The sequence below is a fragment of the Mus musculus genome, chromosome 13, assembly GCF_000001635.26.
Source record: "Mus musculus strain C57BL/6J chromosome 13, GRCm38.p6 C57BL/6J".
NCBI classification, from domain to species: domain Eukaryota; kingdom Metazoa; phylum Chordata; class Mammalia; order Rodentia; family Muridae; genus Mus; species Mus musculus.
The window spans coordinates 84111090-84183178 of NC_000079.6; the positions used below are offsets into that span (position 1 = coordinate 84111090).

A 72089-nucleotide genomic window follows, 5' to 3' on the forward strand; every position below is an offset into this window, starting at 1 on the left:
ACACATTCACAAAGGAACTCACACAATATGTACTCACTGATAAGTGGATATTAGCCCCAAACCTAGGATTCCCAAGATATAAGATACAATTTGCTAAACACATGAAAGTCAAGAAGAATGAAGACTGAAGTGTGGACACTATGCCCCTCCTTAGAATTGGGAACAAAACACCCTTGGAAGGAGTTACAGAGACAAAGTTTGGAGCTGAGATGAAAGGATGGACCATGTAGAGACTGCCATATCCAGGGATCCACCCCATAATCAGCATCCAAACACTGACACCATTGCATACACTAGCAAGATTTTATCGAAAGGACCCAGATGTAGCTGTCTCTTGTGAGACTATGCCGGGGCCTAGCAAACACAGAAGTGGATTCTCACAGTCAGCTAATGGATGGATCACAGGGCTCCCAATGGAGGAGCTAGAGAAAGAACCCAAGGAGCTAAAGGGATCTGCAACCCTATAGGTGGAACAACATTATGAACTAACCAGTACCCGGGAGCTCTTGACTCTAGCTGCATATGTATCAAAAGATGGCCTAGTCGGCCATCACTGGAAAGAGAGGCCCATTGGACACGCAAACTTTATATGCCCCAGTACAGGGGAACGCCAGGGCCAAAAAGGGGGAGTGGGTGGGTAGCGGAGTGGGGGTAGGTGGGTATCGGGGACTTTTGGTATAGCATTGGAAATGTAAATGAGCTAAATACCTAATAAAAAATGGAAAAAAATAAATAAAATATTAGCTAAAAAAAAAAAAAAGAAAGAAAGTGAGTTAGAAGTGAAGTAAGGCTATGGACTCTCAAAGTCTACCTCCAGCAGTATACTTTCTCTAGCAAGGTTCTGCATCCTAAAGGGTCCACAACTTCACAAAAATATACCCATAGAGCAAGGACCCATTATTTAAAACACATGAGCCTATGGAGGACATTTTTCATTCAGACCACCATAGTGGGGGAGAAATGACCACTGAAAACATTGCTAAACTCACCAAGAAACAGTATGGCAGAAAGGAAACAGGAGGATTTGACTGGGATAATTTAATGATGTTGGTTTCAGTCTGCCACATTCAAATGTAAACAACTAGGCATACTAATGAAGTCTGTATACTGTCAATGAATAAGACAACTGTAGGAAAGGCATTAGATAATTCTTTTAAATAAATGTTCTACTTAAGTTACTTTTACTAATGTCAAATTCCAAAGGAAAGCTAAATATTAATACATTTTACATAAATGTGTCCTCTAGTTTAAAAGAGATTTTTCTATTGTTGTTGGCTTTAATATAATGTAATGAGCTTCTACAAAGGCATCGGCTAAAACAGACATTAGTATCAGTTTGTAAATCTACAATTAACTTGAGATAGCATCATGTCCAACCACACAACCATTTTATGACTTGCTGGCTTTCTAAATAAGATAGTCTCATGCACCTATAAATATGAAAGGATGCTTTAATTTTGTTTTTAAATTTATATAACAGAGTATTGTATTATACATGTCCTCCTCTAACTTTTCCACAAACTTGTAATGAACTTTCCTTTGTTATAACTTTTTGGGAAATGATTAATGTCGTCAAAATTTGCAACTTGAGTATCTAGCTGTACTGACACAATTTCTTCAGGCATGGTGATCTCCTGGTGTATCAATGACCACTTGCAACATGATGCCAACATATGATACCCAGATAAAACTGGAGACAGTTAAATAAGGGATATGTTGAAAATTATCTTATTTTCCAATGGCTTACAGAATTGTTTTTTAAAACTAAACTTCAAGTGCATGTATTCTGTCTGTCCATCTGTTTGTGCACCACATAAATGTGCTGGCAGGAGTGAGAAATGGTGCAGGATCCACTGGCATAGAGTTACAGCAAGTCGTGAGCTGGCATGTGGGTGCTAGGAATCAAAACTGGACAGACATTTCTCTTTACCATTGAGTCATCTCTCCAACTCTGGATTTACAAAATATTTATTGTAACAGTTGACCTTAATGTTCATTGATAACAACAAAATGTTGTAGGAATTTTGAGAGTGGTATCAAAACACTTATGTTAAAAGTAATGGGATTCGACAACAAAAGGAGATCAAGGGGATACAAATTGGAAAAGAGGAAGTCAAAATATCACTTTTTGCAGATGATATGATAGTATATATAAGTGACCCTAAAAATTCCAACAGAGAACTCCTAAACCTGATAAACAGCTTCGGTGAAGTAGCTGGATATAAAATTAACTCAAACAAGTCAATGGCCTTTCTCTACACAAAGAATAAACAGGCTGAGAAAGAAATTAGGGAAACAACACCCTTCTCAATAGCCACAAGTAATATAAAATATCTCGGCGTGACTCTAACGAAGGAAGTGAAAGATCTGTATGATAAAAACTTCAAGTCCCTGAAGAAAGAAATTAAAGAAGATCTCAGAAGATGGAAAGATCTCCCATGCTCATGGATTGGCAGGACCAACATTGTAAAAATGGCTATCTTGCCAAAAGCAATCTACAGATTCAATGCAATCCCCATTAAAATTCCAACTCAATTCTTCAACGAATTAGAAGGAGCAATTTGCAAATTCATCTGGAATAACAAAAAACCGAGGATAGCAAAAACTCTTCTCAAGGATAAAAGAACCTCTGGTGGAATCACCATGCCTGACCTAAAGCTTTACTACAGAGCAATTGTGATAAAAACTGCATGGTACTGGTATAGAGACAGACAAGTGGACCAATGGAATAGAATTGAAGACCCAGAAATGAACCCACACACCTATGGTCACTTGATCTTCGACAAGGGAGCCAAAACCATCCAGTGGAAGAAAGACAGCATTTTCAACAATTGGTGCTGGCACAACTGGTTGTTATCATGTAGAAGAATGCGAATCGATCCATACTTATCTCCTTGTACTAAGGTCAAATCTAAGTGGATCAAGGAACTTCACATAAAACCAGAGACACTGAAACTTATAGAGGAGAAAGTGGGGAAAAGCCTTGAAGATATGGGCACAGGGGAAAAATTCCTGAACAGAACAGCAATGGCTTGTGCTGTAAGATCGAGAATTGACAAATGGGACCTAATGAAACTCCAAAGTTTCTGCAAGGCAAAAGACACTGTCTATAAGACAAAAAGACCACCAACAGACTGGGAAAGGATCTTTACCTATCCTAAATCAGATAGGGGACTAATATCCAACATATATAAAGAACTCAAGAAGGTGGACCTCAGAAAATCAAATAACCCCCTTAAAAAATGGGGCTCAGAACTGAACAAAGAATTCTCACCTGAGGAATACCGAATGGCAGAGAAGCACCTGAAAAAATGTTCAACATCCTTAATCATCAGGGAAATGCAAATCAAAACAACCCTGAGATTCCACCTCACACCAGTGAGAATGGCTAAGATCAAAAATTCAGGTGACAGCAGATGCTGGCGAGGATGTGGAGAAAGAGGAACACTCCTCCATTGTTGGTGGGATTGCAGGCTTGTACAACCACTCTGGAAATCAGTCTGGCGGTTCCTCAGAAAATTGGACATAGTACTACCGGAGGATCCAGCAATACCTCTCCTGGGCATATATCCAGAAGAAGCCCCAACTGGTAAGAAGGACACATGCTCCACTATGTTCATAGCAGCCTTATTTATAATAGCCAGAAACTGGAAAGAACCCAGATGCCCCTCAACAGAGGAATGGATACAGAAAATGTGGTACATCTACACAATGGAGTACTACTCAGCTATTAAAAAGAATGAATTTATGAAATTCCTAGCCAAATGGATGGACCTGGAGAGCATCATCCTGAGTGAGGTAACACAATCACAAAGGAACTCACACAATATGTACTCACTGATAAGTGGATACTAGCCCAAAACCTAGGATACCCACGATATAAGATACAATTTCCTAAACACATGAAACTCAAGAAAAATGAAGACTGAAGTGTGGACACTATGCCCCTCCTTAGAAGTGGGAACAAAACACCCATGGAAGGAGTTACAGAAACAAAGTTTGGAGCTGAGATGAAAGGATGGACCATGTAGAGACTGCCATATCCAGGGATCCACCCCATAATCAGCATCCAAACGCTGACACCATTGCATATACTAGCAAGATTTTATCGAAAGGACCCAGATGTAGCTGTCTCTTGTGAGACTATGCCGGGGCCTAGCAAACACAGAAGTGGATGCTCACAGTCAGCTAATGGATGGATCACAGGGCTCCCAATGGAGGAGCTAGAGAAAGTACCCAAGGAGCTAAAGGGATCTTCAACCCTATAGGTGGAACAACATTATGAACTAACCAGTACCCCTGAGCTCTTGACTCTAGCTGCATATGTATCAAAAGATGGCCTAGTCGGCCATCACTGGAAAGAGAGGCCCAATGGACACGCAGACTTTGTGTGCCCCGGTACAGGGGAACGCCAGGGCCAAAGGGGGGGAGTGGGTGGGTAGGGGAGTGGGGGTGGGTGGGTAAGGGGGACTTTTGGTATAGCATTGGAAATGTAAATGAGCTAAATACCTAATAAAAAATGGAAAAAAAAAAAAGTAATGGGAATCCAACTAAGGCAGCTGAAATAACAAAGAGAACTTACTGGCTCAATAGATTTCCAACTAATATAAGGAAAACTTCAAGAATGGAATGTTTCACTGACTTGAAGATATCAAAATAAAATTGATTTTTTTCTTCGTCTCTGTTCTTTGTAGCCTACAGCACCACCGCCACCACCACCACCACCACCACACAGGTGATATTTCCTGTCCTGCAAAACAACCATGAGAAGAGACAGCTAGAGTCAAGTATCGTGGCACACACCTGTAATCCCACCACTTGGGAGATAAGATCAAGGTCGCAGCCTGTGCTAAACAGGACCCTGACACAAAAGGAGGGGGAAAAAAGAATAATAGAACAGGGATAGGACAACAAAGTGATCGAAGGCAGGAAGAAGAGGTGGAAGAGAGGGAGGGAGGGAAAGAGGCAGTAGAGAGAGGCATGATGTCTGGAAGTTACCCTTGAAACCTGTGAAACTTATGTCTTAAAATTTCTCCGAGATATAGCTAGGCAGTGGTGTGGCATGCCTCTGGCAGGTGGATCTCTGGGTTTGAGACCAGTCTGAGCTACAAAGTGCGTTCCAGGTCAGCTCTCTTTTAACTTATATGACTAAAACTTTTCTATAAAAATATACTCAGTGATATATCAAAATTGTTTCATCAATTATAGTACATTGAGCATCCCAATACAAGATGTGAACAATCGGAAGGCAGAGTCAGAAGCAGGGAGCATGGGAATGTTTCTATAAACCTTAAATAATTCTTAAAAAGAAAGTCTACTTTTTGATATTTATTTAATTTTCAGTGCATATATGAAGTGTATTGTCTTAAGTCTAATCAGAAACTTCAGACAACTGTGGTTTTCTTTACAGTAACATTCCAGAATTGAATTTTCCATTGTATCATCTAAAGCATAAATTTCTAATTTTATTCCTAGGTGATTTCTTCATCCTTCCTTTAACAGCAGTGAGGGTATTGTGATATGAACACCATGGCACTCCAAATTGACTAGCCTTCTATGACACTTCCATGCAGGATAAAGTATATTTATTACCTCTTCATTTCCACGTCAATATTATTCAATTTTGCTTTTCATGAACTTGGACAAATGCATGTAATATAATAAGGGTTGTGTTGAATTATGTATCTTCTGACATGTTCTGACTGTAATTGGTCAAAAATTAAAGACATGAGGAGAATGGAAAAAGAATGAGGGCTACATCCAAAATGTTGATAAGCAATTCTCTATCACTTTTTATTTGTTTCGGCTTTGCATACAAAAAGAATGTGGGTCTTGTGTTTATTTTTACTTGTAATATTTTTTGATTAAGTAGGAGAATATCAATATCCTGTGGTATAAATAGCCCTAGCTGAGTGCAAACAAAGGCTTCTGGATACTGTGTAGTACAGAGCCAATACAGTTATACATTTCACTTCTAACAAAAGACGTCAGGGCTAACAAAATTGTTTAATTTGCTTAGGCAGGATGAACCTTGGGCCTCTGTGAATTATTTCATGAGTTTTATGTTGAATAATACTCTAGAGAGATACTTTTTTCCCCATTTATGCTGGAGTAGGAGTTAGTGTCTAGTTTATTTCAAGTGCATAATATATGTGAAAATGTGCTCACAAATTAGAGGAATTATTGTAGCACAACTCTGCCTTAATACATACAGGCTCTCAAGTTAAACAAGAATTACATCCTTTAGCTAACAGATTTATGGAATGTAATGAAATTTTGCTACCAGGTCATAAGAATAGACTGTGTAGTCTATTTCAGTAGAGAATCTGAAGAGGCAAATAGGAGAGAGTGTTGAGGAAGAGCAGTGATGGAGCTAGAAGTCCTGCCTGACCCAGAGCTATGTGTCTTCTCTGAAACTTCAGTTTCTTTATCTGTCAAGTAGTAATTCAAGGCTCTACTATTACTAGAATGAAGTTATAAAATAGAGGTGAATTTGTTTATGCTTTTCAGCTCTAACTACACTAATTTAAAATGAGGTAATGGCAGTTCTAACCAGACACATATAATAGACTGAAGGGGATATTCTAGGATATAAGGTGTGTGTGGGTGAAGAAAGTCTTTATTTAAATCTTTCTGAACCCAGACAAGTGTTCTAGGAATTGGCATAAAGAAGGCTTGATGAGCTTCTCCATCACTGGATACATGAAAGTCACCAAGTCTGTTTAAAATGTCCATGCAAGGTCCAAGTTAAAGGATTTTAAATATCACTAGTAGCAAGTTAAATAACAAGTTAGAGGAATACCCCCAAACTCTGAGAATCTCTGATCCAGAAAGGGACAGACTCCTTTTTTTTTTCTTTGAGATAGCCAGAACACTCTTTGCACTTCTGTTGGCTGAGTGCTGTACTAACCTTATCATGGCGGCTCTCCTGTCTTCTTAAAATCCTCTTCAGAAATGCAAACAGCAATTTTAGTCTCCTATCTGTACAGTGACATAGATGGAATGCAAATCTAGATAATGAGAAGAATTGCTATCACTGTTTATAGATTAGCTTATAATGCATATATATAATAGAATGCATGTAGGTGGGTGTTTGTGTGCTACTACATGTATGTGGAGGTCAAAGGACAACTTAGGAGAGTTGGTTCTCTCTTTCTGGTTCTTTGGATTGATTTCTGGTCATCAGGTACCCACTGAGCCATCTCACTGATCAATATAGTAGTAGTAGTAGTAGTAGTAGTAGTAGTAGTAGTAGTAGTAGTATTTTTCTTTCCTTTACAATAAAGTCTTAAACTACAGAGTCTTGTCTTATGAATTTTTTTTTATCTTCCTGGCACTAAGTATATGTTGTGGCATATTATACTTACCTTAATAACTATTTGATACATATAGTTTAAGATGTGTGTTTCCTCATAAAATCTTTGATGCATTTGGAGATGAAGTCTTCAAAGGGAATTACGAAGACTCTTCTCTTGAGACTCAATTAATTACATATAAAGTGAGTTAGTATGAAACAAGATTCCCCATTTTGTCTCTTTCTTGTATGCTCATGTTTGCTCTTTCATTTCCTCCCTCACCAGGATCCAAGACAATGCTCACATCATGCTTTTGGATGTCTAGAAAAATATAAATAAAAAAATCAAAATATACTTATTTCTTTCATATCTTACTTAGCCTCCGATATTATGTTATGACAAGAGACAATATTAGAGGCTATCATAGCTACATTTTCCTTGTTATAATAATAAAATTTTCAATAGAAAGGTTGATTTTGGCTTACAGTTTCAAAGAATACAGTCTTGCATGACAGAGAAGACATGCCAGTAGACAAGCAAGCCATGATGGCAAGATCAGGAGACTGGCTGGTCACGTGGCATCCATCCATAGAAAGCAGGGTGTGCTAGGCCCTGGCATAGTCTCACAAGAGACAGCTATATCAGGGTCCTTTCAGCAAAATCTTGCTAGTATATGCAATGGTGTCAGCGTTTGGAGGCTGATTATGGGATGGATCCCCAGGTATGGCAGTCTCTAGATGGTCCATCCTTTTGTCTCAGCTCCAAACTCTGTCTCTGTAGCTCCTTCCATGGGTGCCTTGCTCCCAATTCCAAGAATGGGCAAAGTATCCACACCTTGGTCTTCGTTCTTCCCGAGCTTCATGTGTTTCGCAAATTGTATCTTATATCTTGGGTATTCTAAGTTTCTGGGCTAATATCCACTTATCAGTGAGTACATATTATGTGAGTTCTTTTGTGATTGAGTTAGCTCACTCAGGATGATGCCCTCCAGGTCCAGCTATTGGATGGATCACAGGGCCCCCAATGGAGGAGCTGTAGGAAGTACCCAGGGAGCTGGGGGGATCTGCAACCCTATAGGTGGAACAACAATATGAACTAACCGGTACCCCACCCCCACCGCCAGAGCTCATGTCTCTAGCTGCACATGTATCAGAAGATGGCCTGGTCGGCCATCAGTGGAAAGAGAGGCCCATTGGTTTTGCAGACCTTATATGCCTCAGTATAGGAGCACACCAGGGCCAAGAGGTAGGAGCGGGTGGGTGGGGGAGTGGGTGTGGGAGGGTGTGGGGGACTTTTGGGATAGCATTGGAAATGTAAATGAAATAAATACCTAATAATAAAAAAAGAAAAGAAAAGAAAGAAAGCAGGGTGTGAACAGGAAGTAGAACCAAATTTTGAAACTTTAAGGTCCACTTCAATGGGTCTACTTCTTTCCAGTGAGGATCCACTCTCTGTAAGTCCTACAACCTTCCAAAACTACTACACTAGCTGAGGCCCAGGTGTTCAAATGTGAACCTTTGAGAGATATTTCACATTTAAACCCCAGTAGAAGCTATGTGTAGGTGCAATTGTGGGGGCTATTTTATTGGGTTCTTACATCTACCACCCTTTCAACCCCTATTCCACCCCAACCCTCTCTAAGGGTTAGGAGAGAAAGAAGGTTAGAGGGAAAAGCAGGCATAGACCATTTTAGACTACTTCGTGTTGTTTAGGGGCATTGATTTACTTGGGGGAAAGTCCAATCTTTGTATTCAGGATATCTCCAACTTCTTCTCATCTCTTTGATCATAACCACTTGACAAAGAAGGCAAGAATGAAAGGATGTATAGGTTTCTTTAAACTATTTTAGACTAGCAAGAGGAAACAGCAGCAGCAGGGATAGCGACAGACTCCTCAGAGAATTCCTGGCCTTTCTTGGGGCTCTGGAATTTATACCCTCTGAAAAGTTCCCAGAATTCCTAATGTCACACACTTGCAGAAACTATCTGCAGCTCATACCATTGACTGCAAGAGCACCAGGCAAATCACAGTCACCTGCCTTGAAGCAGTTTCTCATCCCATACCTTGGATTAAAACAAAAGCATAGTCACATAACATAATTGGGATTTTTAAGAAACCAAAATTCTTACTATATTTCTCCCCTTTAGTCCAATAAATGGCTTTTTCTTTAACACCAAGCAAGTATATACAATAAGGCAAAATTGTGAGACTTATCATTCAAGAATTATATTAACAATATTTAGTCCATTTTTATTTGGCAACCTTGGAGAAAGTATCTATCTATCTATCTATCTATCTATCTATCTATCTATCTATCTATCTGATCTTGATGAGTCCAAAGTTCTATGCCTAAAGCACTTTATCAGAACTTCCATTTATTGTTATTGTTTTAAACCATAAAACGTTTTCTTAGATCCTCCCCAACTTAAACTTTTATGTCTTTATAAAGTTGCACATCTTTTATGAGTTTTCTTTTTGCATCTGATAACAAGAAAAACTGTAACATTATAACTATCTAGTATTTAACCATATCAGAGACCTGAGAATGATAAATAGTACTGGAGTAAACAGGAAACCATGCAAAATTATAGAAACGACAGAGATTGCTAGCTCCCTGGACAGTCACACAAGGTTCCTCTGTTGGAAGGGAATCCAATCTTTGGCCAACAGGCCCAAATTATCTGACAGGCTTTTCTGTGAAGCAGGAATTTTGAAGGACTGGCCTTCTTTATCTCAGGAAAGATGGGCAGTTGACTTCCCAATGTCCCACTTGACAACAGTTTGGACAGCATAATGTTAGCAGATGAGTTAAGGGCAGTTTTTTTGCCCAGTGGCCACCAAGCAAAGTTTCTTTGGGACCCAACATCTTCTTTGAAGTACATTGGGAGTGCTGCCAGGAGCTGATAGGTCTCTCTATCAGAAAAGCCTTTTATTATTAAAAATATCTTAAATGCCATATTCTGCAGATCTCTGAATTGTTTGAGAACCATGTATCTAAATTATATCTAAATAGACAAATGTTGCTTGTTTTAGCTATTTACTTTCACCTTAACTTTGTAAACATGTAGAGGAGGCTAAATAAAGCTTTTTTTCTGTAATTAACTAAACTAGTATCTAACATGACTACAAGTAAGATTATTTCTAGGTGACTAACTACTAACTTGCTTTTCTTAATTATCCCAGTCAGTTTACACTGGCAGCTATTAAGGACTAGAACTTTACACCAAATATTTAAATGATGTGCATTAAAGTTATATGTTCATGTGTCATAAACAAGAGCTGAAATACTATGTTGTACCAAATACAACTTTAAATTCCTATCAATATACAATCACCCATACCAATGTAAAATAGTTGAGACATGCCATTGCTTACTTAGTCTAAAACATACAATAATCCATTCTTTTATCTTTTCATCCCTAGCTATGCTATCTGCAAATTATATCTGATGGTTAGCTATATGGCCATTTCCTAGTTATTTTCACCAATGCAAATAGTGAAAAAATTTTACTGGCTTAATATTTTGTAATTGTAAACATTATGCTAAACATCCACCAATCCATTTTATTAATACTTGTTTGGAAGAAGTGTAATCTTGGTTTTGATTTCTAGGAATCTTTTTATTTTTCAATGCTAGGGACCAAATCCAGGACCTTGTGTGTGCTATACAAGCCTGTACTACTGAGCCATATTGCCAGCTGGGAAGCTCATTTCTTGCGTGCAATATACGGGGATGTCATTGTGAAGTCCGTTTCTAGGGATTAGGATGGAAGTATACCTTTGAGAAAATATTGAGGTTTTCCTCTAAGGAGAACTTGTTGGAGTGATATTTGATCTCCAAAATGAACAACGAACTAAGGCACTGGATTCGCACCAGATATACTTAGTTAAATCTTTAAGCATAATTGATTGTCTGAATGACTATAAAATTGTGACCAAGTATTAAGTGGCCTTATAGCTACTTACCTGACTTAGAACCATTTATGTCACTGTGCTCCTGACTTTATGGATATTATTCTCTCAGGACAAACCAAGTGTCCACTTCTTACCTGAGCATTGCTTTGACTGTTTCCTCAGCAGAGGTAATTTTTTTTTCTAGTCACCCTCTTTGGTAGTGTGAAAGTACATACTGCCTAGATTTCCCTTTAAAATAACTTTGCTTCATCTCACAAGGCAGTGCTTATCTTTGTATTTGACTGCTGTATTTTGATGCAAGCGAATGTTGCTTTCTGATTTGTTGCATTCGTCTGACAGCTTACTACTCCTAGAATCAATTGCACCAATTTCTCATGCTTCTTGAATTTGCCATGTTTATTCTACCTCATGGCTGTTCTCTTGTCTCAAATACCCCTTTATTTGTTTAATAGCATCATTTTAGATGTTGATAAGATTAAACTTTCTCTGATCCCCGTACACCAGGAAAATAACTACAATTAATAATTTCCTACCTATCCCAGCATCAATTTGCATTTCTGAAAAAAAAAGGTTTATTGCTAAGAATTACTCCTTAGGACTTAGATAAGACTCACTGAGGCTTCTTCTAGTTCCTAATAACATGATCAGGATGCTGCAATTTGAATTTTTGTCTATATAATATATATTTAACTGAATCTTTGTGTCCATTTACCAATAAAGGCAAATTGAAGAGCACTACCAGATTTTAACCATACTTGTCTCAATACCCGGAACCCTTTGAATTCTATCCAACCCATGGATATTGAAATCACAATACTTGGTAATTCACATTTGTTCTAAACAAACAGAAGATTAGCCATATACTCATGGCATGAGCTCATTTCAACCTCCGAAATCCAACTATTTCCAGTGCTGAACTTTCAGGTATCTCCAAACTTAGAAATTTTGGTTGTTTACATCATACTATAGTGCCATTCTAAAATTCCAAAAACAAAAGCAAAATAAATAAATAGACCCTTTTGAATAAAATCTCTCTTTGATCGATTGCAGACTTATTTTCCTCTCTTAGTATCATTATCCAGCTGGCTTTGCAACCTTAAGCCCTACGAAGGGATCGGCGACTCTCCCAGTGTCATTATTCCCTAGAATAGAGCTAGATACTCCACAGAGAGACTCTAATGTCTGTGGTTATCTTAGCCAGATGACTAGTCATACTGAGGAATAGGGCTATGCTTTTGCCTCAAATTTCCACTAAAATTAAAGTTTCTGAGGGCAGGGTCTACATTCTCTTTGCCTTATGATTCTGGTCCCAAATGGGCTGCTCGGAGAGCCACGCAGGTCAATTAAAGTTTAATTAATAAAAGAAAAAAGCACAACTACTTAATTATTAAGTTAAAGTAGCAGTGTTTCTTCCTGTACAGATGTGAAAAACTTGTTTAAGTATTATCTTCTTTTCCCCTTTTCTCTGCTTTGGTAGTTCCAGGATCAAACCCAGGACCTCATTGAAAACATCAGTTAGATAAGTGCTCTACAACTGAGCTATATCCTGGGCCTGTAAGAACAAATTATGACCAGGATCTTCCATGACATAATGAAGAGGCAAGAGGTGAGGAGGAGAGGTCACATGGAGAATATTTTGCTTCTACTGCATAGGAATGACATTTGAGCCCAGAAGGGAACAATTTTGATTAGACAAAGGTCTGCCAGCAAGCACTATCACCCTCCTATGTACCTTATAAAACTATGTGGGAAAGCAATCCTGATTATTGCTGTAGAAGCCATCAGTTCTAGAAAAATATCTCAGCAGAAAAGTAGTTTTTTCCTCCCTCTGGCTCAACATAGTGGCTTATACACGTCTGGAAAGAGAAAGAATACCAGATTCAATTTATCAAACACATAAAATGTTAACTGTGACATTTTACTGAACCTTCATGACGTACGTCAGCAGGATGTGATTTATACTGCATCAGAAATGCAGCTATCTTTTTCCCACTGTAGCTGAGAAGGCAGCCTAGCCTCCATCCCCAGCAAAAACATCCATGTAGGTAATACATGCAAGAGATCGGTCCCTACATTCGTAGTTTTCAGCCTGAATCGGAATGTCTCTGTTCCATGTCCTCTTGTTGCTAACACCCTTATCTAAATATCGCTGACTTTCTGATATGCAATCCCTTTGCTGTAGGATCTACATCAATGCTTTGTGGCTTGGAAGTTCAGACTTGTTTTTTATGAGCTCTAAGGCACTATTCACAAGTGTCTAAGTACCTCTGCACCTCCAGTCTGTAGGTCTTCTTGTCTCTGGTGATGTTTATATTCTAGGCCCCCACCCCCACCCCCACCCCTGGAATCACAAGACAGATTATTCCACTCCCATGGAGCATATGCCAACAGAGTCACCATGGCTCTTTGTTGGTGCTTTGTCTTACACTTTTGCATGTTTCACTCCACAATTCCATGAAAACACTACATAGTTCAGAAAAGCAACAACTACCTTCTCCAACATACTGCCATTAACTCAAAATTTAACCAAAGGAATACATGTATTTATAATCATGTGCTGCTTAACAATGGAGATACATGGGTTTAGACTATTTAATTGTTCTGTGAACACACATGGAGCTGAACAGAATAGCCTAATACTCCAGGTCAGAAACCTATATGATTTTTTTACTGTACTAATGTTCAGAGGCAACTGTGATAGTGATAACCTTTGTGGTGTAAAGATAAATTATAGTACAGTTGCATAAGGTATGTAGTATAAATGGAAGTTACGGGATTGAAGTTTCTTCTTTTGATGAGTAAGTGAACATGAAGACCTAGGAAATGGCTACAGACTACTAAGCACTGTGCATTTAGATGGAACAACGTGTACTGATGCTTACTTCTTGTTTGGTTTGTTTTCAAGCAGAATCTTATTGTTCATCTCAGGCTAACTTCAAATGCATGATCCCCTTGTATCTGCTGTCCAAGTGCTGGGATTACATGTGTTTATCACTTCAACGGACTTGTACAAAAATTTCAATTCTTTAATAATAAATTTATATTACTGCTCATAATGATTAATTTAAATGTCAACATTAACTCATACATCACAAACCAAAAGAAGTAAAAGAGATTAAGAAGGCCACACTTTACTACTAAAGAGAAAAAAATCTATCTTGAGAATGAACAGTTATAAATACATATCCATTGAGTACTAGTGCATCATTTTAGGAAACCAAAAGTTCCTTAAGATAAAAGGACAAACAGGAGAGCTGGTTATGTGGAAACACACCTTTGACCCCAGGATTTTGGAGACCAGGAGAGAAGCACTGTAAACTCAAGGCCAGGTTACATAGTGAGTTCCAGGACAGCCTGAGATAGTAATAATATATCTTTAGAGAAAAAAAGACAAAAAGATAGATAGATTAGGACACAATAATAGTGTGTGATTTCAATATCCCAACTTCATCTCTAGTCATCCAATGACCATCAGAGTGAAAGCACATCATAGGTGAAGTAACAAATCTAAAGACTGTCATATCCAACAACTAAGTATGTTGTGTTACATAAAACAATATGTATCTCTCCAGAAGCTCATAAAATTTTCTTCAAAATAGACAAGATTTTAGTCCTTAAACCTTTAAAATATATACCTTACATTTTATCAGACCACAAAAATAGTAGAGAATAAGGTAGTAATGAAACTTTGAGAGCACATGGGGGTTGAACAATAAACCAGAAGGTCACTAAAGCAATCAAGGGAATATTCTAAAATTTCTAGAATAAATATATATAAATCAGCATATGAAGCTTAGAAATATATCCAACTTAAATCAATGTATGCATATAAATGAAGACAAGACCAAAATCTTGAAAATCCTTTGAGAAAATTCAACATTTCTTCATGGTAAAGTTAAAAGAGACTTGAACAGGCTGTTGATATAGCTCAGTGATGGCGCACTCACGCAGCCTGCAGCATCCCTAGGTTCAATCTGCAATTCAGCTAGAAGGAAAGAGAAAGAAAGGGAGGAACAAATGGACATAGGGAGAGAGGGAAAAAAGAAGGAAAGGAAGAAGGAAGGAAACTTGGAACAAAAACATCATAACTTAACATTTAAAAAGGCCTCTGTACTTAATGGGAAATCATTGAGAAAATTCGTCTAAAAATTAGAAATGCAATAAGAACCTTTTCCCGTCATATATAATACAGTGTTTAAAATCAGAATAAGAGATGAGAAAAAAGAAATTTCAAATAGAAAATGAAATAAAATTATCCCTGATTGCAGATGATATGACCTTAGACTGAGGTAGAAGGCAAAACAAAGAAACAAAACAAAACAACAGTAAAAACTTCACCAGAGAGTTCTTAGAGCTGAGAGCCTGCTACTTTCAATAAAGTAGCAGTGTAAAAATCCAGCCTTTCAGTATACAAATAACTTAAATGGCTTAAAGCCAAACCCAGAATACAAACCTAGTCAAGAAAGCAGGCAAGAAAGAGAGGAAGGAAGGAAGGAAGGAAGGAAGGAAGGGAGGGAGGGAGGGAGGGAAGGAAGGGAGGGAGGGGAAGGGAAGGGAAGGGGAGGGAGGGAGGGAGGGAGGGAGGGAGGGAAGGGAAGGAGGGAGGGAGGGAAGGGAAGGAGGGAAGGGAGGGAAGGGAAGGAGGGAAGGGAAGGAGGGAGGAAGAAGAGAAAGAGGGAGGAATGGATCGAAGAAGAAAAGAAGAAAAAGCCAAAGGCCATGTTCACACTTAACATAATCCCATCAAAATTCAAATGGATTTTTTTAGCAACCCCCCCAAAACCCTAAAAATTCATATGGAACTATAAATATTCTTCATGCAGCAAAAACATTCCTGTGCTAGTATCACAATATCTGGCTTCTGACCACACTATACTGGCATAGTAACAAAAACAGTTTGGTATTGCCATAGGTCATGTATGTAGACAGTAAAAGAGAACATGGGAGCTGGACAAATGGCTAAGCAGTTAAGAGTATTTCCTGATTTTCCAATGAACCCAAGTTTTTTTCAAGTACAACAACTGTTTATAACTCCAGCTTCAAGGGATTTAAAGCCTTTTTCTAGCATCTGCTAGCACCCACATTCATGTAGCATATATTCACAGAAACATACACACATCAAAATACAAACAAACAACAACAAAAAACAATTCCCAAGCTCATGCAACTAAAGCTCTCTGATTCTTGATAAAGTTGCCAAAAATACATTGTGTGTGGTGCGGGAACTCTTTAATAAATGCTTCTGAAAGAGGAACAGGATGTCTATTTGAAGAAGACAGAAACTAGATTCTTGAGTCTCACCTTGTACAGAAATCAGCTCAAATTAAGCCCAAGGCCCTAATGTATGAACTGAAGCTATGAAAATGACTGGCTAAAGAGAGAGGGAACATTTCACATACTGAGCATATGTAATAACTTTCTTAAAAGGCCTTCAATTGCAAGAAGTAATAAACAAGAGGCTGGAGGAATGGCTTAGCAGTTGAGGGTGCATGCTTCTGTTGAAAAGACCTGGAGTTTAGGTTCCTAGCATCCACATCAGGCAGCTCACACTACCTGTAAGTATATTAAAGACCCAACTTACTCTAGTGTTCTCCAAAGACGCTCACTCAAATACACAGAAACACAAGCAGACACATAAATAAAAATAAAATAAATCTTTTTTTAAATTAGTAAATTGGATGCATCTACTTAAGAAAATTTTCTCACAGAAAAGTAAATTATTAGCATGGTGAAAGTCTACAGAATAGAAAAAGTTTTTACCACCTGTTACTTTTGACCAAAGGTTAATATTCAGAATACTGCAAAAGCTCAAAAACTAAAAAAAGAACAAGTAATCCAATATTATGTGGGAAAATAAACTTCTCAAAAGAAGTTCAAGTGCCTAATAACTACATGAAAAAAAAAAAAAGACTCAACTGCTTTAGTCATCTGGGAAATGAAAACCAAAACTACATAGATATCCTAGTTCTACTTCTGATGACTATTATTTTAAAAAAAAAAAATCCATGCCTTCAATCCCAGCACTCCGGAGGCAGAGGCAGGTGGATCTCTGTGAGTTAGAGTCCAGCCTGATCTACAGAGTGAGTTCTGAGACAGCCAAAGGATACACAAAGAAACCCTGTCTCAAGAAATAAAGCAACAACAGCAACAAAAAAAAAGAAAGGAAGGAAGAAAGAAAGAAAGGAAGGAAGGAAGGAAGGAAGGAAGGAAGGAAGGAAGGAAGAAAGAAAGAGAAACAAAGAAAGGAAGAAAGAAAGAAATGAAAAAATAAAGAAAAGAAGAGAAAACAAATAGCAACAGGTTTGGAAGGAGGGGAAAAAACCCATTTGACTTCCTGTGATGTCCAGCAAATATGGAAATCTGTCTTAAAGTTCCTCAAAAACAAATTAAAACCAAAATATCCACATGGTCCACTTGCTACACTTCAGGTCATTTGCCCCCAAAGCATCCATCAGTCAAGTCCTCCAAAGATGCTTAGACATCTATAGTTACTGTGGCAATAGTCATGAAAGCTATGTGATAGAACCAGCCCATGTGCTTGTCAAAGTGTGAATGAGTAACACAAATGTAGCAACTATACATGGAATGTTACTCGGTCATGAAGAAGAATGAAAGTATATCATTTGCATGGAAACATGGAATTGGAGACCATCATGTTCTACAAATCTACCAGACTCAGACAAATAGCATGACTTTTCTCTAATATGGAATTTAAAAAGGAAAAAAGACATAATGACATGAAAATAAAACAGGGCTTATTGAGGATGTGGAGGGGACAGAGAGCATTGGAAAGGACATAAGAGAGGTCACTGTACAGACAAGACATGATCAAAGTATATTATTATACATGTGCATTGAAATGCCACACTGAGACACCTTACTTTGTCCTATTAATACACTCATACACACAACTTTTAAATACATAACATATATTTCATGATCTTTTGTACATTTTTGATAAAATCAAATTAAAAATTAAGGAAGTATGTTCTACTATAAAAATTTTGCTTATCGATATTTTTGTTTTTCTTTTCCTAGACCACTCTCACTAACATATGCAACAGTATTGTTTGAAAGGTTATATTATAAAAACAAAACAGAATATTATAGAAAAATCACTTTTCTAGAGAATGTGGCAAAAATGTTCATGCTAATTTTATATCTTATTTCTTTTACTTCTCATAAAATAAAATATTTAATGCTCTTTTACAAAGTATATATTTCCCCTTTTTCACTGGGCCACCAACCAGGCAGCTGATATGATGCCCCCAACACATTTACAGCAGAGGACTGCTGGGTCTGGACTCAGTCAGTGAAGATGCACCTAACCCTCAAGAGACTGGAGGCCCCAGGGAGTGGGGAGGTCTGGTAGGGTAGGGTTGGGGGGTGTTGGAGACATCCTCGTAGAGACGGGGCATGTGGTGGGGGGAGGAGGCATGGGATGTGGAACAGTCAGAGGGTGGACAGGGAGGGGGACAAAATCTGGACTGTTATAAAAAGGAATAAATAAAAAAAAGAAATTAAAAAAGTAATTCTATTCTTATATTATTATGGTGGATGAAGCTGGTAGATACATTGATATTTAGCTATTATTTTACCAAATTAGTTTAATGACTAATTAAAAGTTTTCATTTCTAGAGGACAGAGTAATTTAATAGTGTATTGCTCCAAACCAGAGTGAATTACTGCAAAAGTTGCAGTTTATCAGGTCTGTGTCAGAACTGCAGGATTTCATCAGTTACGGTAGAACTAGGTAAATGGCACAGGCCCAATAGAACAACACTTACTAGTGAGAACCTTCATGTGTCCATGATTAGATTTCATTATCCTGACGTAAATGAAATCACTGATTAAGCTTGTATTAATGATGCAAGAGTGCATTTGTTTTAAAAAATTGCATACTCTGAGTGTAAAGTTTAGAGTGTAAGATGTAAATTGTCATATTTCCAGATTCTCAAAAATATTGTTGAACTTTTTCCTACTGAACTATTTAAAAACTTATTTTTTAAAATTGTGTCAAGAATTTGGGGGTTTCAGTTAGGGAATTAGGAGAGAAAGCTAAGGTGAAGAAAATCAGTGGAGTGGCACCTGCTGTGGGGTGCAGGAGGCAGCAACCATCACAAACTTGAAGAGAGAACCTAACTATGTAGGCCTGGGTGCTTTTTGAACTTGTGACTCTCTTGCCTCAGCTTCTGTTGCAATTATTAAGTCACTACTATGGACCACAATGCCCAGTTAAGACAATTGCATTTTAACACCAACCAAGAGGAAAGACACAAAACTGAAAGTTCAAAAGGAAAAGTACTGGTTTATTGAATCACTAAATAATAAAAATGGTACTATTTTGCTTGATCATTTGATTTTTTTTTTTTTTGTCTTCTGAGATAGACAGTCCTACAGTTTTAGATTTTAGTTCAGTCTTATAGTAGACTATGATATCTTTCTTCCCATGAACCGCTGATCATACTGTACAAACTGTAGTTCTCAAGGACTGAGTGAAAACTTGGGCAGAACTGAAATTAGTTCTGAGAGTCTTTTTAATGTTTACTTATGGCTCAGAAAAGTGCACTGTCATATGAGAGGATTATACCACCAAGCTTCAAATAACCACATGAATAACTCCTATTATGAGGTTGTATTAACGTGTATAAATGCCCTGAATGGTCATATGTGCTTGAATCTGTCTTTGTGGGCACAAATAAGTTTAAAAAACAAATCTCCATGGTTGCTATCAAGGGCTATGTTTCAAAGAATTTCAAAGTATATATTCTCTCAGCTAATATTCACCATGAAAGTTGTTCTCATCATGGGAAATGTCCAAGTTGCCTATGAAACACTTCTCCTTTCCAAGCACAGACACAATGAGAGGGCTCTGACTGATGTTCTCATTGTAGACGCCAAACCCTTTGCTATGAAAACCTCTAAACCTGGAGAGAAACTCAGAGTGACATACCTAACAGTCTTCTAAGAAATGTTTGCAACACATTTTCCCCCATCCTTAAGTTTTGTGTATTTTTTTATTTGAGAATTTCATAGAAGAATGCAATATATTTTTTATCACATCAATACCTTTTTGGTCTCTGTTGCCCATTTGTATCCTTTTAAAAACCAGGGAAGTTCAGGTTTTTTAAAAAAAAGAAAAACAAAAAACTATTGATTGGATGGATTATCCCTTTCCCCACTGTTTCTTTTGGTTTAGAGAGACAGACAGAAACAGAGAGACAGAGACAGAGAGACAGAGAAAGAGAGACACTCACACAGAGAACAGTTTTTCCTGTGCTCTGTTCTGTTCTACTGATTTGAAGGTCTATTTTAATGGCTCTACTATTTCCTCACTTATGCTTTCTACATACCCAGATCTAAACCAGCAAACACTTTAAAATACCTGAGCCTTTCCACTTCTATTGTAGGTCTTTCTAGGAAAAGGAAGAAGTAAAAGTTTAAGGAGAACTGTGGGCAGACTGGAGTGAGAAGCTAGCAGAGCCACTGCCTGCAAAGTAGCTCTTGTTCTGTGTGTAGTGCGTCTCCTTCACTATAGTTGGTGTAGGACCTTTGTCTTGGAAGGAGCAGAACACATTGTATGTGGAGGGATGGAAATATCCACCTCTATTTTTAATGGAGCCCAAAACTCTGAATTAGTACATCCCACATCTTTGAAAATTCTAGGAAATGAAACTTCCTTCTGATGTCTGAAGTATCATAATGCCATTGGAACAACACATATTCTTATTTTTATTTTAAAGAAATCAGGGAAAAAATCCATAAGAATAGTATTGGGGAAAATGGCTCTTAAAACCTGAAGTTGAGTGATAGTAAAACACATAACGTTCATCTTATTAAAGATTAGCCCATACATAGAAGGTACTGACAATTTGGACACATTGTAGTATGGGATACTATATCTTTTATTCAGAGACAGAAGGCAGGAGAGTGGACAGAATCAGTACTAGTATCACAACAAAGCTATACCTGGAAGCAGCTTTGCAGATTTCTCCCCTGCAGAGATCGCTTACTACTAAAACAACATAGCATGCTATAGCTATGGTTGGTTTGTTGCTTTTTTTTTTCCTTTGTTTTGGTTTCAATTATTCTTGTTGAAGTTAAATTGCCTGATAAACTTGAGTCTATTTTTACAGTTAAAACGCCTTCTTTTGAGACCAAATCTAAATGCAAAGAACTTCAAAGGTGTTTTCAATTAACCTAGCAGATCTGACTTATATGTGTCATCAAAGCTCTTGTGCCCTAGGATGGCAGTTTCTGCAGACAGCTGCTGCTCTTCGAGACCAATGCCTAAATAAATTCTATTCCTATTTTCAACATGTTTATATTGGTGTTGCTTTTTATTTTCTGCCTTTAGGGATACTATTTCACCTGGAAATCTTGCTTATAATGGGGTCAATTCTCTTCCCAGTGTTAGCTAATTCCTAGCTAATTGAAGAATGTAAACAACTCTTCTCAGTGCCTTTCATATGGAAATGAAACAATCAGACTTCAAGCTCTAAGTGCCTGGTTTGCCTGGCTCTGAGTCAGAGCCACTGGTTACCTACCATGAGACCTTTGATTAGATATAGTAACTTGAATATACCTGAGTGCATTGAAGTTGTTCACACTAGAAAGTCCTGAGCTCTCTTGCCTTGCTCTGCTCCTGCATACTCTTTCCATGAGAGCTGGATGCAAGCATCTTCTCCAAGACGACTCCCCTAACACAAATACCAGACATCCTTACACCACATCGTCCTTTTAATTCAAAACTTGGATAAAATCAATGTACTGTGTCTGTGGAAGCACTCATCTAGAAAGGGTGACAGAGGAATTTCCCAATTTGGTCAGGCCTGACAATTACTGCCAGCCCTGTTTAAGTTTTTCAATTAAAACTTTGGCTTAGCACAACATTAGTGTCTACAGGGCATGATAGTGCATATGCTAGCGCTTCTGAAGAAGAAACAAGAAGGTAAGAAATTCAAGGCCATTTCCAGCTACACAGTAACTTTTGGGCCAGCCTGTTTCAAAACAACAATAACAACAACAACACTATCTTCTAACTTGCTCCAAATATATGGGAGGTTGATAAAGTATGACTACGGGGTAGTGACAGAGTCAGTGGATGACAATGGCTGCACTAGTCTTGTAGCCAGAGCACCATGCAGGTTCTGGGTCTAGTAGATAGGAATAGATAACCTCTTCCCTTCTTATCTCAAGACGTCACCGAGTAGTGTAGACGTAATGGAAATATAAGAGGACCCAGAGAAGTAGGAAGAAAATAGCAAACTAAACACTGGTGCCTAGGGAATCAGTTTAACTTCCCTCAGTTTTCTCTGTTCTACCTTTCTGCCCAACTTGGAGCAAAAGGCAAAAATTTTGGAAATGCCAGCATGAAAGATTTTTCTAAAATTCACTCAACAAGTTCTATTGTTTCTGAGCAAAAGACAAGGAAGGCAAGAACTTGACAAGACTAAAATTATATGTACAATAAGTATTCAATTCTTAGCTGAACAACTCTTACACATATACACACCACCAACAATAGCAAGAAAGAAAACTGAGACCAATGCCCATCTCTGCCATCATACTCCAAAGAGAGAGCATGAATTTCTAACCTTATATGATATTACAGGGGTCCCTGTACACTCTGTCTGCATGGTTCCAGAAGAGGAAGTCAGCTGTCATGTCACTTACTGGTAGTCAGCATGCCATCGTGATGTCAGTGGAGGCTAGTAAGAGAATAGGACTTGTATCCCCACCATCCAGTTGTGAGGTATGCCTTCCACTTCTGTATACTAGATAACCACACCTTCACCACCACCCAGGGGTAAGGGAGCCATCAGTCAATGAAGGTCACGTGAAGAGCTAACATGTCCACATCTTCTCAGAAGTACCCACTTCCCATTCTTCCATTCTAAAATTCTAATAGATGCAGACCTGAGACCCTGTCTTTCTACCTCCGTCTGACAATAATGAGGCAGAGCACTGTCAAAGAAAAACAAAGACAGTTAAAACAGAAAGTTTGACTCTCTTAACAATACAATAGTGTCTAATTTTCAAGTGAATATCACTCATACAAAAAACAAAAGAGACCATAAATTGAATTTAAAAAAAAAAAAGAATAAACACTAAAAACAAGATAACATAAGTGTTAGAATTTTTGGTCAGTGATTTGTTTTTAATTAAATAAATGAAAACTTCACATGTGTGGGTCATAGTTAATGCACTACTGGTGGGAAGCAGGGGGATATAGCAGAAATGCATACCCCCACGAGAGAAAAAAGTATTAAATTAAACAGTAAAGCTCCCACTTCAAGAGCCTAGAAAACAAGAGCAAAATAATCTCAGAGGAATCAAAAATAAGAATAAATATAAGAACAGGAATTAAAGTCAAAGAGAATAAATACATAATGGAGTACTACTCAGGTATTAAAAACAATGACTTCATGAAATCTGTAAGCAAATGGATGGAACTTGAAAATATTATCCTGGGTGAGACAGCAAAATAACACACATGATATGTATTCACTGATAAGCAGATATTAGCTGAAAAGAAGTTTGGAATACCTATGAAACAACTCACAGACCATATGAGAAGAAACCCAGGAAGAAAGAAGACCATACCAAAGTGTGGATGTTACAGTCCTACTCAGAAGGGGGAAGAAAATAATCGTGGGAAGTAAAGGGAAAGAGGAATCTTGGAGGGAGAGAGGAGGAGGAGGAGGGGGTAAGGGGGGCCGATTCAGATAAGGAAGGAGATGGGGGAGAATCACAGAGAGACAGGTATTTGAAAGGAGGTATGTAGTGGTTGGGGAGGGAGAACTGGGGGTAATCACTAGAAAGCCCCAGATATCAGGGACCAAGAGGTTCCTAGGATCCAACAGGGAGGACATTAGCCAAAATACCCACCAAAGGGGAGATAGAACCTGCCTGTAGAGACCACATCCAGTGGATAGGCACGGCCCCTGGTTGAGGGATGGGTCACCCACCCACCTCAAAAATACTAATCTAGAAATTCGTCCTGTCAAAAGGAAATGCAGGGATAAAGAGTGGAGCAGAGACTGAAGGAAAGGCCATCCAGAAACTGCCCCACCTAGGGATCCATCTCATCTGCAGACACCAAACCCAGACACTATTGCTAATGCCAACAAGTACTTGCTGACAGGAGCCTAGTAAAGTTGTCCTCTAAGAGGCTCTGCCAGAACCTGACCAATACAGATGCAGATGCAGGCAGTCAAACATCAGACTGAGCACGGGGACCCCCAATGGAGAAGTTAGAAGAAGGACTGAAGGAGCTGAAGAGGTTTGCAACCCCACAGGAAGAACAACAATATCAACCAACAACCCCCCCGCCCCCCCCAAAAAAAGCTCCCAGGGACTAACCCATCAACCAAAGCCTACACATCACATCAGGAGGACACACGGCTCCAGCTGGCTGTGCAGAACAGAATGCATTATAGGGCATCACTGGGAGGGGATCCCCTTGGTCCTGTGGAAGCTCCCAGAGTGGGAGAATGCTAGGGCACTGAGGCAGGAGTGGGTGGATGGGTGGAGGAACACCCTCATAGAGGCAGGAGGAGGGGATAGGGGATTTATGGAGGGGAGACTGGAAAAGGGGATACCATTTTAAATGTAAATAAATAAAATAACCAATAATTGTTTTTAAATCAAAGAGAAAAGAAATAGAGAAAATCAACAAACACATTTTTTTAGCTCTATAAAATCATTAGTTAAGTTGACAAATCTGTCAAGATGGCCCCAGCAGGCACAAGCACACAATAAAAGGTGCTATGAACAGCTCTTCACACATAAATATGACAATTCCTCAAAGAACACATGCTAGCACAAATCACCCAAAGTTAATCAGGTGATAGGAATAGAACTCTCTAGAGAATTGAACTGATGAGTTCAATGAGAATTGAAAGATCTACCCTAAACGTAGATGGTACCAGCATATACGCTGGGATTTCAGGCTAAATAAGGAAGAGAAAGAATGAGCCACAAGCCAATAATCCTACCATGTGAAAGGCGTAGGCAAAAGGATCAGAGTTTGAGATTATTGTTAGCTACATAACAAGTTTGAGGCAAACCTGGGCTATTTCATATATGCCCATAAAAATGGGAAGGAGGAAAACACACACACACACAAGAAGATCAGCCTTTGTCTCTCTCTGCTTCCTGAATGAAGATGCAACATGATTCATGAAATTCTTCATGCTCCCCTTACATAAACATATATGTGCCAATAATATCATGAAGAGACCAAGAGTCTGAGAGGAACATGAAAAATGACTCAAGGGGGTGATGAAATAGGGTAAATACAGTACTTACTCGACTATGAAATTATCAGAATTTATATAAAAAGAGTATTTTTTGCTGTTTTAGTTAGTCTTCCTTGCTATTCTATTGCTGTGAGGAGACAGCATGACTATGGCAACTTACAAAAGACAGCATTAATTGGGGACTTGCTTCTTATGGTTTCAGAGGGTCAGTCCATGAAGGAGAGTATGGTGGAAATGGCGTTGGAGCAGTTGCTGAGAACTCACATATTACCCACAGGCACTAGCCCAAGAGAGTAAGGTGTGTTTTAAGTGAAAAAGCTGAAAGCAGTGGAAGATGCAAAGTGCTGCCTAAGCTCTTGGACACCATACATGGAGCTACAGGATTTGAAGTTTGTTCTGCTGGATTTTGGTCTTGCTTTGGTCCGGTATTTCCTCCCTATACCCCATTCCTCTTTTCTAGAGTGATAATGCATTCCTGTGCCATTGTAGTTTGGAAATGTTTGATTTGCTTTTGATTTTTACATAGTGTTACATTTAGATTTTCTTTAGTCTCAGAAGAACCTTTGGACTTTGAAACAGTGTTCAGACTATGAAGGACTATGATGACTTTTGAAGTTAGAGTAAATGTATTTTGTATTATGATATAGCTACAAGCCTAAGGGCAAGCAGAGAGTGAAATGTAGTGATCTGAATGGCAATGCCTCCCACTCCCACAGGTTCACATTTTTGAATGCTTGCTCTGCAGTTCTTACAACTGTCTAAGAAGGGTTAAAAGGTGTAGCCATGTTGGAGGAGGTGTTTTACTAGAGATGGGCTTTTAGATTCTCTCTCTCTCTCTCTCTCTCTCTCTCTCTCTCTCTCTCTCTCTGTGTGTGTGTGTGTGTGTGTGTGTGTGTGTGTGTGTGTGTGTGTGTGTGTGTGGATTGCGTATCAGATATGATTTCTCGGCAACTGTTCCAGCACCATTGGTCTCACCATCTGAGATGATAAGCAAGCCCCCAATTAAATACTTTCTTTTATAAGTTGCCTTGATCATTGTATCTTTACACAGAAATCAAATAGTAACTAAAAACAGTAAATTAAACAGCAAAATATTCTTCTTATATAAATATTTTCGGAATTTCATACATAAAAACTATATTAACATCATTTCACCCTTCCTCTTCAACTTCCTCCATATTATTCTCTCTTAAATTCATGATTTCTTCATAATTATAATCCACACACATTCTCTCTCTCTCTCTCTCTCTCTCTCGCTCGCTCACACACTCTCTCTCTCTCTCTGTGGGTGCTTGGCCCACAGAGAGGCACTATTAGGTACAATGGCCTTGTTGGAGTAGGTATGACCTTGTTGGAGAAAGTCTGTTACTTTGGATGTGGGTTTTGAGACCCCTCTCCAAATTGCCTGAAAGACAGACTTCTCCTATCTCCCTTCTGAGAAAAATGTAAAACTCTTGCGTCCTCCAGTATTCTGCCTGCCTTGACACTACCATGCTTCTTACTGTAGTGATAATCGACTAAACCTCTGAACCTATAAGTCAGCTCCAATTAAACGTTTGCCTTTAAAAAGTTGCCATGGTCATGATTTCTCTTCACGGTAATTGAAACCCTAAGACAAGTTTGTTTATTGGTGTGTGTATGTGTGTGTGTGTGTGTGTGTGTGTGTGTGTGTGTGTGTGTGTGTGTGTGTTTAGGGCTAATTATTTGGCACTGGATAACTTACCAGAGGGCTAATCCTTGGAGAATACAGATTCTTCCTCTCTTCGCAGCCATTGATTTCCTGTACCCCTTCATCTTGACATAGGGTTTTATGGGCTTCCCCATCCTATATCCACATTGACATATCAACTAATGCTATCACTATGCAAGCCTTGTCTCAGCAACACATTGTTGATATTTCATGCTGCAGGCCTATCAAGTCTGGAAGATAATATCTCACCACAGACATTTTGGTCCTCTGGCTCTTAGAATCTTTCCATCCCTCTTTCACGATGTCCTTTATGCCTTCTGTACAGAGTTCAATTGTAAGGCTGGGAACACCCGTGCTCACTTATCTTTTGCATTTTTGATCAGTTATAGATCTTTGTAATAGCCGCCATCTGCTGAAGAATAAATAGAGAAGGAAGAGGAGAAGGAGATGATGATGATGACGATGATGATTCTTTGGTGGTGGGTAAGATCTACACTTAACTCTGAGTATAAGACTATGTATTTCAAAGACAGACATATTGATTAGGATAATGGCAATAGTAAGATTGTCCTCTGGAGTCTGTAACATTTACAGCCATAGTAGTTAGTTGGCTAGGTTTGCTGCATAATAAATTATTCTCTATTAAGTTGGAATTGGATACCTGTTTCCTATCCCAACAATAGACGTGACACTATTGCTTCACTGAGGATGTTTTGCCGAGCTGGCCACTGTTGTGGCTTACAGGCTAACATCTGGGTAGCACTATTGAATGTGTTTCTCCCTTGGCAGCTTGCATAACACTTTCTGGTGCTATGAGAGCTTGGCCTTAGGGCAGAGGCTTCCAGTTCCAGCTCCATTTCTTATGTGTTTGGTCGGTTGGTTGGTTTTGGTTTTTCAAGACAGGGTTTCTCTGTGTAGCCCTGGCTGTCCTGGAACTCACTTTGTAGACCAGGCTGGCCTCGAACTCAGAAATCCACCTGCCTCTGCCTCCCAAGTGCTGGGATTAAAGTTTTATTTCTTTAAAGTCCTGAGACCAAAAAGTTTGACATAATGAAAATTGATTCTTATTTTCAAGGTCTAGAAGGCAACCAAGGGCATTTGTAATAGCCTATATTATTTTGGAAGTCCCTTTGATTCCTCTGATCAACACACACACACACACACACACACACACACACACACACACACACACCACAATCACTATGCATTTTAAGTTTTTAAAAAGACTATATTTCTTTGTGGCTTTTTTCCAATATGTTCTCAGTTTTAGTTATCCCACCTTCCTTCCTCTGTTTTTATTGACCTACCTCCTCCTTTCCCAGATAAAATAACTCCAATCCTTTTCCTTCATAGCACCTTGTCCTCCCATACTCTTCTCTAGAGCTCCTTTTTTTCCCTGACCAACTGCATGGACCCTTTTAGCCCTGGTCTCTGTTGGTCCTCTATGTTTTATAATCACATCAAAATATTCAGTGATAAAGTCCACAAATAAATGAGAACATGCTGTATTTTTCCTTCTGGGGTTGGTTCAACTAACCAAATATATGTTCTAGATCCATTTTTTAACTACAAAGTTCACGATTCCATTTTTATTCAACTGTAGTTAAGTATAATTCCATTGTGTACAAGCAGTGCACTTTCATGATCCATGATTCATTAGTTGGAAGACATTTAGGTTCCTTCTTCTTCCTGACTATTGTCAAAGGAGCAGCAATGAACATGGCATAGCAGGTATCTATGGATTCGGATGTCTAGTCCTTTGGACATATCCCAAGGAATGACATAGCAGGACAAGATAATAGTGATACTTTTAGATTTTGGAGAATCTTCCACATGGATTCTCAGAATGGCTGTGCCAGTCTTTGCCTTTCCCCACAACCTTGACAGCATGGGTTATTAGTTGTTTTCTTCAAAATTAGTACTATGAAGCCAATATTACTTTAATACTCTAACTAGGTAAAGATACAGCAAAACAGCCACTATCTTGATGAACATAGATATATAATCTTCAGTAATGAACATAAAAACTGAATATAGATATATATCAAAAAGATTACATAATTACATCTAGGAGATGCAAATATGGTTCAGCAGGATCCCTACAATGAAAACTTTAAATCTCTGAAAAAAAGAGATAATGACAGTAGAAAAGTGGAAAGACTTTCCACATCATTGACTGATAGAGTAAATATTGTAAAGTGATCATTCTATCAAATGTAATCTATAGAGTCAATAATACACAGCAAGAGAAGAAAATATGTGAAACCACATATTTTATAAAAGGTAGGTCCAGAATACATAAAAACTCTCAAAACTCATACACTGAAAAAAAAAAAAGAGCAAAGAATCCAATTAGAACAGAAAACTAGCAATAATACAAAGAGACCTTTCACTAAAGAATATAGACAGCAGATAAAAACATGAAAGGTTGGCCACAGTCACTGGCCATTTGGCAAGTACAAACAAACAGAATAGGTTAAAAGAGCATAGTGAATGTGTTGACACAATGCTCAGTGATACAGCACTTATCTGGTGTGTAAAAAGACTTGGGTGCAGTTGTGTGGATTGAGTAAAAAGTAAGAAAGAAGTGGATAGGGCAATAAATATTGAGAGACTCTCCTGGACCCCATCATGATTTAAATAAAACATGAACACTTCTTTATAATTATAGCTTGGGTCATTTGCTAGGGCAGCCTCTCAGCTAGTTTTTAAGTTATCCCAACCATTTCTGGCATCTGGTCGCCCCACACAACTAGCCCACTTCCCTCCCATTTCCCTTTCAAATCTCCCACTTCTGCTTTCTTCCCCTGCATCACTCTCTCTGCCAGGAAAATCCACCTACTTCCTGCTCCAGCTATTGGCCATCAGCAGTTTATCACACCCAAACAGGAGCAAGGTAACCTCTGACATATCACTAGATTACCTTTAGGCAGGTGAGGGAGGGCAAAGATGATGGGCTATAGAAATGGCAATACTGGAATCTTGACAGTATTTAGTTCTCTGCTGGTACAGAATTAAAAATTGAAAATATATCTGGGCAGTGGTGGCACGTGCCTTTAATCCCAGCACCTGGGAGGCAGAGGCAGGTGGATTTCTGAGTTCAATGCCAGCCTGGTCTCTGTAGAGTGAGTTCCAGGACAGCCAGGGCTACACAGAGAAACCCTGTCTCAGAAAGGAAAAAAAGAAAATATAGAGACATGTCTTCATACAATGCGGAGAATATCTGTCCCAACAGATAAATGGGACAAAAAAATGAGGGAAAAGCGAAGGAGGGAGGGATGGAGGGAGAGGGTGGAGTGGGAGAGAGAGAGAGAGAGAGAGAGAGAGAGAGAGAGAGAGAGAGAGAGAGAGAGAAATTTTGGTCATTCCAATATTTTTGGTGACACTAAAATGGTTCAGCTACTTTGAAGAAAAATAGTTTCCTTAAAAACTATATTATGTAAATTTCTCTAGGCCTTAAGTTATGTTCTTAGTTACTTATTATATAAAAATGTAAGCATATATTCACTGCAAACCCTGCTCATGGATATTAATAACAGTTTAATTTATTGTGGTAATTTGAGAACGCCCCCCTAGGAACATAGATGTAGTCACATGGAGTGGCACTATTTGAAAGGATTACAAATTGTAGCCTTGTTTGTGGAAGCGTAGCACTAGAGGTGGGCTTTGAGGATTCAAAAGCCCATGCCAAGTTTTGAGTCTCTCTCTCTCTCACTTTCTCTGATTACAGATCAGGATGTAGCTTTCAGCTACTGCTCCAGCAACTGCCCATGAACCACCATACTTTCTGTCATGATGATAATGGACTAAAACCTCTGAAACTGGAAGAAAGCCTCAATTACGTGCTTTCTTTTTGTAAGAGTTGCCATGACTGTGTTGTTTCTTCACAATAATAAAATGCTGACAGAAGACATTTGTAATAGTTAAATATCCAAAATAGCCAGATAGCTTCCAAAAGATTAATAATAAACCATACTGCTTCATTTATATTGTGGAATACAATTTAGTAACCAAAAGGAATCACTGATACAAAAAACAACCACACTACCAAAAACTATTACTGAGTAAAAGAGACCAATACCCACCCTCTAATCTAGGTGATGTTAAGCAGCTATAACAAAGTATAATTTTTGAAATTATTCGTGTGGGTTAATTTTTTAAAAAATCAATGGATTTTTCTTAAGATACTTCTGCTGTCTTTTTATATTTCAAATTGTTAAACGACAACTCCATCATTCACCTGTACACAGTCTAATATAATACTGAAAGCTAATCCTTACTAAATGCTCATGACTAACCAGACCAATACTAGATACTTCTTAAACACCTTACATACAAATTGTACATTAATCAAATACATGCTGTTTATGTATATTAATATTTGTTTCCTTAATATTCTAGCATTTACTGTTTTCTTATTAACTCTGTGGCCTTGATTCTATTAAGCTTATCACCATTTTACAGGATAAGTACAAAAGGAAATTTTCTTTCTAACATGTCATCAATATTACTACATAGTAAAACCAAAAAGCAAGTCCGATAGATTTTAACTGTAGGTCTCATGATTTTAATTGCTATAGTTTGTTGTTCACAAAACTGTGCAATATAGCACATAAGAGTTCTAAAAAACTATATCTTAAGTATAAAATAAAGTCAACTTCAGTCAACTGTCCCTGTGCTTGGTACAGACAAATGACTGAATTTCAGCTAATATGATACACATCAATTTCAGACCTTTCTGTAGCCAATTTGACACAACTGGGAAGAGGAAAGCTCAGTTGGGGAATTTCTTCCATCAGACTATTATGTTGACATTTTTATAGGGACATTTTCTTGGTTTTTAATCTATATAGGAGGGACTAGCTCACTTGGAGTGGTGCCAATTCTAGGCAGAGGGACATGGGCTATATAAAGAAAGGTAGGTGAGCAAGTCATAACAAGCAAGCCACGAAGCAGTGTTTTGCCACTGTCTGTGCTTCAGTTCCTGCCCCCCGGGGCTCATGACTTGTCTTCTCTTGAGGAAGGACTATATGTAATATGGAAGCTGAAATAAAACTTTTCCTCCATAAGTGGGCTTTATTAATTGTTTCATCATAGCAATGGAAAATAAACTCATGCAGAAATTAGTATAAGAGTGTGGAATAGTTCTATGGTGATTTTGTGAGGCTTTTTTCTTTTTAATTATGGAAGCGTTTGGAACTTTGAACTGGAAAAGTCATAGAATATTAAAAACTTAGTGAATTCTATAGAGTTTGGGAGATAAGATGCTGAAAGAAATACAGACAATGGAGGCCTGACTTATTAAGTTACAGAAAGAAGTTTGAGAGTACCTCAAGGACTCTATCAAGACTGTTACGGGATATATTTGAATTAAGATTCTATACAAGTGTTATCTTTGCTTTAAAGAGACAGCTGATGCTGGTTGACTAGGACTGAAGTATCAGCTGTGAAAAGAGAGCTGTATCGATCCTGTCCCACAGCACCCGGAGCTGATCCTGTGCTAGAGCTCTCCATACCCAAATACCTACTGGAGAGAGCTGGTCTCCCAGGAATGCTGACAAACCTGTGAGCAGAGGTAAGACACCACTGTGTCCTGCTATAACCCTCAGGATACAGGAACCAAGGAACAGCCTGGGACAGGATCCTTCCCATTTCTGTCTGCACTCTGAGCTGACCCTGTGCCACAGGTCTCCATAACAAAATTACTCCCAGAAAGAACTGGTCTCCCAGGAGTACTGACACTCAGGCTTGCAGGAGGGACAAACCAGAGTAAGAGACTGCAAGGCCATCTAACACCACAGATAACAAGATGGCAAAGGCAAGCACAAGAACCTTACCAACAGAAACCAAGGCTACTTGGCACTATCAGAACCCACTTCTCCCATCACAGCAAGCCCTGGATACCCCAACACATGAGAAAAGCAAGACTCTGTTTGAAAATCACATCTCATGATAATGATAGAGGTCTTTAAGGATATAAATAACTCACTTAAAGAAATACAGAAGAAAAAGCCCTCAAAGAGGAAACAAAAAAAAATTCCCTTAAAGAATTATGAGACGACACAAACAAACATGTAAAGGAATTGAAGAAAACCATCAAGGATCTAAATATGGAAACTGAAACAATAAAGAAATGGAAAAGGGAGACAACCCTGGGTATAGAAAACCTAGAAAATAGATGAGGGGTCATAGATGCAAACATCACCAACAGAATACAAGAGATAAAAGAGAGAATCTCAGGTGCAGAAGATACCATAGAAAACACTGACACAACAATCAAAGAAAATGGAAAATACAAAAACTCCTAACCCAAAACATCCAGGAAATCTAGAACATAATGAGCAGACCAAACCTAAGGATAATAGGTATAGAAGAAAGCAAAGCTTCCCAGCTTAAAGGGCCAGTAAATATCTTCAACAAAATTATAGAAGAAAACGTCCCTAACCTAAAGAAAGAGATAGCCATGAATATACAAGATGCCTGTAGAACTCCAAAATAGATTGGACCAGAACAGAAATTCCTCCTGTCACATAATAGTAAAAATATCAAATGCACAAAACAAAAAAGATTATTAAAAAGCAATAAAGGAAAAAGATCAAGTAACGTAAAAGCAGGCCTATCAGAATTACAGCAGACTTCTCACCAGAGACTATGAAGTATAGAAGATATCTTAGGCTCATACAGAAATGCCAGCCTAGGCTACTATGCTCAGCAAAACTCTCAATTAATACAGGTGGAGAAACCAAGATAGTTCATGACAAAAACAAATTTACACAATATCTTGCCAGAAATCCAGCCCTACAAGGGATAACAAATGGAAAACTCCAACAGAAGGAGAAAAACTACACCCTAGAAAAAGCAAGAAAGAAATCTTTCAATAAAGCTCAAAGAAGATAGCCACATAAACAAAATTCCAACTCTAACAACAGAAATAATAGGAAGCAACAATTACTTTTTCTTAATATCTCTTAATATCAATGGACTCAATTCCCCCATAAAAGACATAGGCTAACAGACTTGATATATAAACAGGAAACAGCATTTTTCTGCACACAGGAAACATACCTCAGTGTCAAGGACAAACACTACCTCAGATAAAAGGGCTAGAAAACAATTTTACAAGCAAATTGTCCCAAGAAACAAGCTGAACTAGCAACTCTAACATGGAATAAAATCAACTTTCAACCAAAAGTTATCAAAAAAAGATAAGGAAGGATGCTTCATACTCATCAAAGGAAAAATCTGCCAAGAAGAACTCTCATTTCTGAACATCTATGCTTCAAATTCAAGACAACCCACATTCATAAAAGAAACTTTACTAAAGCTAAAAGCACATATTACACCTCACACAATAATTGTGGGTGACTTCAACACTTCACTCTGATCAATAGACAGGTCAAGGAATTATAAACTAAACAGAGACAGAGTGAAAATAAAAGATGTTATGGACCAAATGGATTTAACAGACATCTATAGAACATTTCATTCTAAATCAAAAGAGTATTCTTTTTTCTCAGCAACTCACGGTACCTTATCCAAAATTGACCATATAATCGGTCACAAAACAGAGCTCAACAAATATAAGGAGATTGAAATAATCACATGCCTCCTATCAGAGCAACACAGATTAAGGATAGTCTTCAATAGCAAAAAACAACAGAAATCCCACATACACAAGAAAGCTGAACAACGCTCTACTCTGATAACTTGGTCAAGGAAGAAATAAAGAAATACATTTTACAATGTAATGCAAACGAAGGCACAATATATCCAAACTTAAGGGATACAATGAAAACAGTGCTAAGAGGAAAACTGATAGCTCTGAGTGCCTCCAAAAAGAAACTGGAGAGAGCATACATTAGCAGCTTAACAACACACCTGAAAGCTCTTTAAAAAGAAGAAGAAGAAGAAGAAGAAGAAGAAGAAGAAGAAGAAGAAGAAGAAGAAGAAGAAGAAGAAGCAGCAGAAGCAGCAAATACACACAAGAGAAGTAGATGGCAAGAAATAATCAAACTCAAGGCTGAAGTTAACCAAATAGAAACAAAAGAAATTATTTAAAAAATCAACAAAACCAGGAGCTGTTTCTTTGAGAAAATCAGTGAAATAGATATACTCTTAGCCAGACTAACCAGAAGGCACAGAGAAAGTATTCAAATGAACAAAATCAGAAATGAAAAGGGAAATATAACAATAGAAATTGAAGAAATTCACAAAATTATCAAATCCTATATTTAACAAAACTGGAAAATCTGGATGAAATGGACAATTTTCTAGACATATATCAGGTATCAAAATCAAATCAGGATCAGATAAAACATTTAAACAATCCCATAAATAATAAAGAAATAGAAGCAGTCATTAAAACTCTCTCAACTGAAAAAAGGACAGAACATGATAGGTTTAGTGCAGAACTCTACCAGACCTTCAAAGAAAACCTAATACCAATACTCTTCAAACTATTCCACAAAATAGAAAGAGAAGGAACACTACCAAATTCATTCTATGAAGCCACAGCCATGCTGATACCCAAACCACAAAAAAAACAACAAAGAAAGAGAACTTTAGATCAATTTCCCTTATGAAAAATCAATGTAAAGTACTAAATAAAATTCTCACAAACCGAATCCAAGAACACATCATTCGCCATGATCAAATAGGCTTCATCCCCAGGATGCAGGGATCATTCAATATAGAGAAATACATCAATGTAATCCACTATGTTAAAAAAAAAAACTCAAAGGAAAAAAAACAAAACAAATGATCATTGCATTAGATGCTGAAAAAACATTTGACAAAATTCAACATTCCTTCATGTTAAAAGTTTTGGAGAGATCAGGAATTCAAGGCCCATACTTAAACATAGTAAAAGCAATATACAGCAAACCAGTAGCTAACATCAAACTAAATGGAGAGAAAGTTGAAGCAATCCCACTAAAATCAGGAATTAGACAAGGCTGCCCTCTCTATAATATAGCACTTGAATTTCTAGCTGGAGCAATTTGACAACAATGGGAGGTCAAAGGGGTACAAATTGGAAAGGAAGAAGTCAAAATATCACTATTTGCAGATGATATGATAGTATACTTAAGTGACCCCAGAAATTCTACCAGAGAACTCCTAAACCTGGAACTCCATCTTCAGCAATGTGGCTAGATATAAAATTAACTCAAACAAATTAGTAGTCTTCCTCTACTCAAATGATAAGCAGGCTGAGAAAGAAATTAGGGAAATGACACTCTTCAGAATAGTAACAAACAATATAAAGTATCTTGGTTGACTCTAACCAAACAAGTGAAAGATCTGTGTGACAAGAACTTCAAGTTTCTTGAGAAAGAAACAGAAGAAGAACTCAGAAGATATAAATATTTCTCGTGCATATGGTTTGGCAGAATTAATATAGTCAAAGATACCATCTTGCTGAAAACAATCTACAGATTGAAGTCAATCCCCATCAAAATGCCAACTCAATTCTTCATAGAGTTACAAAGAGCAATTCTCAAATTCATTTGGAATAACAAAAAAGCCAGGATAGAGAAAACTATTCTCAACAATAAAAGAACTTCTGGGGAATCACCATCCCTGACCTCAAGCAATAGTGATAAAAAACTGTATGATATTGATACAGTGACAGGCAGAATAGAATAGAATTCAATAGAATAGAATTGAAGACCCAGAAATGAACCCATACACCTGTGGTCACTTGATCTTTGACAAAGGAACTAAAACCATCCGGTGGAAAAAAGACAGCATTTCAGCAAATGTTTCTGGGTCAATTGGCAGTAAATATGTAGAAGAATGTAAATTGATCCATTCTCATCTCCCTGTACACAGCTCAAGTCCAAGTGGATCAAGAATCTCCACATAAAACCAGTTACACTGAATCTAATAGAAGAGAAAGTGGGGGAACAGCCTCGAACACATGGGCACAGGGAAAAATTCCTGAATGAAACACCAATGGCTTATGCCCTAGATCAAGAATCAACAAATGGGACCTCATAAAATTATAAAGCTTCTGTAAGGCAAAGAACACTGTCAATAGAAATAAATAGCAACCAACAGGTTGGGAAAAGACCTTTACCAATTCTTCATCAGATAGAGGGCTAATATCCAATATATACAAAGAACTCAAGAAGTTAGACTCCAGAGAACCAAATAACCCTATTAAAAATGGGGAACAGAGCTAAACAGAATTCTCAAATGAGGAGACTCGAATGGCCAAGAAGCACCTAAAGAAATGTTCCAACATCCTTTGTCATCATGGAAATGCAAATCAAAACAACCCTGAAATTCAACCTCACACCAGTCAGAATGGCTAACATCATAAACTCAGGTGACTGCAGATGTGGAGAGAGAGGAACACTCTTCCATTGCTGGTGGGATTGCAAGCTGGTACAACCACTCTGGAAATCATTCTGGTGGTTCCTCAGAAAATTGGACATAGTACTACCTGAGGACGCAGCAATTCCACTCCTGGGCATATACCTAGAAGATGCTCTAAAATGTAATCAGGACACATGCTCCTCTATATTCATAGCAGCCATATTTATAACAGCTAGAAGCTGGAAACAACCCAGATGTCCCTTAACAGAGGAATGGACTCAGAAAATGTGGTACATTTACACAATGGAATACTACTCAGCTGTTAAAAACAATGACCTCATAAAATTCAAAAGCAAATAGATAGAACTAGACAATATCATCCTGAGTGAGGTAACCCAATTACAAAAGAAGACACACAGTATGCACTCATTGATAAGTCGATACTAGCCCAAAAGTTTGGAATATCTAATATACAATTCACAGACCATATGAAGCTCAAGAAGATGGAAGACCAAAATGTGGGTGGTTCAGTGCTTCCTTGAAGTGGCAACAAAATACTCACAGGAGGAAATTTGAAGACAAAGTGTTGAACAGAGACTGAAGGACAGACAATCCAGAGACTTCTCCATCTGGGGATCTATTCCATATACAGTTGCCAAACCTGGACTATTGAGGATGCTGGGCAGTGCTTGCTGACATGAGTCTGATATTGTTGTCTCCTGCGAGGCTCTGCTAAAGCCTGACAGATACAGAGGTGGATGCTTACGGCCAACCTTTGGACTGAGCATGGAGTCCCTGATGGAGAAGTTGGAGAAGGGACTGAAGGAGCTGAGGGGAATTGAAGCCCCATGTGGGGAGTAACAGTGTAAACTGGCCAGACCCTTCTGGAGCTCCTGGGGACTGGACCACCAACCAAAAAAACACACATGGAGGGACCTATGGCACTGTTCACACATGTGAGAGGAGCTGCCCTTGGGCCTGAGGCTGTTTGATGACCCAGTGTTGGGGAATGCTAGGGTGGAAAGGTGGGAGTGGCTAGGTGTGTGGAGGAGAGATGGTATTGGGGGTTTCCAGAAGGGAGACCTGGAAAGGAGATAACATTTGAAATGTAAATAAAGAAAATATCCAATAAAAGGTGGGGGAGGTGAGAGAGAGAGAGAGGCAGAGAGAGAGAGAGAGAGAGAGGCATCACTGAAATTTAATTTCTGGGAAGCTGTATCTGAAGTTGGATATGGGTAAGAATTTTCTAGTGGCACTAGTTTTGAAGACATGAAGCTAAGGGTTGGCAATGAGAAAAGCTAAGAAAGGACCCTTTCTGAAAGTGCAGTCTCCGTGCAGTAGAGACACCACAACTAATGGTATCATTGAGAGAAACTGATGGTTTTCACCAAGGGAAGCAAATTGGTGAAGGTGCGGGCTCTATTGCATTGGACACTTCAGAATATTGAAGACATCAGAACCACAGGATGATCAATAAATACAGTACTTGGTATGAAGTGGAGCCATCTTGAGCCTAGTTGAAAAGTTGTGTGTGTGCTAAAAATATCAGAGCTGGAAAGCTAGGACAACCAAGGGACTGGATACCAAGAGATAATAAGTGAGTTCAGATGTCAAACATTCTGCTTTTGCTTTATTTGACTGTAACTTGCCCTGGTTTTCCTCTCTGGAAATAAGAAAGTATTTAAGTTCTTTTAATAGGAGCCCACAGTTAGGAGACTTTGATTTTTTTAAAGAGATATTGAACTTTTGATGAATTGAGCTTTTTGAAGACAGTAAGACTTGTAAGTTGGTTGATATTTTATATTATGATCTTAGGGACAAAATAGTTTTTGTTTTGTCAGTGATGTGTTTGTTTATCAAGTTGATAAAGGACAGACATGTGATGAATAACTTGACACACCTGGGAAGAAGGAACCTCAGTTCCTTCTAAGTCCTTGAATAATAGCCTCCAAAATATTGGCCTGTGGGCATGTAGTTAGGTCATTTCTCTATGCCAATTTCTTTAGGAGGGCTCAGATCACTATGGGTAAGCCATCTTGGCATATAGGCTTGAGCAGCATATATATATACATACATACATATATATATATATATATATATATATATATATATATATATATATATATATATTTGCAAGCCAGGGTGGGCAAGTCATTGTTTCTGCCTCTATGTTCCTACCCTAACTTCTCCCAACAATCCACTATCTTCTTTCTTATCCTGTTTGAAATTCAATGTACATATTTTGTTTTTATTGCCTTTTCTTTGTATATGTCTTGAAGGACTATCATGAGTATGCTTTGTTTTGGGAGACAGATTCTAAAGTACTCCAGGTTTACTTAAAATGCCTACATTGCCAAGGCTAATATTGGAATCCTGATCTTCCTGCTTCTTCCTTAATGTTGGTTACAAGGGTGTGTCACTATACCTGGACTCAAAGTTGGAAGTATTTTACAGATACTTGAAGGTTTTTACTAGATTTAAAGTCTCTTGAAGGTAAGATCTGTGTATATTGCTGTCCATATGCACCCCTTCTTCACAGTGGATGGTCTATATCTAATAAGCAAAAGCAACATGCCTTTGAATTTGAATTGAAACACTATTGTATTTTGTCCAGAGTTAATAATATCCTGTGACAAAATTATTTCTATACAAAGCTGACATGAGGACCAATCTTATTTGTAAATTTTCTGAGAAGATCCATGTGTTTTTCTAGTAATCCAATACCCTATTTGGATTATCTCAATAATCACTCAATTCTATGCTGAGCCTTAACTCAGGGTGACATTGAATAAATCATGTGGAATTAACATAATGAATATATTCTCTTTGCCTGTTTCTTCATTAGCAAATTGCATATTCCTATTCTAGTCCACAAGAGAATTATGAGATTAAACAGGGTAGTCAACCACTTATTATACAGGTTATGACCATCCACAATTTCTTTTTTGCCCTCTCTAGATAGGCTGTCTAATTCTGTGTTATTTTTATTCATTAAGTCCCATTTTAAAGAGTGATACAAATGAAGAAAGAGGGCATGGTGCTTAAATTATTTAGTAGGGTTGGGAGAAATGTGTGTCAATAAAATGTTTGGCAGGATAGAAATTAAAGCCATCACTAAAATGAAGATAACCTGTCCTTCATTAACATTAATGATAAAGACTTATCTGCAAAGCATTTGAATTCCATAGAGAAAGTTTTGTGGCTATGTTTGCATATCTGAATGTGTGCTTTTATCATGGGAAGCCTTAAGTTCTTAAAATGTATTATTTCATTGTTTCAAGAACCTCATCATACCTTAAGTGCATATGTAGAACTGAAAACATCAACTTTACAAAAGCATTTGCCATGTTTATGTGATCATTTCCTGGGTTGAAAAATGAAATGGTGGATTGTGTGCAGTTTTTATTATGCTTGTGCACACTTTGGAGTAAAATACTAAATCCAAGAATAAAGGAAAAATAAGACTATTAAAAAGACTATGCTAAAGACTTTGTCAGATATACAGCCAACTAATCTTTGGCAAAAGCTCAGAGAATAAAGACTGTGAACATGATAACCTCTTGAATAATCAGCATTGGAAAAACTAAATGTCTATGTGCAAGGTGGTGGGGAGAGAGAAACAGAGAGACAGAGGGGGCCAGGAATTGAATCTCTATGTTATCACATACTCAACATCAATTCAAATGTGTTATAGACACAAGGATTAAAATTGTGAAACTTCTATAAGAAAGCATAGGAGAGAAAAGCTTTATGACAGTGGTTTTAGCAACAATTTCTTGGGAATGACCACAAGAGCACAGGCAACAAAACTATAAGTCACATAAATAAAATAAAAATGTTCATGGGCTAAAAATTTGTTTTGTCCACTTTCAGCTGATTTTTTTGGTTGGTGGTGTTTTTTTTAATTATTTAGATAGTTGTTATTATTGTTTGTTTGGTTGGTTGGTTCATTGGTTTGAGGGTTTTTTGTTACTATTATTGCTTGTTTATTTGGTTTGTTGGTTGGTTGGATGATGTTTTGTTATAACTGTTAAGTTGTTTGGTTGTTTGGTTAGTTGTTATTATTTGGTTGGTTGGTAGGTTGTAGTTGTTTTACTATTATTATCACTTGAGTGAGTTATTATTGGCTGATTGGTTGGTTGGTTTGGTTTTTTTAATTATTGCTTATTTGGTTTCTATTTAGTTTCTTTTTCTAGAAATTAATGTTCCATCGGATATATAGTTTATAAATATTTTCCTTTGGGTTGTTTCTTGTTCCTCTTTTCTTAAGTCATAGGAACCCAGAGTTTTGTGCATGCTTGTTAAATGAGAAGTAATATCGTGACTCTGCCCCATATACACTTTTGAAACTTCATTTTAAGATAAGGTCTCCTGTATTGCCCAGATGGCTACAGACTTCCTCTTCCATTGCCTCAGTCCCACCCCACCACCACCCCTGGCAGCTATCATGAGAGTCAAGGAACAGTAAACCAGCCTTACATTTTATTTTTTCATCATTTCCTTGAGTGAAAAGGTTACCATTTATTCATCTAGTAGGAACAAATTACCAGAATGATTAAGCACTTCAAAAATTAAGCCTTCAAAAGACAAGTAATCTAATTATTAAATGGCCAAGTGAACTCAACAGTGACTTTTTATATGAGACATACAAATGAACAATGAACACATGAAAAATGTCCAAAGCTTTATTTATGATTTATTTATTTATTATATGTAAATACACTATAGACATTTCAGACACTCAAGAGGAGGGCATCAGATCTTTTTACTGATGGTTGTGAGCCACCATGTGGTTGCTGGGATTTGAACTCAGAACTTTTAGAAGAGCAGTTGGTGCTCTTAACCACTGAGCCATCTCTCCAGCCCCTGTCCAATGCTTTTTAGCAACTATGAATATGCCAGCTGAAACTATATTTTCACCCTGGTCAGAGTGTATATTCTCAAGAAAACGAAAATGAGCAAATATAGCCAAGGTCCACGGCAAAAGAACCTCTCTATACACTGCTGGCGAAAAATAAATCCAGACTGTGGGACCATGAGAGGCAACCTGTTATCTGGTGGAGCTAGGTTTAAACCCTGGAGACCCAGCAGACTAATCTGCAAGGATCGAAAAGAAGTTTACTATATGATCCCAGACACTGGGCTCCCAACAGGACATGAGGCCCCAGATCCATAATAGACTGCCTGGACTCAACCGCTACAGTTACCTGGCAACAGCCAGTTATGCTCCTCCCCACAGTTACCTAGCAACAGCCAGGTAGCCTCAGCCCACTATAAAAGAAGCTGCTTGCCCCCTCCTCACTCTCTTGCTCTCTTACCTCTTATTCTCTTGCTCTTGCTATCGTTCCCCTACTTCCCCTCTCTCCCCATTCTTATCTCCCCTCTCTCCACTTGGCCATGGGTAGCCTATACTTCCCCACTCTCTCCCCCTCTCTGCCTTTCTACAATAAATGCCTTAAAACCATGGACTGCCTCTTCTCTTCAGAACTACAGTGCTGGAGCAATGGAGCAGGTCTTCCCTTATCAAGCCGCCTATCTAACCTCCGGCCAGGAAGCCTTCCTGTGCTCCAGCCATGGTCAACAGCCAAACCAAGCAGTCCACCAAGCTAGCTGCCTGAGCCAGCCAAGACTCTCTTCCCCCATGCAACCTTCCAGAGCACTCTCCTACCTTTTTCCCTTCGGCCTCCCTGGGCAAGAGTCTGCCGGAAGGTCCCCATTCTCTTCTCAGCTCTTTTGCAACATACAGCAGCATCTGGGATGTCTGAGTGAAAACCTGTCGTCCCTGGCCTCTGTGTCGCCCAGAGACCCCAGAACTGGCTCTCAGCTGCGCCCAGGGGCATCTGTGGTGCCCAGTAGTCAGAGCCCAACTCCAACTCGGGCAGTTCCACAGGGACCCCAGACTGCGCCTTCCCCACCCTGGAGCGGGATCCCTTGGCTTCTCACAGTCCAACACCCCAGGACACCATTTTTGCCCCACACCAGGCCATTATTATAATGAATACAGAACCATAAGATGCAGCTACAGCACCTCTGAGTATCATGAATCAAAGCTGACTTAGACACCTGTACATTCATATTAATCTAAGCACTACTTACAGTAACCAAGTCATGGAGCCAGCCTAGAAGTCCATTGATGGGTAAAAATAAAATGTCAGCTATGTACACAATGAAGTATTATTTAATCATTAGGAAAAGTGAGTTTATGTAATTTGTAGGAACATGATGGAACTGAAGACCATATTTTTATTCATTTTTTTATTTTACAAAATAAAATAAACCAGACACAGAAAAATAAATATTGCATGCTTTCTTTTATATGTTGACTATAAATTTTTAAATAGACACAAGGGACTAGAGAGATGGCTCAGCAATTAAAATGCATACTGACCCAGAGACCAGGGATGTGAAAGACTCCCAAGACTCAGAGAGGGTGACCTTAGGTGAAATGCCCAACAGTGAGAAGAAGGAACCTGAAGAGACCAGTAGATAGACAGGGCCCCCAGTGGAAGGATTGGGTCACCAACCCAACGTAAAAATTTCTGACCCAGAATTGTTCTTATCTAAAAGAAAAGCAGGAAGTAATGGAGCAGAGATTGAGGGAAAAGCAGTCCAGTGACCTGCACAACTTAGGACCCATCTCATGGGGATACACCAAAGCCTGACATTATTACTGATGCAATGTTGTATTTACAGACAGGAGCCTAGCATGGCCGCCCTCTGAGAGGCCCTACCAGTAACGGACTGAGGCAAATCAAAATACTTATAGCCAACCATTAGACAGAGGTTGGGAACCCCTACAGAAGAGTTAGGGGAACAATTGAGGGAGCTAAAGGCGATGGCACCATCATAGGAAGACCAACAGTCTCAATTAACCAGGAACTCTGGGAGCTCCCAGAAACTAAGCCACTAACCAAAAAGCATACACGGGCTGGTCCGAGTCCCGACACATATATAGCAGAGGATTACCTTGTCTGGTCACAGTTGGAAAGGATGTGCCTAATCCTGTAAAGACTTGAGACCCTAGGGAGGAGGGATGCCTCAGGTGGGGGTGGGGTGGGGAATACCCTTTCAGTGGCAAAGAGGAGGGGAATGGGATGAAGAACTGTGGGAGGGGTGACCTGGAGGGGAGCAAAGTCTGAATGTAAATAAATAAAATATTTTTTTAAAAATACGTATACTGACTTTAGTTCCCAACACCCATGTCCGGCAACTCATAGCATCCTGCAACTGCAGTTCTAGGAGATCTGATGTCCTTTGCTGAGCTCACACACAGATGCAATGAACACATTGGCGGTAGGAATGTACTTAGTACAGACATTATAAAAATTATAGGAAAAATTTCTCAAAATTAAAATTAGTCATAGTACTGTCATATGATATACCTATTTCACTTCTGCATGAAAAGAAAAAAGCAAGGGAATGGAAGACAATTTGGGCCTTGAATCTTCCTCTTGAAAGATCCATGTACTAAACGTTGGTCCTAGCCTGTAGCACTATGAGATAGTGCTTTTGTTTCAGTGATAGAAACCTGATGCAGGAATGAAGACACCATGTTGAAGAGGTGTTTGCACTCTAATGTCCTTTGAAGCATTTACAGACGTCAAGGTATCAAATCAATTTCATCATCTGTTGATGGATAAATAGACATTATACAGATACTATAATACACATATACAATATGGAACACTATTCTGTCTTTAAAAGGAAGAAATCATCACGAAAAAATAGAGAAACCCAAGGATATTATACTGCACGGAATAAATCTGGCACAGAAAAACAAACGCTATATTATCTCTATTATATGTGAAATCTAAACAGGCAAACTCACTGGAACAAGAGTATAAACGCATGCAAAATGGTAGAGATTGTAACGGGAAACAGATATTGAAAGGGACGGTACATTCAGCTGGCAAATGAATAAATTCCAGAGACAATGACTACTAAATAATTAATAATAATTTATTTTACACTTGAAGCTTGCTGAGACCTTCAATAACCTCACGATAGAAGAGGATTACATAATGTATACACTAATTAACTTCATCAGAGGAGTTATAATATATACATCAAAATGTAATGGATGTTTCTCTTCTTTTTATTATTTTATTTACAATCCAGCCATTACCCTCTCAGTCTTCCCCCCACAGTTCCTCATCCCATTCCTCCTCCCCCTGTCTCTAAGAAGATACTTTTCTCCCACCAGGCCTCTCCCCTCCCTGGAGCCTTCCCCCTGTCCTACTGAGGCCAGACCGAGCATTCCTCTGCTACATATGTGTAAAGGAACTTAGACCAGCTCGTGTATGCTGCCTGATTGCTGGCTCAGTATCTGAGAGATGTCAGAGGACTGAGTTAGTTGAGATTGCTGGTCTTCCTTTGGGCTTGCCCTCCTCTCTAGCTTCTTCTATCCTTTCCCTAACATAACCATGGGGGTCCCAGACTTCAGTCCAATGGTATCTGCATCTGTCTCTGCAAGCTACTGCTTGGACCTCAGAGAGGACAGCTGTGCTAGACTCCTGTCTATAAGCACACCATAGTATCAGTAAGTGTCAAACCTTGGTGACTCCCAATGACATGGATCCCAAGTTGGGATGATCACTGGACCATCTTTCTCTCTGTCTCTTCTCCATTTTTGTCCCTGCAGTTCTTTAGACAAGAACAAATATGGTTCAGAAATTTTGACGGTGGATTGGCAACCACATCCCTCTACTTGAAGCCCTATCTACTGGAGGTGAATTCTTTGAGTTCCCTCTCCAACTGTTGGGCATTTTATCCAATATCCCTTCTATTTAGTCCTGAGAGTCTTACACCTCCCAGGTCTCTGATACTTTCTATAGGGTACCTGTACCTCTCCTGCCCCCAGGGTGCATATATCTATTCATTCTGCTGGCTTCTCTCCTGTCTCCCTCATACCCTACCTGTTCTCCTTTTCCCCACCCTCTCCCCTTTTGACCCATGCATCTTCTTCCCTCTACCTTCTGTGATTACTTTCTTCCCCCTTCCAAGTGGGACTGAAGTAATCTCACTTGGGGCCTTTGGCTTGTTAACCTTCTTGAGTTCTTTGGGTTGTATCCTAGGTATTCTGTACTTTTCGGCTAGAATTCACTTCTTTGTGAGTACATACCATGCACATCCTTTTGGATCTGGGTTACCTCAGTCAGGATGATATTTTCTAGTTCCATCCATTTGCCTACAAAACTCATGATGCCTTCCTTCTTAATAGCTGAATAGTGTTCTATTTTATAAATGAACAAAATTTTCTGTATCCATTCTTCAGTTGAGGGACATCTGAGTTGTTTCCAGCTTCTGGCTATTACAGATAAGGCCACTATGAACATAGTGGAACATGTGCCCCCGTGGCATGGTGGATCATCTTTTGCGTATATGCCAAGAATGGTATAGCTGGGTCTTCAGGTAGATCTATTTCCAATTTTCCAAGGAACCTGCAGATCAGTTTCCAAAGTGGTTGTACCAGTTTACAATCCTACCAGCAATTGAGGAGTGTTCCTCTTTCTCCACATCCTCACCAGCATGTGTTGTCATTTGAGTTTTTGATCTTAGCCATTCTGATTGATGTAAGGTGGAATCTCAGGATTGTTTTTATTTGCATTTCGCTAATGACTAAGGAACACTTCTTGAAGTGCTTCTCAGCCACTCAGGATTCTCTGTTATGAGCTCTCTGGTTAGCTCTGCACCACAGTTTTGTAATTGGGTCATTTGGATTTTTTGTTTTGTTTTGTTTTTGTCTTTGTTTTTTTGAGGTTAGCTTCTTGAATTCTTTATATATTTCAGATATTCGCCCTCTATCAGATGTGAGGTTAGTAAAGTTTTTTCCAATCTGTAGGTTGCCTATTTGTCCTACTGACTGTGTCTTTTGCCTTACAAAAGCTTTCCAGTTCCATGAGGTCCCATTTATCAATTGTTGATCTTAGAGCCTGAGCAATTAGAGTTCCCTGTACTCTATTTTGAATACAAGGCTCTTTCTCACTTTCTATTCTATTAGATTCAGTGTATCTAGTTTACTGTGGAGGCTCTTGATCCACTTGGATTTAAGCTTTGTGTAAAGTGATAAATATGAATCTATTTTCATTTTTCTACTTACAAACTACCACTTAGACCATCATTGTTTATTGAAGATGCTATATCTTTTTTCCACTGTATGATTTTGGCTTCTTTGTCAAAGATCAAATGTCCATAGGTGTGTGGGTTTATTTCTGGGTCTTCAATTCTCTTACAATGATCAACCTGTCTGTCTCTGTACTGATACTGTGTGGGTTGTTTTTTTTAAGCACTATTGCTCTGTAGTATAGCTTGAGGTCAGGGAAGGTGATTTCTCTAGAAGTTCTTTTATGGTTGGGAATTGTTTTTGCTATCCTGGATTTTTTTTTATTTTACTATATGGAATTAAGAATTGCTCTTTCTAACTCTATGAACAATTGTGTTGGAATTTTGATGGGGATTTCATTGAGTCTGTAGATTGATTTTGTTATGATAGCCAGTTTTACTGTTAATCCTACCAATCCATGAGCATGGGAGATCTTTCCATCTTCTGAGGTCTTCTTCAATTTCTTTTTTCAGAGACTTGAATTTCTTATCATATAGATCTTTCACTTGTTTGGTTAGTTACACCAAGATATTTTATATTATTTGAGTATTGTGAAGGGTGTTGTTTCCCTAATTTCTTTCTCAGCCTATCTATCATTTCTGTAACAGAAGGCTACTGATTTGTTTGAGTTAATTTTATATCCAACCACTTTGCTGAAGTTGTATATCACCTGTAGAAGTTCCCTGGTAGAATTTTTGGGGTAGCTTATGTATACTATCACATCATCTGCAAATAGTGATACCTTTACTTCTTTTTATTTTTTTTTTCCAAATTGTATCCCCTTGGTCTCCTTTTGTTGTCTTATTTCTCTGGTTAGAATGAGTACTATATTGAATAGAAAGAGAGAGAGTGGGCAGTCTTGTTTAGTCCCTAATTTTGGTGGAATTGCTTTAAGTATCACTCCATTTAATTTGGTATGTGCTATTGGTTTTCTGTATATTGTTTTTACTGTGTTTAGGTATGGGTCTTGAACTCCTGATCTTTCCAATACTTTTAACATGAAGGGGTTTTGTCAAGTGCTGTTTAAGCATCTATTAAGATGATCATGTCATTTTTTTCGTTGAGCTTGTTTATGTAGTAGATCATGTTAATGGATTTTTGTATACTGAACCATTCCTGCATCCCTGGGTTAAAGCCTACTTGATCATGGTAAATGATGGTTTTAATATGTTCTTGGATTCTGTTTGTGAGAATTTGAATATTTTTCCAGCAATATACATAGCGATAGTGGTTTGAAGTTTTCTTTCTTTGTTGGGGCTTTGTGTGGTGTAGGTATTAGAGTAACTGTAGATTCATAGTTACTCTGTGAATTAGGTAGTGTTCCATTTCTATTGTACAGAATAGTTTCAGGGATGTTGGTATTAACTCTTCTTTGAAGGTCTGGTAGAATTCTGTACTAAAGCCATCTAGCCCAGGGCTTTTCTTTTTGGTTGGGAGGTTTTTAATAACTTATTCTATTTCCTTGGAGGATATGAGGCTATTTAGTTTATCTGCTCTTGATTTAACTTTGGTACATGATATCTGTTTAGAAAGCTATCCATTTTACCTAGATTTTCCAGTTTTGTTGAGTAAAGACTTTTGTAGTAACATCTGAAGATTTTTTTATTTCCTAGGTTTCTGTTATTATGTCTTCCTTTTCATTTCTGATTTTGTTGCTTTGGATACTGTTTCTTTGTCCTTTAGTTAGTCTGACTGTGGGTTTATCTGTATTGTTGATTTTGTCAAAGAACCAGCTCTTGGATTTGTTTATTATTTGTATCTTTCTATTTGTTTCTAACTGGTTGATTTCAGCCCTGAGAGTGATTATTTCCTGCCATCTACTCCTCTTGGATGTGTTTGCTTCTTTCTGTTCTATAGCTTCCAGGTGTACTATTAAGTTGCTTATATGGGATCTCTCCAACGTCTTTATTATGGCACTTATTGCTATGAATTTTCCTCTTAATACTGCTTTGTGTGCCATAAATTTGGGTGTAATATGTTTTCATTTTTATTGAATTATAGAAAGACTTTGATTTCTTTGTTTATTTCTTTCCTGACCAGGTTATCGTTGAGTAGAGAGTTGTTAAGTTTTCATAGGTATGTGGGCTTTCTGTTGTTTTTGTTGTTACTGAAGTCTAGCCTTAGTCTGTGATGATATGATATGATGCATAGGATTAGTTCATTCTTTTTTATCTGTTGAGGCTTGTTTTGTAACCAATTATATGTTCAGTTTTGGAGAAGGTACCATGAGGTGCTGAGAAGAAGGAATTTCATTGAGATGAAATGTTCTGTATATATCTGTTAAATATATTTGGTTCATAACATCTAATTAATTTCACTGTGTCTCTGTTTAATTTCTGTTTCCATATGATATGATGCATAGGATTAGTTCATTCTTTTTTTATCTGTTGAGGCTTGTTTTTGTAACCAATTATATGTTCAGTTTTGGAGAAGGTACCATGAGGTGCTGAGAAGAAGGAATTTCATTGAGATGAAATGTTCTGTATATATCTGTTAAATATATTTGGTTCATAACATCTAATAATTTCACTGTGTCTCTGTTTAATTTCTGTTTCCATAATCTGTACATTGATAAGAGTGGGGTATTGAAATCTCCTACCATTATTATATGAGTTTCAATGTGTATTTTGAACTATAGTAACATTTCTTTTATGAATGTGAGGTATAGATGTTCAGAATTGAGGCTTTGTATTATTCCGGGTTCTCTAGAGTCACAGAAGTTATGGAATGTCTCTATATATTAACGGAATTTATTTTGATGATTTATAGTCTGTAGTCCAACTGTAATGGATTGTTTACACTCATCCCATGGAGTGGCACTATGAGAATGTGTGGCCCTGTTGGAGTAGGTGTGTCACTGTGGGTCTGAGCTATAAGACTTTCATCCTAGCTGCCAGGAAGCGAGTTTTTCTGCTAGCAGCCTTCACCTGAAGACGTAAAACTCTCAGCTCCTCTTTTACCGTGTCTGCCTAGATGCTGCCATGTTCCCACCTTGATGATAATGGACTGAACCTCTGAACTTGTAAGCCATTCCCAATTAAATGCTCTCATTTATAAGATTTGCCTTGGTCATGGTGTCTGCTCATAGCAGTAAAACCCTTACTAGGACACCAACTAACCCAACAATGGGCAGCTGTAAATGGGAAGTCCAAGAATCTAGTAGTTGCTCAGTCCCAAAAGGCTAGTTGTTTCAGCTGGTTTTCTGTAGAAGTAGGTTCTAAAAGATGTACTGGCAGGTAATTACAAGTAGAGTGAATCTTCCTTCTTCCAATGTTCTCATGTAGGCCTCCAGCAGAAGATATGGCCCAGATTAAAGGTATGTACCACCACACTTGTATTTGGGACTTCCTTTGTTCCAAGATTGCCTTGAACTCAGAGATTTCCTTGCCTCAGTATCCTGGGATTAAAGGTGTGTACTACCTTGCCTGGGCCTAAGCTTTTCATGGCCACTGTGCCTCAAGATCTCCATGCCAAGATCCAGGTCAGACACTTTTGTCTTCCAGCCTCAAGATCTGGAGCACAGGTGAGCCCTCCAATTCTGGATTGTAGTATGTTCCAAATATAGTCAACTTGATAACCATGCATAGCCATTATATTGGCATTAGCTCTTCCTTAAAAGTCTGGTAGAGTTTTCACTAAAACCATCTGGCACAGGATATTTTTCTGGTTGGGAGACTTTTAATAACTGCTTCTATTATCTTAAGGTTTACATGACTATTCAGATAGTTTATCTGATCTTGATTTAACTTTGGTAATTGGTATCAGTCTAGAAAATCATCCATTACATTTAGATTTTCAAATTTTGTGGAGTAAAGGCTTTTTGAAATAAGACCTAATGATTCTTTGAATTTCCTCAGTGTCCATTGTTAAGTCTCCCTTTTCATGTCTATCTTCTTGATTTTTCTCAAAGAACAATCTCTTGGTTTCATTTATTCTTTGAACTGTTCTCTTTGTTTCTAATTGACTGATTACAGCCCTGAGTTTGATTTTTTCCCCTGCCTTCTACACATCCTGGGTGCATTTGTTTCTTTTATTTCTAGAGCCTTTAGATGTGCTTTTAATTCATTAGTATAAGAACTCTCCAATATCTTTATGAGGGCTTTATTGGTATGAACTTTCCTCTTAGCACTGCTTTCATTGTGTATCATAAATTTGGTTATGTTGTGCCTTCATCTTTACTGAATGCTAGAAAATCTTTCATTTCTTTCTTTATTTCTTCCCTGACCAAATTGTTCACTTTCCCTGAGTATGTAGGCTTTCTTTTGTTTCTGTTGTTGTTGAAATCCGGCTTTAATCCATGGTGATCTGATAAGATGCATGGGGTTATTTGAATTTTCTTGTATTTGCTCAGGTTTGTTTTGTGACTAATTATATGGTCAATTTTAGAGAAAGTTCTGTGAGGTGCTGAGAAAAAGATATATTCTTTTGTGTTTGGGTGATATATCTATATCTCTATAGATAGATATCTGCTTGTCCATAGATAGATATATAGATAGATAGATAGACAGACAGACAGAGAGACAGATAGGCAACTGTTTGGATAGGGAGAGAGATCTGCTGGGTCCATTCAAATCATAATCTCTGTTAGTCTCATTATTTCTCTGTTTAGTTTCTGTCTCAATGAACTGTCCATTGGTGAGAGTTGGATGTTGATGACACCCACTGTTAATGTGTGGGGTTCCATGTGTGATTTAATCTTTAGTAATGTTTCTTTTACTAATTTGGTTGCCCTTGCATTTGGGGCAGAAATGTTCCGAATTGAGATGTCCTCTTCGTGGATTCTTTTCCCTTAATGAGTATGACGTGTCCTTCCCTGTCTCTTTTGATTACCTTTAGTTGAAAGTCTATTTTATTAGATATTAGAAACCCACTCCAGCTTGTTTATTAGGTCCATTTGCTTGGAAAACTTTTTTCCAGCCCTTTATACTGAGATAATGACTATCTTTGTTGCTGAGATACGTTTCTTATAAACAGCAGAATGATGGATCCTGTTTACAGATCCATTGTTAGCCTGTGTCTTTTTACTGGGAAATTGAGTCCATAGATTTTGAAAAACATTAATGACCAATGATTGTTACTTCCTGCTATTTTGATGTTGGTGGTTGTCTTAGTCAGGGTTTCTCTTCCTGCACAAACATCATGACCAAGAAGCAAGTTGGGGAGGAAAGGGTTTATTGGGCTTACACTTTCATACTGCTGTTCATCACCAAGGAAGTCAGGACTGGAACCCAAGCAGGTCAGGAAGCAGGAGCTGATGCAGAGGCCATGGAGGGATGTTCTTTACTGGCTTGCTTCCCCTGGCTTGCTCAGCCTGCTCTCTTATAGAACCCAAGAGTACCAGCCCAGAGATGGTCCCACCCACAAGGGGCCTTTCCCCCTTGATCACTAATTGAGAAAATGCCTTACGGTTGGATCTCATGGAGGCATTTCCTCAACTGAAGCTCCTTTCTCTGTGATAACTCCAGCTGTGTCAAGTTGACACAAAACTAACCAGTACAGTGGTAGTTTAGTGTGTGTGTGTGTGTGTGTGTGTGTGTGTGTGTGTGTGTAAGGGTGGGGGAGAGAGAGAGAGAGAGAGAGAGAGAGAGAGAGAGAGAGAGAGAGAGAGAGAGAGAAATTTGTATGCACAGGCATGTATGTGTGTACTCCTATTCTATTGGTTTTAATAATGTAAATTATTTCTTGTATTTACTTGAGTATAGTTAGCCTCATTAGGTTTGAATTTTCCTTCTAGTATCATCTGTAAAGGTAGGTGAGTGGAGATGTATTAGTTGAATTTGGTTTTGTCATGAAATATCTTGGCTTCTCCATCTATGATGATTGAAAGTTTTGTTGGATATAGTAATATGGGCTGACATCTGTGTTCTCTTGCAGTCTGCAAGACCTCTGCTGGGGTTCCTTCTAGTTTTTAGAGTCTTAGATGAGATGTAATTCTGTAGTGTAATTGTGATAGTTCTGCCTTTATATGTTACTTAGCCTTTTTCCCTTGCTGCTTTTAAAATTCTTTCTTTGTTCTGTATATTTAGTGTTTTGATTATTATGTGGCTAGAGCTTTTTTTTTTTTCCTGGTCTAATCTGCTTGGTATTCTTTAAGCTTCTTTTACCTTTATAGGCATGTCTTTCTTTAGGTTAAAGAAAATTTCTTCTGACTTTTGTTGAAGATGTTTTCTGGACCTTTGTGCTAAAAATCTTCTCCTCCCCCTCCCCCTTCCCCTCCCCACCTTCTCCTTCCCCCCCGCCGCCTTCTTCTTCCTCCTCCTCCTCCTCTTCTTCCTCTTCTTCTTCTTCTTCTTCTTCTTCTTCTTCTTCTTCTTCTTCTTCTTCTTCTTCTTCTTCTTCTTCTTCTTCTCCTTCTTCTTCTTCTTCTTCTTCCTGTTTTTTTCCCATTATTCTTATGTTCAGTCTTTTCATAGTGTCCCAATTTCCTGGATGCTTTGTGTCATGAACATTTTATTGTTTGCATTTTGACTGATTTATTGATTTCATCTATTGTATCTTCTACACCTGAGATTATCTCTTCCATGTCCTATATTCTGTTGGTGGTGCTCATTTCTGTATTTCCTGTTACCTTTCTTAGGTCTTCCATTGCCATCATTGTCTTGGTTTGTGAGTTTCTTTATTTCTACCATTTCTCTCCTCAGGTCTTGCACAGTTTTGTTCATAATCCTTCACCTGTTTGTTTGCATTTTTCTGTATTTCTTTGTATTTATTTACTTCCTTTTTAAAATGCCTCTTCCTGTTTGGATGTATATTCCTGTACTTCCTTAAGGAATGTATTTATGTCCTCGTTAAGGTCTCTATCATCTTTATAAAATTGAGGATCCTCTTCTTGTGCTTTAGTTTTATTAGGATATCCAAAGATTGTTGTAGCAGGATAGCTGGGCTCTAGTAGTGCCATATTACCCTGGGTCTTGTTGATTATGTTCTTTGTTGTTGTTGTTGTTGTTGTTGTTGTTTTAATTGGGTATTTATTTCAGTTACATTTCCAATGCTATCCCAAAAGTCCCCCACACGCTCCCCAACCCACTCCCCTACCCACCCACTCCCACTTCTTGGCCCTGTCGTTCCCCTGCACTGAGGCATATAAAGTTTGCATGACCAATGGGCCTCTCTTTCCACTGATGGCCGACTAGAAGGTGTTTGTAAGGTATCTAGTTTTCCCTGGTGCTGGTTAAATTATCCTGAAGGCAGCAGGACTTCTTAGGGAAGGTGGAAGGAGCTGTGGGCCAGACAATGGACATTAGGATACCCTAGTCTGTTAGCTGTGCCTCTACAGGTCCCATTCTGTAGGTTGTGTCTTAGTCAGACCTAGATGGGGTGGCAGATAGATACAACTAGGATGGGTGGTTGGGCAGGGTTCCAAGCTGGTTAGTTTTCAGGTTTGCTTCCAAGGAGAGGCAGGATATTCTTGGGGTTCACAAGGCACCTCTGGACCAAAGAGCAAGACCAGAGCTAGACAATAATGCTCAGGGGATTGCTTGTGTTTCTCACTTCTCCAGGCAGACCCAGATGAGGTGGCAGGTAGATCCAACTAGAATGGGTAATTGAGCACGGTTCCAAGCTGTTTAGTTTTGGGGACCCAAAGTATTCCACAGGGAGGCAGGACTCTGCTAGAGTCCTGCAAGTCTCCCGTGGACTGAGAAACAAGGCCAGAACTAGACAATATTGCTCAGGGGCCTGTGCCTACCACTCACCTCTGCAAGCTGTCATAATTTCTTTTGTTTTGTTTTTAAAGTAATGTCAACAGCTGACAGATTTGCAACTGGCAGAGACTAGGATGGTGTTGCTCGAGAGCACGCAGTTACTGACAAAGCTAACCAGACTCTTCCAGCAGAAGAACACGCTGTGTTCATCACCCTGAAGAAGTATGATGGTCACACCAAACCCATTCCAAGAAAGAGTTCTGTGAAGGGCCTCAAGGCAGCAGAAAACAAGTGTCGGTTAAGAGCTATGGGTGGGAAAGGGAAGATTAGGACTGAGGTGAGTCCCACAGAAATGACTATGATACGCTCTATAATATTGTTGAGTAGAAAGTTGCCAGCAGTTTTCCCCTTTTGCTTGAAAAGAAAAAAGTACCATGTCTGTGGAATTAATGTCTCAGAAGCTGCAGAAGGAGTGAAGACATTTTGTGGCACACAAGTTGCCCATAAAGGCCTATTCAAATCTACTGAGAGCCAACATGGATGGGGTGAAGAAAAGGGACAAGAAGAACAAGAAGACCAAACTAGCACAGTGACAGTCGTGCCTACTAACAACCAGCCACACAAGTGCAGTTTTCCTTTGTTTGCTGCTTTTGACTCCCTCTGTATATAACTACTCTGATGTAAAGGGTCCTTTAAGAGCTAAGGGTTAGGATGTCCATAGGCTAGTTGTGGTAAGAAGTTATAGATTTGTGCTGTATGGCTAGATATTCTTACATTTCAGCCATAGATCACTAGTTGTCTTTGAAGATCTGTACATGATTATTCTCCATGCTAGCTACTTCTTTTCCTACCCTATTTCTGACAATAACTACTAACTCTAGATGGTACAGTTACTCAGTCACTTTTGCCTTGTCTTTGAGATTACTGTAGTAATTTTATTAAAAGTTGTGTCATGTCAACAATTACATTATTATTCAAGGTTGATATGATAGGAAATGTTTTCTAAGTAACAAGTTAAGATAGGATGTGTACTCATACAGGCAATAACTCATAAAAATAGAACATGTTATATCATAGTGAGAGAAAGTTTTAGTGGTGTTGACCAATCTGGAGATTTGCAGAGATCTAAGGACACATCTAGTAAAGGCCTGAATGAATAGTCTTGAGCAAGGGAATGAGGAAGACCTTGGAAAAGTCAGCTAGTTATACTCACTGAAAGGAAGAAAAAAGAAAGAAAGAAAGAAAGAAAGAAAGAAAGAAAGAAAGAAAGAAAGAAAGAAAGAAGGAAAGAGAGAAAGAGAGAAAGAAAACCCCTTCTAAAATGTAAAACATTAGTCATTTAATAAATAGATATACATTCTTTTATATAAATGCTGTGATAGACTGAGTAATTGTTATGCCTCTGATTATAATATGCTTCACTTAAATGGCTTTTTCTCATTTATTACATGAATCATCTATACTAATCAAGGTTGACCCTACGAAGGGTTGGGAATCAGGTTCTGAAAGCAAAAGAATGGTAAACAAGCTCAGTGCCTGGCTCCAATAGCAGGATTAACTGTCATTCAACCCATTTCTCCTTGGCTTTATATTTACATTCTTTTGAGATCATGTAAATATTCACACGTGCCAGCGTGGTACCTTTTCCTTCACATGTCATGACTTCATAATTAGGTACTGTCATAAAAGAAACTGTTGCTGCTATTTTTTTCTCTAGAGTATGTGAAAGAGTTGCCCTAGTGGAAAGAAGCTGATTGTAGATCAATTGCTACTTGTAACCCCTGGCCATTAAAAATCAGGTGCATTCTGTTTTGTTTAGTTTTGTTTTTCACTTCATCTTGTTGCCTATGGCATACCTCTCCTAGAGTACACATGGGCAAAGAGGATGCTATCTTCCATTACTGCATTTTTTTAATCTTTGGTTTCAGTAAGACCATGGTAAATATAGCTTCAGATGTAGTTGAAATTAGTTCTGAGCTTTTTATACAATGTGATAATAGACAGAATACAACTTATAACAGCTTTCCACAACAGAGATTCTATGATACAAGAAAAGAAAATACATTTTCATTCAACATAAATAAATGTAAATCCTCTGCTGTTAATTGAAAAGTAGAAATATGGACTTTATTTACATTATTTTATTCGATTTATATAATTCATTCCTCAGTAACTCTATAAAGAAGGCATTCTTATTGCCTGTATTTGTCTAGAAATAGAGGAAGCAGAATCTTGTACAAGATTACAGTTTGTACAGAGCCCCAAAATGAGAAATGGTAGGAACTGGATCCTTTATCAGATTTCTGGAATTTATCAGATTTCAGACTTTAGCCTGCCATGCATTGTATACCTATCTAGCCTGGAGGTGGTGCGAAGCTAATTAAGGAAGAAACAAAGAAAAACAAAACAAAGAACCCAAAAGAGATCAGCCCTGTAATCCCAGCACTTAGGAGGCAGAGTTAGGTGGTTCTCTAAATTCAAGGCTGATCTAGTATACATTGCAAGTTCCAGGCCAGCTAGGGCTACATAGTAAGACCTTTCCTTAAACAAAACGTCCTTTATTAAACAAGATGTTAAAGTTTTTAGCCCTTTCTACCTTTTTAAAATTTTCTACTTTACCTTTCTTTTCATTGCAAACTGACCACTGATGAACTCTGCAATTGATCTCTGTGATTCTGTACTCAAGAGGTTATCTGGACTGAATCTCACACAACAGTAGGGTCCTCTAGCTGTTACTTTCTGACATCAGCTGGCAACTGCTGCAAGTTTCCATGGTCCCCATTCAGTCATATCCTGGAGTTCATGTGAACGCCTTTCCTTGACCATTTTGCAGGTTGCAATCTGAGTTCCTAGGACTTGTCACACCCTCTGTCATCCACCTTCCCCTAAGTCCATCAGCTTCCTGGCAACTCTTGAATTGTTTGCTCAAGTTTCATTTTAAGTCAATACAAAATCATGCTCTGTTTTATTCTGTTCACAATCTGAGAGGTTCTTGCCTTTGTTTACAACTACATCACAGATCATGAATCTAAAAATAGTCTTCAGAGAGAACTGATTTTTCTCTTTTTTTGGTGTAAGTTCAGGTTTATATAGGTTTGATCACTAGAGGAAATAGAGATATTTTGAACTAAAAATCTCATTTATAAAAGATATTTTTAAACATAGATTCTAATATAGGTAACTTTATTTAAAATCAAGTTAAAGACTAGACCACCCTAATGCTAAACTTTCATATTTATGAAACTTACGAATTGCCAGTTTTCATCTATTCCAGCATTATATGATGGAATGAGTTTTTATTTGTACATAGTAAACTTGAGTTGTGATATGATTAGTAGTTTTTTAATATTTTAATCAATAAAACTTCATGAAAAATAATAGGAAGCATTTATTAGTATCAATATTTTCTCCTTTAAATATGTATCTGCTTTAAAGATCTGTCATTAAAGTTATACACAATCAGTGAAAGTGTAGCCGTACTTCCTTTTAAAATGACAAAGAGGAAAAAAAAAGGCTTTTGGTCCAACCAAAAAAAGGTCTTGGTTTCCAAGAGAACACTGACTTGGAAAAACGGTAGTTTGACACTGTAGAAGAAATAAAATTGTCATGAACAAAGGTGAAAAGGGATTGTATTTGTCAAGAAGAAATTCCTTCAAGATGAACTGTCTGGGATGTGGCATGTCACATCTCGTCACAGAGAGTTAATGACTAGTAATGTTGGAGGAATAGGCTTTTTGTCAGATCATTATACCTATCCCAGTTACAACTGCCTCGCGATGTAGCGACTGGTTAAGATAAGGGCCACAATATTTCAGGTGAAACACGGCTCAAATCAGTCACATTTTCCCTGATGAGGAGAGGGAACAAAGTTGGTTTTACCTGGAAGGCACTGAAGGTGAAGCCCTACGGCAAGAACATGAAGCTGCCTTTGGTACCCAGCAAATGAGAACCAAGGATTTGCTTGGCCTCTGATTCTGTGCAACTGTTTTGCTATACTTAGTCTTGCTTTACTACCTACTGAACACAGTTAATTCTGACTTTTATTCTTCTTACTTAAAATACCCTGGAAGAGGAGAGAAGAAAAATGGAGCTAGAAAATTAAATGGGGCTGAAGGAATGAGGAATGGTATCACTGCTCCAAAGTTTAATGAAGTCTTTCCTTTCTCCTCAGAAAAAAAAAAGAATCTGATCTTTAACTTCCTCAGCAAAGCCAGAAAGGGAGTAGAAAAGGTAAGAGTCTCAGAGGTCAACGTGTCTCAAAGCACTGGATGAACACTGAGATTCTTACTGATTATTATTTTGATATAAGAAAATTCTTATTGGGAAAGAAAATCAGTCTTCACCATGGATAAGCTCCCTCTTAGCTCATCCAAGTCCAAGTGAGCAGCTCTAAATAAGAGTTTCCAAGAGTAAAGCTAAACGGGCTCAGCAGGTTGTGTATCTGTCTGCCTGTGTGTATAAAGAAGAGATCATAGATCTGAGGTGGAGTGAGTGCCATGGCAAGAGCTGCAGGAGGAGAGAGAGGTGTAGAATGGATGTAAGTACAGTACTTAGGTGTGACGTACTCAGAAAAGAAAATTTAAAAAAAAAAAAAGAAAATTAAAGAAAAATCAAAACCACTTATCTAGAAAAGTCTCTAATGAGTTTTACTAGAACAGAAATATTTTTTCTTAAGGTGTACATTAGTAATTTATTTTAAAAAATTATTTTTCTTCATTTTATTACTTATATAAGTTTAAAACAATAATGCCTAGTTTTCTATCCAGGTCATGGTAAGTTTTTAGTATATGTCGTCTTACTTATTTTCCTGTTGCTGTGATAAATACCCCGACAAAAGCAACTTAAGGGGGAAAAAGGCTTACCTTAACTCACAGTTTGTGGTAACCAAACATCATGGAGAGTAAATCACAGTAGGATGCAAGTGGGGCAGGGGGGGGTCACACTGTGTCCACAGTGGAAAGTAGAGCCATGAGTCCCTGTACTTAGCACACTTTCTCCTCCTTACAAATCCCAGAATCCAACACAGAGAAAACTCATGTGCACAGTGAGTTGTTCCCTACACCTCCATTAACACAAGCAAGATTGTCTTCTGCAGCCACGTTCAGAGGCCTAACCTTTACTCTAGATCTCTTTAAGTTGACAGTTAAGATTAACCATCACCAAAAAACAAAACAAACAAACAAAAAAAAGATTAACCATCACAGGCATTAACACATTTCTTTTCTTCTCATTCAAAGCCTTGAATTTTCTGTTTCCTATCATGGAATATTAAAAAGTTGTTCTCAAAAAAAAAAAAAATCCAACTTCACTGAACCCAAAACGATGTTTAAAAGCTCAAGCTAACCATATGGAGAAACCACAAAGAGAATGGCACTCCCTACAAGTACCCTGATGTTCCATTAGGCCCTAGACACGCCAGTGAACAATTCTTGGCTGCCCAGCTGGCATTTAATTGTAAGTCTATAAGCGCCCACAAGAGAGACCAATTTACAGGACCATGAAAATTAGTAATGACTTGTTTTCAAGCTACATTTAGAGCAAGAAAAAATAGATAACTAGAACAGAGTATAAATGACTATTTTAATAAGACATGGCTAGTTCTCTTATCAAACAAAATGAAGGGCAATAGGTTAAAGGGGAGAGAAATTTCTTCTCATCTAAGCAAAGAATGGAGAGAGAAAAAAAGTCAGGAAAATCTTTCCAAAGGAAATGCCTGGGCTAAGTCTTAAAGTGTGATGAAAGAATAAGCCAAATAGGGGTATTGAAAAAAAATGAATTATAGGAAGAAATAAAACCATAACCAAGGGCCAGAAGTGTGAAATACAAGGTGATACAGATAAACTGATAAACGGATGCATGTAATTCCGAATAACTGGCACATGAGGTCTGGATACATGAAACGGGTTTGGAGAAGTAATGTGGAATTGCCATTTGGACGTTTTGAATGTCAGGACAAGAAAATTGAACACTAATTTGTAGTCTCAATTTCATACTTTTCAACTTGTAGAAAGGACATATAAGAGAAACATGACAAATACTCCAAATCAAGTAATTTCTTGTAGTACTGTTTTTATATTTAAGCAAACAAATACATTGAGGTATAGAATGCAATGTTCTTTTAATTTTAATGATAATTTACAAGATTATAAGCATGCCCTGTGGCAGCTCTGTCAAATCACACCCACTTCTTTTCTCTTGTCTCTAGAGAGGTTTGACAAAGTGATGAGGAACTGTTAAAAACACACAAACATATTCTTGGCTTTTGATTATTGTCTTTGTGATGGGGTCTTGCCTCAAATGCTTGATAAATCTTCTGCCTCTGTTGCCCCAAATGATGTAATTACAGGCATACACCCTCAGACCTAGACTGGTTTTTTTGTTTGTTTGTTTGTTTTGTTTTGTTTTTAGTGAATGGTCTAATACTTGTCAGCCCCTGAATCAGAGCCTAAATCTGTGCCTTAGATTTCTAATTCCTTTTCTTTTAAACTTTTTATTGATACTTTGTGTATTTCACAGCATGTACCCCAACGCCATTTATCCCTACATCAACTTCATATCTGTCTCTTCTCCAGCCTCCCCAAGGCTGTGGAGCCCAGGACAGGGGCTTGGATCAGATTACTAATTCTTTGTCATGTGTTCACATTAACTTTATAACCCACTCTTTTATCCAAGGACCAAAATTGTGACTCCAGACTGACTGGAAACTGATCACACTACAGTCTTCCATGATTAGAATTTTCATATATGATTGAAGTTTCTGGGGTCATGACAGCTACCTGAGATTTCTTAGTCTTGTGTTTTCATTTTCCGCTACATCCATATTTGTTGTGGCTATATTAATAACAGCCAGGTTATGTAACAAACCTCTATGTCCATCAACAGATAAAAAGATAAAGAAAACTGTACTTTGTATATGCAATAGAACTGTTTTGTTTTGTTTTGTTTTGTTTTGTTTTGTTTTGGGGGAGTATGTGGCATGCATGTCTTTATGGGTTCTCGCAAATGAGCAAATACACAAGGAGGCCAGAAGAGAACACTGGCTTTCTTAGTCCGTCATCCTCTATCCATACCCTCTCTAGACAGGGGCTCCCTGAACCGAGAGCCACTACTTCTGTCAGGTTGGCTGGCCAGCAAGCTCCCAGGAGCCTCCTGTCTCCACAACTCAAACCTGGGGTTATAGAAGAAGGTAACCATTCTTGCCTTTTATATGGATGCAAGAGACCTGAACTCATATCTTCATGCGTGAGAAGCAAATTCTGACCCACCAAGCCATTTCCCCAGGCCCCATAATAGAATTTTATTCAGGCATAAAGAAGAATAAAGTCGCTTCAGAAAAGTGGACATAGTCATGAAAAGTGAAAAAAAAATCCAAATTCAGAAAGACAAATACATTTCTCTCTAGATTTTATTTATTTATTTTATGTATATGAGTACACCATTGCTCTCTTCAGACACATCAGAGGAGGGCATCAGGTTCCATTACAGGTGGTTGTGAGCCACCATGTGGTTGCTGGAAAATGAACTCGGGACCTCTGGAACAGCAGTTGGTGCTCTTAACCGCTGAGTCATTTCTCTAGCACAGAATCTAGATTTTAAAACACAAACATAGAGATATACCTATATATGTCTATTTGTATCTCTCTATATGTGGGCTACTTTGCAAAGACACAAAAGGGAGAAATGGAGGGTAAGTATGAGCTATATACATGAAATGCTTGTATGAAGATAACATAATTAAACCCATTATTTTCTATGCTAATTTAAAAAGTAATTTTCAAAACTTGCTGCTCTTCTCTTTAGAGATAATCTTTATAGATAAAATGACTTCCCAGACTCTGTCTCTAAGCTTTCTCCCTGACAACTGTTGAGCTTCTTGTATACCTTGCAAACTAGCCTGGACATCAGTTTCCTGTTGCAAAAAAAAAAAAAAAAAAAAAAAAAATTAATTTACAGATGCATTCCATAGAAGAGATAGAGTAAAAATAAACGTCCTCTTGTAGTTTCATTTTAAAGACTGTGACATTATGAAGAAATTCAAGTAGAAAAATATCTGAGATTCAAAGTTAACATGTTAAAAGGTGATCCTGATTAATGATCTAAATATAACACCAAGATGAGGTCAAGATGATGAAGTGGTTTCATAAAATTATTTGTCTGGTAAAATTCTTGCGTGTGTGTTTGGGGGGGGGGACCTGAAAAAAAATTCATGACTTTAAAAGAAGAGATTTTATAGGCAAACCAAAAATGATAAGCAATACATGATGGTTAACTATGCAGGGGATAGTTGTGTCTCCTTTGTCTTGTGTCTGCCTCGTACCCACCCCGTCTACTTCGACCTTTCCAGAGGTACTTTAGGAGGAGATGGCTTTCTAGAGTGACTAGTGTCTTAGAGGGACTGAGCAATTGGTCCTGAGCCTCTTTTTATTTAGCTAGCTAAAATACAAAGATTTAGATGTGATTTTAATTTGAATCGAACAGTTACCAATTATGTCCATTTCAGCTTGGAAGCTCTCTGGAGCAAATTTGAAATTCTGCTCAAATAATCAAGCCACCTACCATGTGTCTGGGAAGGTTTAAGACTCCACCAAACCATTTGAGATAGAGATACAGGAGTAATGAGGAGATTTCTGCTGTGATTTATGTCACCATGAAAATGTTAATCTCCATGACGTTGGTACCTACCTGCTAGGCAAATTTGTGACTGCCTAGGCTTTTGTAAATATAGGATAGTTTCTAAGACAGAAATGGGTAAAAAACAATCTTTCCTGGAAGTGTTCCTGAAAATAACTTTAAAAACCTCTGACAACTTTAGTTTTTTACTTCTTTTTTATGACACTAACAATGTGTAATAATTATTAATGCCATGTCGTTTTTAAGAGTGTGTGTGTGTGTGTGTGTGTGTGAGAGAGAGAGAGAGAGAGAGAGAGAGAGAGAGAGAGAGAGAGAGAGAGATTTTTGAACTATTCTGAGCAATTGGTCCTGGGCCTCTTTTTATTTAGCTAGCTAAAATACAAAGATTTAGATGTGATTTTAACTTGAATCAAAAAGGTACTGTGGTTTTGCAGGATTTTACCTCAGGAAGGCTTGTCTAAAATATCAAATTAAATGTTGATTTAAGCTTTCTTCTTAATCGTTTGAGTATGGTGTTTTCAAATATTAGTTTTAGAAACTGAGATAAAGGAAAAATGTGATTACAGTCTTTAGGAGAGATGACCTAAACACAGTTTAAAATATTGTATTAAATGTCGTCTTAGACATTGTCCTATTGCTGTGAAGACATGATGACCACAGTCACACTTATAAAAGTAAAATTAATTGGGGCTTGCTTACAGTTTCCCAGACTAAGCAGCAGTGAGCATGGTATCACACAGAAGGCCATGGTGCTGGTACCTAAGAGGTCTATACTCAGATCCATAGGCAGAAGGAAGGGAAAGCCACCCCACAATGACACACTTCCTCCAACAAGACTACACACTTCCTAATCTGTCTCCCATAGTGCTACTTTCTGATGATTAAGCATTCAAATATATGAGCTAGTAGGGGACGTTCTCTTTATTCGTATCACCAATAATGCTCAGAAATTTTTAGAATTGCTTTTGCTAAACAAACTCAAGGTATAAAATAAAAAGACTAATTTGAGAATTGATGTGTATGTTGTGATACTTTTGTCTTGACCCATTTAAAATGTACATACGTTTTGTCAGTGTTGAGATGGACTAATTTTTGTTCTTTGCTTTGGAATAATTGCTAAGAGATAATACACTGTCTTATAAATATTTCATAAAATAATATATTTTAATATATAAATATGTTGCTGGGAAATAAGGGTTCTCTTTTATGGGTTCTCAGTCCTGATATGAGAATTTGGAAACAGGACTCAAAAGAAAGTTTTAGGAAAGAGTTAAGTAGGCAAGCTTAGGAATGGTGGTTTCCATAAAGCTACATCGAAGAATCATGGGTCTTCAGGGATTGACTAACAATATCCAGCATTAGGGCTGGCTTGCTTGAAATTTGGTAAATATAATGTACAATGGGGGAAGAAAAATTTATGTGTATGAGAACGATATATGTCAAAAGTAGCTAACCTGCCAAATTCCAATATTTCTATCCCTCCTGCTAAACCTTTTGTTACACAAAGGCCAACCTGCATTTCAGAACTTGCTGTCCTGGAAGGGTGGGCCTGTTTCCGTCGTTTCTTTTGCATCAATTATTTGGAAACTAGCAAACTAATAAAGACTGTGAAGCCAGACTCCAGCCAAAGAGGAAAAGACTGTGTTAGGATGTCCCACTCAAAGTGCTTAATGGCAGTGGCTAAGTTCTGACACACTCTTTTTGCAAAAAGTAATTGCCTTGCTGAGCTAATTTCTCTCTTTGTGTTCCTTTGTGCCACACCAAGATTTTTGTGTTTGTAGTCTTTATTTCTAACTGATGTTTTTATGGTTATTTGTTTTTAAGTTGAGGGTCAGGAAAGTCAGGCAAACTTAACCATAAAAATCTGTGGATAACTGCACTGAAAGAGGAGATAATAGTTTGGAATATTAAATAATCACTGGTAACATTTGGTGTAGCTAGTCTTCACCCAGGACAAGAGACAGACCAAGATTCTATTGTTTTGACCAGGAAGTCGTCTCTGTCTCATATCAACAAGATGGAGTTGCTGTGCCAGTCTTTCAAAAAGCAACAAAAAAACTAAGAATTTACTCAGAAATGCCTCCTATGCATGGGAGCCTGATGCTGAGTGACTGAATGCTGACATTGGCTCCTACTTGTAGTCTGCTTATGCTATTCGCCTCAGATCCAGGCATATTTCACTTCAAGACTGAGATATTAGAGTGAGGAAATGCCATCAGCCTGCCTGGCAGAATAAATATACTCTAGAGAGACACTTCTCCACTTCATGGCTATTGAACAATTGAAAGAATAGAGCCCAAGAAATAAGAACCGCCTCAAGAATGTCCTGCTGGGAGAAGAAATGGCTGAAGTCCTGGGGCAGCCAGAGGAGGAGCCTGGCCCTGGAGAAAGATTCACTGCTCAGTGGGCATCCTTGAGGGAAGAATGAGAACTGAGAACTGAGTAGGGGACATATCTTGTAGGAGGTCATAGACTGTGTGGGTTGTCGTTACTAATGAATTAAAAAGTAGAAAATGTTATAGTCATAGCACAGCCAAACATAGACATAGCACAGCAAAAGTCTTGGAGTCAAAGTCCACTCCTCTCTGGGGGTTCTAGGTTTGTACATTTGAAGTATAGGGAAACTTGTTTCTCCTCCTTTCAGACTGGTTAGTTTTGGTTGCCGCAGGGGAGTGTGATGGAGACAGGAAGAAGGGACAGAATCTGCTCATGAATTCTTTGTGCTAAAGGAGAGGAACCCAGAAGTCTGACATCTCTTTTTAAGGTGGAGAAAAACAAATTCATCTGCCTATGGTTCTCTGGTGACTTGCATATCAGGAGATTCGTTAACTCCAAGTTCCCTGAGGACTACTTAGTTACGCACATCTCTTGCTTTTTATTTAGACCCTGCCCTGAGATCAGGAACTAGGAGATGAACTTGAAGAGAGGGAACACTGAGTCCCTATTCTCAATATGCCCACATTGAATAAATCTTATTTTCCTGATTTTTACCATGAGATTGTGTGGGGGGGGGGACAGAGGAGGGAGGAAGGAGGGGGGCGTCTTTAGTGTAAAGTAGTTTCCATATGATGGTCAGAGAAGAGCTCTTGGATGAGGTAACATTTACACAGACACTACAGGAAGTATGTTACTAGAACACCTTGGGGAAAACTTAAGATACAGTAAACACAGAGTAAAGCCCCGGAGACTTAGTTTGCTGGGCTCCCTAAGAACAGTGAGGAATCAGTGGCTAACATAAAACCAGCAACATGCTAAGGTCAGTGCTGAGGCTGGAGGTGCAGGCCCAGTCAGTTAAAACCTCTCAGACAGGCTGCCGGAAGGACTTCTTCGTGTGACTAGATTTACTTTGGAAAAAGTCCTGCTTTTAAGTGGCAAATAGAGAGTATGGCTGAGGAAAGACTACAGTAGGAAGTCAGGTGAAGGCAATGCTTTCCTTAAGAGGAGTGACCACGGAGCCTGCGGTAAAAACAAAACAAAGACAAACAAACAGAAACTGTAAACATGTCAAGATAATTAGCAGTTACTTGAACTTAAAACAATGACTTTAGAAATCATGAAAATATTCTGTTTTCTTTCAGAAGTTTTGTTGTTCTGCCATCATATTTAGAGCTTTGACACATTTTTAATTACTTTTGTTTATAATGAGAAGAAATGTGCATAAAATAAAAGTAACAACTAGAAGATAAAATATTGGGGTATCAGCAGGAATGATACATGGCCATAGTAGAAAAGAGATAGAGGAGAAGGAAGCAAACACTGGCAAGGCTGCTAGCTGCTAAATCTAGGCTCTGAAAGAGACATAGGTAAAATGGGCAATAAAGAAACATCTATGTGTAGAATAAAACAAGATATATAATGTCAAGCTAATAAAGAAAGAGAAAAATTAATAAAATAATGAAGAAAGAAAGCAACTTGACCGACTTAATCCAGTGCAAAATAAAAACACACAGGAATTAATGAATAACAGGATAAGGTATCAGGAAGAAATTGCATCACCATACATGTAAGCAACTCAAACCCTGCTAATAAAATGAAGCTCTTTTGTCTAATTTTGGCTTTTAAAATCCTGCTGAACAGGGCATAGTGGAATAATCCCAGAACTCAGGAAGCTAAGGCAGGAGGACTGCCCTAAATTCCAGGCCAGAATGGTTTAGAGCATGTTTCTAAGCCAGCCTTCACTACAGTGTGAGAGGAGCTCAAAAACAAAAATACACATGCATAGCTAGGTTGGACATGAAGCCTGAAATCTCCACACTCTGAGGCTCTGTGTGGCAGGGGGATTATTGAGAATACAAGGTCATCCTGGATAGGGAGTTCCAGATTAGCCTACACTGTATATTGAGACTCTGTCCCAAATAAACAAAAATTCTGCCACATACTTTTAAAAAGAGGGGAGGAAAATAGACCTTTTAAACTACACTAGAACATGGTATCAAAACCATAAGAAATTGATCAGCCAAATTACTTTAAAGGGCATTTTGTTAAAATCAACAAATATATGCTGTGGGATAAGAGGTTTTCTTTTTGTGCTGATTAAAATTAAGCTGCGGTACTTGTCATACTGGGACTCCAGACTTGTGGTTGCTTCTGGGAGCAGAGTGTAACTGACCTGTACCCTTTACAACATGAGTTTATGAACTTGTTTGTTTCTAAATGAATATTGAATATGTCCTTCACTAGTAACTAGTGCGGTTAGGAGAGCATTTCAGGGAGGTGATCACACTTAAATAATTAAGATTTATAACTTTGACGGTTTGTATATGCTCAGCCCAAGGAGTGGCACTAATAGGAGGAGTGGCCTTGTTGGAGTAGGTGTGTCACTGTGGTTGTGAACTTAAGACCCTCATCCTAGATGCCTGGAAGTCAGTATTCTGCTAGCAGCCTTCAGATGAAGGTGTAGAACTCTCAGCTCCAGCTGTACCATGCCTGCCTCATGTTCCAGCCTTGATGATAATGGACCTAACCTATGAACCTGTAAGCAAGCCCAAATTAAATGCTGTCATTAGAAGGATGCCTTGGCCATGGTGGCCATGGTTTTCACAGCAGTAAAATCCTAACGAAAACAGTAACCAATATGCAATTAGGTGGAGAATGCCTAAACTTTGGAACAAATGGTACTGTATTAAGCATAAATATGAAAAAAGAAAACCAAACTATGCCTCTTTCCTCTCATTGTATACGAAATTAATTGAAAGTGTGTCAAAGTTCCAAGTGCAAAGGCCAAACAAGGAGACTTCTAGAAAAAAAGAAGAATATTTTCATGACCTAAAAGAAACAATGATTTCTTAAATGTAAACTACGGCTTATATGATGAGTTCTCAACTTGCCTTCTTTAGAGTGTGATAGTTTGTCTCAAATACAAACAAAAAATGCACACACACATAACTGAGGTGTGAAGCTCCCACATGTATTTTGAGCATTCTGGAGGCTGTGAAAGAAGGGACAAAGAACTGGATAAAATAAACTTCATTAACAAGCCCATCAAAAGACACCATTAAGAGAGGGATAGACAATAACAAAGAGATGAAAAACATAAAACTATTGATGAAAGACTAATATTAAAACTATATAAAGCAATTTTACTAGAGGATAGGAACAAGAAAAGTTCTTAAAAATAATTAAAACTTGAGTAAGCCGTTCATAAATGTTGCACACTAAATGGCTAACAAATATGAAAAAAATAATCAGGGAAATGTAAATGAAGACCATGCCTTAGCTTCTTTTTGTGTTGCCATGATACAAATTCCTGACACAGTAACAAGAGAGGTTTTGCTTTAGCTCAGTGCTCAGGGTTCATCATGTGAGGAAGTGGTCAAGGCTGCAGGTGCCAGAAGCAACTGGTTACGTGGCATCTTCACCAAGGAGGAGGGAGCAGTGAATGAATGCTGCTCAGCTCCCTTCCTCAACTTCTACAATCCAGGACCTCTGCCTGGGGAATGGTGTTGCTCACAATTAAAATGAGCAATCTTATACTAATTAACATAATTAAGGTAATTCCTCATGGACAATTTCAGAGACTAGCCTTAATTTAGATAATCCCTTAGAGGTGTGCCACAAACTCACATGTTAAGTGGTTCCAGATTACGTGAGACTGATAAAGAGCTGGATAGAAACTAATGGTTGCATGACTATACATTAAGATTATCAAAATTGGGCATTACTATGTTTAAAATTGCTGTTAGAAGCTGGAGATGTACACCTGTAATCCCAGCACTGAGGAGGCTAACAAAGAGCGTAAAACTTCCTTGGGTTACATAGAGAGTTTCAGGCCAGCATGTCTATCAAGCTAGACCTTGTTTCAAAAAGTTAAAATGAACCAAAAAAATTGCTGGTAGGATATAAATTGACACAATCTCTGCTCCTACCATATACATCTTCCCTTCATATGCTAGCATATTCCAAACCTACCATAAAACCTATTTGTAGGTGATAGCTTTTATTTCTAATCGTAATTTTAAATTTTCAAATTACATTTATTTGAGTCTGTATGTGTATATGTGTCTGTATGTGTGTACGTGTATTTATGTCTGTGTATGTGTGTCTGTATCTCTGAGTGTGTATTTGTGTGTGTATATCTGTATGCATGTGTTAGTCTCTGTGTGTATGTATTTGTGTGTGTGCACATGTGTGCACATGTGTGCGCACACTTGTATACATGTAATAGGACATGTATGTACAAAAGGGACCAACTTTTAGGAGTCAGTTCTATCCTTCTACTTTGTGGGGCCACACTTGATGACATCATCTGAAAAAAAAAGTGAATCACTCAGATAGTTAGGAAAGTGAAATTACTCTAAAAGTCTAGTATTGATCAAGAGTGTCCCTTTGGGTATCTGTGCTGCTAAAGCAAGTACAGTGTCTTTCTTATTCTGCTATTGCATTCTTTTGTCTATCACAAATCTCAAGTAAGAAAATTTAAAATCCATTTCATTTCCTGTTTCTTCCTCAGAGTCATGGCACAAAACAAGCATGTCTCCACAGCCAGAGATCCTGTCTCTTTTGAGATGCAGTTTGTTCCTCTCACCTTTCCTGGCCAATCCACATCTAGTCGCAGATCACAACTTTAAGAAGCTAAAGTTACCACTTGGCCTCAGTTTCCAAAATTCAGTTTCAAGAAGTTGATTCAATAGAGAACTTATAGTTTAAATAAAAATCACCAGGGTCCCCAAAGAAGGAGCCAGAGTAATACCCAGGGAGCTGAAGGGGACTGAAGCCCCATGGAAGGAACATCAATATGAACTAACCAGTACCCCCCAGAGCTCCTTGGAACTATACCACTGTACTGGTTAGTTTTGTGTCAACTTGACACAGCTGGAGTTATCACAGAAAAAGGAGCTTCAGTTGAGGAAATGCCTCCATGAGATCCAACTGTAAGGCATTTTCTCAATTAGTGATCAAGGGGGAAACCCTTGTGGGTGGGACCATCCCTGGGCTGGTAATCTTGGTTCTATAAGAGAGCAGGCTGAGCAACCCAGGGGAAGCAAGCCAGTAAAGAACATCCCTCCGTGGCCTCTGCATCAGCTCCTGCTTTCTGACCTGCTTTAGTTCCAGTCCATCACCATCCTTTGGTGATGAACAGCAGTGTGGAAGTGTAAGCTGAATAAACCCTTTCCTCCCCAACTTGCTTCTTGGTCATGATGTTTGTGCAGGAATAGAAACCCTGACTAAGACAACCACCAATCAAAGAAAACATATGGTGGAACTTGTGACTCTAGCTATATATGTAGCAGAGGATGGCCTAGTCGGTCATCAGTGGGAGGACAGGCCCTTGGTCCTGTGGAGGCTCTATGCCCCAGTATAGGGGAATGCCAGGACCAGGAATGGGAGTGGGAGGGTTGGGGAGTAGGGGGAGGGATGAGGGGATAGGGGATTTTCAGAGGGGAAACTAGGAAAGGGGGTAACATTTGAAATGTAAATAAAGAAAATATCTAAGAAAAAAAGAAAAAAGAAATAACCTTCTATAGTCTTTTGAATTAAATTGTAAAATGAATTTCTAATTGAATTTTAATGTGGAACAAACTGGAAGAATGGTCCCTGGATTTTTAGGTTAGTTTTTTTTTTCTCTGTAATCTTTACTCTTCCCCTTATAGTTATGACACATGAATCTTTTCCAGGAATGATAATTCTGTTTTCATCAACTACAAAGTCCAGCTATCTGATCTGCCCTTAGTCCCAAGTAACTTTGATTTTTTTTTTTTTCAGAGACGTCTCCTCAGAAAGCCAAGATCT

At 38.3% G+C, this 72089-nt stretch overlaps 1 pseudogene; it reads left to right on the forward strand.

The window, feature by feature from the left end:
- The first annotated feature begins 55363 nt into the window (after window positions 1-55363).
- Window positions 55364-55822, forward strand: Gm8456 (annotated as a pseudogene).
- Window positions 55823-72089: the final 16267 nt, after the last annotated feature.